The sequence below is a fragment of the Myodes glareolus genome, chromosome 1 (genome assembly GCF_982192425.1).
Source record: "Myodes glareolus chromosome 1, mMyoGla1.1, whole genome shotgun sequence".
Lineage (NCBI taxonomy): Eukaryota > Metazoa > Chordata > Mammalia > Rodentia > Cricetidae > Myodes > Myodes glareolus.
The window spans coordinates 92,371,021-92,443,109 of NC_142026.1; positions in this window are offsets into that span (position 1 = coordinate 92,371,021).

The following is a 72,089-nucleotide window of genomic DNA, read 5'->3' on the forward strand; positions in this document are numbered from 1 at the left end:
AGGCTAGCCACACCTTGTAGCATGTTGGGACTGAGGGATACTAGGAGAGTGGGCAGCCAGATTTGCTTTGGTATGTTAAATAAGCATCTCAGTCTTTTGTCCCAGGTTTGTAACTTAACAAGGCTGACTTGGTACGAGACAACCAATTAGAGGATCTTTCCTGGGGGAAGACTAATTGTCCTTCCCCCTTCTCAGCATTCCTTAGTTGCTTACAGTTCTTTGTCTATGAGTAGGTGCCCACGAGATGCCCCCCTTCCACATCAGTGTTGTCCTCATTTGGGTCTTGTTTAGGAAACCATATTGTTTAGCATCCTGTCATTTCTAGGAGATGTCTCACAGCATATATATGATCCTTTGAATCTTCAAATTTTCCGGCCGTCTTCTCTAGGATGTTCCCTGAGCAAGTGCTGAGGGTGGGTACCCATTTTCTATTGCCCTCTGCATTTTTACAACTTCTGGTTTCTGTAATAGTCTGTGTTCAGTGCAAAGACAAGCTTCTTTGGTGAGGTTTGGAAGCTGTACTTGTCTATCAAGCTTTTTGGTAACTTTTAAGAGAGGCTTCCTGACTCAGCATTAGTGGCAAAATCTCACAGCTCTTTTAAGAGGCTCTGCCACCGAACACTTAAATGGTGTTTATGAGCAACCGGCATCAGGCTTCTTGGTGGTGACATGGACCTAAAAACTCCACAGAGTTGTAATAAATCTGGCTGTGGCCAGAATCAACACCACAAAGCTAGACTCTCAGGAAGCTAAGGAATGGGGTGGAGCCAGGCACCAAAGCTGCAACTTTAATCCCAGCAATGCTGCTTACCAGATGAAAGACTCATCTGCTCACAAAAAGATATATATATATATATATATATATATATATATATATATATATATATATATATATGAGAGAGAGAGAGAGAGAGAAGACAGATTCAGACAGAGAAAAAAACAGACCTCTAAACCATTTGCAATGTATTTTAAAATATACTATAGGCTTGGGAGATAAAAGAAAAAGAATAGAAAAAGTTCTTTAAAAAAATAGAGTAGCTGGGTGTGGTGATGCACACCTTTAATGCCAGCACTTGGAAGGTGGAGGCAGGCAGATCTCTGTGAGTCTGAGGGCAGCCTGGTCTACAGGGTGATATCCAGGACAGCCAAAGATACACAGAGAAACCTGTAGTTGGAGGCTGCTCATTGGTTCCCGGCTACCCAGACCTTAAATAAGCACACAGAACCAGTATTAATTAAACCACTGTTTGGTCTATTAGCTTAGGTATATTCCTGGATAACTATTAGATCTTGAGTCTATTAATCTGTGTTTTTGCCACGTGGTTGTGGCCTACTAAAGTTTCATCCAAGGTCTGTCTCCTGATGCAGCTACATGGCATCTCTCCTTGATTCTGCCTTCTTTCCTCCTATCTGCTTGGAATTTCCACCTTACAAAGCAGCTTCTTTATTAACCAGTGGTATTCACAGCATGCAGAGGGGAATCTCACAACAAAAACCCTTTCTCAAAAAACAAAAATTAAAAATAAAAATAAAAAAACAGAGTGTAAAAAAGCTGCATAAATATGAAAATAGAGAATCTGGATACTATATATTATTGCATTGTCTTTGAATTGTCTGGACTGCTGAGGAAGGAGCAACGGCTACTAAAAGACAGTTAATTATGAATGTTGTTGTATTAATCCAACTCACATACCTTTAAAATGCCTTGACTTCAAAATTAAAGCCATAAGATAAGTTACTTTGGAGAAGAGGTCACAGGAAATGAGAAGCTACGGAGTCATTCTTAGTTAAGAAAAATAAGGATTGATCAAGAAAGAATCCTGAATAAATCTCTAAGGACAAATGGCTGAGATGATCCAAGGTTTCAGAGCTCCTCTGTTACAGTTTTTTTCTGAGTTCTGTGTCCACAACAGCTTCAAGACTGCTGGTTGAGATGACCCAAACCTCACAGAATACTCCAGTCAGGACTTGACCATAATCCTAAATTTCCATTGGGTACTCATAAGTTTACCAATACCCCCCAGTCAACAGGAAGTAGCCTAGAAAACCATGCCCACATTCCCCAAAAATGGATTATAGATGTTTATCTTGTTTAGCATGTTGGCTACAAGTTGTTATGGATATTGGTGAGTAAAAATCAAAACAAAGGAGATTAGATTCAGGGTTTTTTTTTTTTTTGAAAAGAAAAAAATGGGGAAACTCTGCAGGATAATGCTATTATATACTGTAAAGATTTGTTGCTCATTTTGCTTTAATAAAATGATGATTGGCCTGTAGCAAAGGCAGGAAGTATAGGTGGATTACTCAGACTAAGAGAATTCTGGGAAGAAGAATAGCAGAGTCAGTCACCAGCAAGATGCAGAGGAAGCAAGATGAGAATGCTTCACTGAGAAAAGGTAATAAACCACATGGCTAAATATTGACAAGAATTATGGATTAATTTAAGTTGTATGAGGCAATTAATAATAAGCCTGAGCTAATAGGCCAAAGAGCTTGTAATTAATATAAAGCCTCCTTGTGTTTCTTTAGGACTGAATGACTGTGGGACTGGGCAAGACAAGAACTTCAGTTTACATTATATTGGCAGAAATGGGAAAGGGTTTTAAACTAAGGGTAGGGAAGGTGATACAGCAGTGAGAGAAGAAAAATAAATGATCTTAAATATAGTTTGCAAAAGCCATGGGGAATCATCATATGTTTACCTAAAATTACATAATATGTATATACATATATAACTATACACATTCATATACACACACACATAGATAGATAGATAAATAGATAGATAGATAGATAGATAGATAGATAGAGTACAGTTTGAATGATGTTCTATCATTTAGAGTGATAATGCTTCTCTTAGGAGTCATAGATTACTGAACAAAGGCTCTAGTATCAGATATGAGAAATCTTTTTTGAATTGTTGATCAGAAGAATCCAAAAGAGTCCCAAAACAATATAAGCTGTTTTTATTTTCCTTGGTAGCCTCCCAGAATTTGAAAGTAAATTCCTATTGCTGAAGACACCACATGCTTCAGATACAGGACATGGAGAAATCAAACTAGAACTGATGTGGAGGCCTCATCCTTTGCCTAGTAGGAAAAATAGTTCTCAGTTAAATATTTATGTAGAGGACTCAATTTACTGACCACTTTAAAGAGTAGAATTTGGTTTCCAATAATTTTCTTCAAATTATTTATTTATTTATTTATTTATTTATTTATTTATGTCTTTATGTATTTATTTTTTTATCCATTCAAAAATTTATACTTCCTCCCCTCCTCCCATTCCCCTCCTGCTCCCCACTCATTCTCCTCCCTCCCCCTCCCTCCTTAAGAGAGGGCAGGGAATCCTGCCCTGTGGGAAGTTCAAGGCCCTCCCTGCTACTTCCAAGCCTAGGAAGCTTTGCATCCAAATAGACTAGGGTCCCAAAAAGCCATTACATGAAGTAGAAACTAGTCAGTCAGCCCCCATTGTCAGCCACATTCTGAGAGTCCAGTTTGATCACGTGCCTATTCAGTCCCGGTACAGCTGGACTTGGTGAGCTCGCATTAAAACAGGCACACTGTCTCAGTGGGTGGACCAACCCCTCGAGGTCCAGACTTCCTGGCTCATCTTCTTTCTCCTTCTGTTTTTCAATTGGACCTTGGGAGCACAGTCCGTTGCTCTGATGAGGTTCTCTGTCTTCACATTTAAGATATATTTTACAATGTAGTTTGCACTATCTATCTCTCATGTGACTAGAAGAAAATTTGTAGATAATTCTGATTTCACTCAACATAACTTAGAAAAATCCCACATATAAGAGAGAGGGTGTTGCTGAGAAGCAGAAGGAGGGAAAACGTGAGCAAGATAGACAGGACCAGAGGGAACCTTCACCCGACGATGGATGACGATACAGACGGAGACCCACATTGGAGCACCAACTGAGCCCCCCAAGGTTCAAATGAGGAGCAGAAGGAGGAAGAAAATGAAAAAGGAAATCAGGACTGCAAGGGGTGCGATCACCCACTGATACAAGGGAACTGATCTAATGAGAGTTCACCAAGGCCAGTTGTCTGGGACTGAGCGAGCACGTGATCCAGCCAGATTCTCTGAATGTGGCTGGCCCGGAGTCTTTCTGAAAAGCCATTGACAATGACACTGGGACTTGTTTCCTCTGCATATACTGGATTTTTGGGATCCAGTCTGTTTGGATGCTCACCTTCCTGGACCTGGAGGGAGGTGGGAGGAACTTGAACTTCCCACAGGGCAGGAAACCCTGACTGCTCTTAGGGATGGAGAGGGAGGAGGAGAGGGAGTGGGGGGAGTGGGAGGGTGTTGGGAGGTGGGGCGGAAATGGAAACTTTTATAATTTAATAAACTTTGAAAAAGAAAAAAGAAGATAGCCTACTACTAGCACTTCGCTAAACTACTATTTCTAGCTCCTTTCTAAGTACACCTCCTTATACCCGTATGTAAGTATCACTCTCAGCCCTTATTTCAAAAAAAGGTTTTCGTGCAACTGACAGAGACGGGTGCAGAAAACCACAACTAATCAAAGAGAAGAGAATGTTTTACCATTTCACATTTTAACATTTTCCAACCCTCGCAGGTTCATCTGTAAAGCAAGCCCTACACCTAAGGCTTGGGGAGCACCACGGAGGAGGAGGCAGAAGGCCTGTTTATGAGAAGAAAGTATACCATGAAATCTCAACAATAAAGACCTGAACAATGACAACACCAGTTGACATGCCAATGTGGACATGCAAAATCTCACAAAGTCCACTTCTAGATGAAGAGCTATAGGCAATTGATGATTGCTAAGAGAAGGAAAATCAATCTTTGCCAAGGATGAAGCCCCTCTGTTTTTTATTTATTTATTTTTAAAACAATCTTATTTTACATATCAATCCCAGTTCCTTCTCCCTCCCATCCTCCTGCTTCTCCACCTTCTCCTCATCCCTCCTCCATCCACTCCTCAGAGAGGGGGAGGTCTTCAATGGGTGTGGAGACCCAAGAATGTGAGCCTATTTCCTTATCTGAAAGTCAGAGAGCTTTAGCTTGTTCCAAGTTGTTGACAACAGTGTGGCTACACATCCTGACCTAGGGTTTGGATACTTGGTCTATTGACATTAAGATGGCCCATATAGGTAAATCCACTTCCCCCTCACCAATGGTCAGGAAATTCAAGCATATTTCTGGTTGCCTTCAGGATACCTGGTCTAGCGTGGGCTCACTGCCTAAACAACAGAATACTAATGACTTGATGTCTCAAAGAATTGAAGTAAGTAACTGTTCCAGTTGTCCGTTGTATCATGTTAAAGCAGTCTGTTGTCTTCTTCCCCCTGTTGTATTAGGGTATAAAAGTGTATGGAATATTAAACGCAGAGGGATTTTAGCATTCACTGGAATTCCTTCCCGGTACTAACCTGTGTTTTCTGTATTATTATTTTCACTCATGCCTTCATCCTCTTTACTCTTCTGATTCCCCTATTTTGATAAGTGGTATTTTTGTCAAAGCTGGTCTTCGACACATGAGTTATCAACAAAGTCCGTCACATCACTTGAGGCAGGACAAAGGCCTTCCCTCCTTAGTCTAAGCTGAGCAAGGTATCCCTTCATAAGGAATGAGCTCCAAAGAGCCAGTTCATGCACTAGAGATAAATACTGCTTCTACTGTGAGTGGCCCCACAAACTGTCCAAGTCACACAACTCGCACTCACATTCAGAGAACATAGGTTAGTCTTATGCAGGGTCCCCAGCTGTCAGTCTGGAGTCAGTGGGCCCCCACTAGCTCAGCTCAGCTGTTTCTGTGGGTATCCCCATCATGGTCTTGATCCCTTTGCTCATATTATCACTCCTCCCTCTCTATGGCTAAACTCCAGGAGTTCAGCTCACTGCTTAGCTGTGCATCTCTGCATCTGCTTCCATCAGTTACTGGATGAAAGTTCTATTAACAGTTAAGGTAGTCATCAATCTGATCTCAGGGGAAGGCCGGTTAAGGCACCCCCTCCACTATTGTTTTGTTTCTTAGCTGGGGTCAACTTTATGGATTCCTAGAATTTACATAGAGCCTGGTTTTTTGCTAACCCCAAAATGGCTCCCTCTCTGTTCTTCACCCAACTCAACCTTCCTGGTTCCTCATGTTCTCCTCCCTGCTCCCCTTCTCCCCTCCCAGCTCTCCTATCACCCCTTCCCTCCCCTGTGCTGCCAACTTACTAAGGAGATATTATCTATTTCCCCTTCCCAGGGACATCCATGTATGTTCCCTAATTTGTTTTCTAATACCAAGTGGTCACACCTAAAAATACATTTATATAAACAACATTAAATGGAGTCAGACACATACACACACACACACACACACACACACACACACACACACACACACACGTACGTATGAGAGAGAAAGAATAATAAGTAAAGAAAAGAGGCCATGAATTTGAGAGGGAATTATGAGAACACAAGAGATAGGATGTAGACTAGGGGTTACGATCCAGATATAGTACTCATATATGTATTCCAAAATTATTTTTAAAATAACATAAAATCATCAAGAAATGAGTTATCCTTCCCTATTAGACACCGAGTAAAAGATGAACAGTTTCCTTGGGTTCATAGCCCTGAAATCTTCAGCGTGCAGTGTGACTGGAGACTCTCTTCTGGTCTTTCCCTAAGCTGTTGTTTATCAACACAGATGGAGACATGGGAAGTACCACTCAGCAGGTCATGTCTACCATTTTCAAGAATCTAGAAAATATAGAAACATAAAATCAATTATGACAATAACAGTTACATTATAAAGTTCAGAAGAAGTGGAGAACAAAGAGAAATGAGTAGAACTGATAAATTGGGGAAACTTTCTACTGTCAACTCACAATGGAGTGGTCTAAATATGCGAGTCAAAATAGCCTGACTTGATTCATGTCTCCACTCAACGTGGAAATGTTAGAGACCTGTAAGGCAGTGGCTACCGCGGCTCTGACACAGGAAAATTAACTTTTGGTGGTATTTTCCACCGAGACTTTTCTGATAGGGGCCACAGCTCTGCGGGGCATGGCTCAGCCTGCTCAGGTTTCTCTCCAGCTTCAAATCAATACCATGTGTCCTCACCGTGCTCTTTTCTTTCTTATCTCCTTGACATCAAGATTGCTTCTTTAATTTGCCTTGGATGACCTCCTGACACAGGCCACTGGTTTTGGCTGAGGAATAGAACAGAGCCCATTAGAAATGCTTATTTTTCCTGGCGAAACAACACCCATGATGCACTGCTTCTTCTCAGAGAGCTAACTAATCTCAGCGCATATGCCACGGGGTTTTCTTTTGAAAAGGCAGGTTGGTGGATGGGAGCTGTTCTTTCTTTCGGGGAAGCATCTGGGAGTAATAGTCCCATGTGTCAATTCTGTTAGCTCCTGTCTCACCCACACCAAGACACCTGGCTGCCAGACACGCAAGCTGGCGTCGCAGACCCTGTCAGTTCACTGGCAGCGCAGAGGGTCTTAGGACTGGGGTCGCCCATGGGTGGAATGCTTCCCAGAGAAAAGACAGCATTGTCTTCTTTCTCGGGGACAAGGATCATCAGAGGGAGGTGGTCAGGCAACCTTTGCCGGTTTCTTTCGTGTCTGGTACATACTCGTGATTCCTTTGTTAGAAAAGTGAGCTCATTTGTGCTTCTAGAGAACGTACCAGACATTCTCGGGCACCTATTTATGTTTTTCTCAGAGTGAGCAGAGGCAGCCTTTACTGTTCCCTGGACATGAAGATTCTTGTTGTTTTTGATAAGATTCGTTGCATGCCCTGGGAAAGATAGTTTGTATGCTTGCATAATGTCCTAGCGATGTTTTAATGAGGCTCAGGTACTTCAGCTGTTTCCCAGGAATGTGCTTTGCTTTAAATTCAAACCAGGCTGAATTCATCAACGCGGGTTTCTTTGATGAATTATTATTTACGGGAGCTGACAAAGCCGCGCGATTTTGCCATCAGTCATTAAATCTGCCCTTTCACAGTTGGCAATAAATGTTGATTCTCCTTAGTAAAAAGGGTCTAAATATGCCGGCAACCTACTGTTTGTTATGATTGGGGGTGGATAATAGCAGATCCTCTGCTTCTGACAGGATACATACAGCTCTTCATCGCGTTCCAGATTTGGAAAGTCATCTCTCTGAAAATGTCTTCCTTTGCTAAATATTCACCAAGTTCTTAATAATGTCGGATGCCTTTTTCTCAGCAGCTACTCAGGGTTCAAGCACACTAGAGGAAATTAAAGGAAATAAGAAAGTAGGAAATCTCTGCCAATGATGGAAACAAGATGTAGCCGATCACCTCCCGGTGAACTCCACTGCAGGGAGACCCGAGGGATGCTTGGGCAGACATGTCAGATAATCACGTTTGAAAGAAGAAATCACTATTTTCTGATAAAGTAAAAGTCTCAAGACTATTTTTTCATCTTTATACTTTAGTGGCCCACCATTTAATATTTTGCCTTATGCCACATTTCAGGCCTAATGTAACAGAAGGAAAATAAAGTTATGTGGAACTTGTTTTTAAAAGTGAGCAAATCAAGAGCAGATTATCTTGACCTCAGATATTTAGGGCCAGATATTCTTTCCTGTGTGAAGCTGTCCTGTTCATTGCAGGGTGTTCCACATTAGCTTTGGACTCTACCCTATAAATGCAGGTAGTACCTCCTCTTCACCCTCTGTGACCCCCCAAAAAAAGAGGGGCCTCCCCTGCCTAAGCCTGCCTGAGATGAGGAAGAAATACCATGGATTGCCTGGGAGGTGCTTTCTGCCCCTGTCTACAAGAGGAGACGGAAAGGTGATAAGAGTAGGGCATAAGCCAATGAAGTCCTTGTTATTAAGCTAAGTACCTCAAGTTGGGTGGAGTTCAGTCTTGCTTGGGTTACAATGTTCAAATACTCCTCAGAATTACCCAACTGAGGGGCAAGGGAATCAAGACAATTTCCCCTGGTTTGTGCTCCAAGAGCATTAACTCTTCCACCTACATGCCTTTGCTCGGCAATAGGCTATAGCAAGCCTAGAAAATAAAGAATGCCTCAGGCGAAGACTTTCTGGGTTATAGCTAGATCCTATTGACAGAGTTTGCTGGCCTGGAACTGAAGACCTAGGGAACATGATGGGCACAATTCTGATATATCCTGGGTACACTTAACTCTATGAACGTTTCTCCCCATTTCACACACCCTCTTTATCCCATGAATCCTCCTTAGAGATGATGCCATTGTAAGGAACAAGTTTTGTAGGAGACAAACAAACAAAAGTCCTGTATAAAGCAGATGGAAAGAAGATAAACAGATACTTAGATATCACATAAACAAATATATTATTAATTCATATTAATGTCATAGACTGACAGTTTGACTCAGTGGAAAAAGGCATCCCTGAAATCACATGGTGGAAGGAAAGAATCAATGCCCCTAATTGTCCTCTGATGTCCGGATATACACCAGAGCATGCATGGGTACACACACATATGCATACATATCCATACACAATTCAATAAATAGATAGATAGGTAGATAGATAGATAGACAGATAGATAATAAGATAAAAATAAAACTTTATAAGATGGACTTAGAGACAGCAATTAGGAAAAATGTCTTCAAAGGTATCTTAGTGGACCAAAGATGAAGACTGAAGATCACTGCCATATTGCCCTCACACTATAACTCCTACCACAGAGGTCACTACCATGCTTTTCCTGATTCTGAAGCAGCATTTCCTTTTAGAGATGTTTTCAGTTTAAATTAACACACAAATGCATTGCCCTGGCATCTGTTGTTTCCTTTGTTCTCCCAGCAGCCTATCTTTCGAACTCGGTCTTTGTCAGTTATGCTCAAAATGTTCTACCTGATTTTAACAGAATAAAAGAAAGAAAGAAAGAGAGAGAGAGAGAGAGAGAGAGAGAGAGAGAGAGAGAGAGAAAGGAAGAAAGAAAGAAAGAAATCTACACACACACACACACACACAAAAAAATCCCAACCTCTTTATTCTGCAGAGCCCACTTCCCCAGCCTCTGGTTTCTGTCTACACAACCCTTGCTTCTGAGAATGTGCTTTTTTTCATTCCCTCATCTTCTCGTTCCAAAGTTCATGGCCTTTCAAGGCTCTGTTCCTGTGATATTTCCTGAGGGGCCCTTCTTGTCTTTGCTCTAAAAAATCACTACACATAACCTTGACAGTGAATTTCTGATGGAAGACTTCTACTTACTCTATTATTCCCGGGATGAAAGCCATCTACATTGACCAAATGAGTCTTAGAGAAAAATTACTGAGTTATATCTGCCACTAGGCCCTGCAGATATCCAATATGGGGCACGGGACACAAGCAACAGTATAATAAATGTCAGTGTATCAGCTGATAGGAGGAGCTATGTTGATCCTATAACTCCCTCTGGGTTTTGATTAGCTGACTTTTAGAAGAAAATGTTCTATCTTGCCACAGTGAGACCCTTGAATCACAGTGAGAGTTTATCTAAATCCTTCCTTGAACTTTTCCTGCTTCAAAAGTAGCAACAGCCTCTGTCAACTGAAGGGTTCACTCCACTGTTCACTCCAACCTCCAAAAGATTTCACTTACCTTTTAAATTGGAACAACTCAACCACAAACCATGTTGGGAGTAAAAAGAAACAGCTGTGTCTCCTAAGAGTTACAAAGGTTTGTTCCATCTCTGGGTTACTTGTGTGTCCTTTATCTTGTTTAGTGTCAGAATGGCTTGTGTTAAAGCTGGGAAGGGAGACACTTTAGAAAATGTAAACTGGTTCTTTGTCTCATGGATGATGACATTCTAGTGAGACTCTCTCGACTTCTTTGCTGTTTAACAGCATAATCTGGAAATAAGAATCCATGCTGGCACAGTTGGTCAATAATTCGGGAGAAAGAAATAATGATTTTTGCTAAATAAAGAGTTTAAAATTCTTGTCCTGGGGAACATTTGAAAAATGCATTATCAGAATCATATATTGAATACCAGTCCTGGAATATAAGTGTATGCCTGTCTAATTTAGAGATGAACTTAGTTGTGCTGCCTTCTCCTATCAATGCCTTTGCCATATTATCACTCTTCTCACTCCAAATCTTGTGAGTCAAGTGGAAAACCATATACTTTAATGGAGGGGAAAATATTTAGGTTTTAGATGGACTCCAGTATTCAAAGGAAAGTCATTCATTAGTGTGTGTGTGTGTGTGTGTGTGTGCGCGCGCACACACACACACACACACACACACACATCTAGTATAATCAATATTGATTCCTCATTAATATTGCTTTGTTAATCTAAACCATCAAGTGATGAAATGTGTTTTCAGGGTTTCGGGAGGTTGAGGAATATGTGCAGTGTCATACTTGATTTCTGATCAAGGATTTATTGGTCCTCTGTGACCTGAGAGGCGTGAGAACAGAGCGTCAATATGGAGGTCCTTCACCATCTTGTTTTGCCAGACATCTCACTGGCTTCATCTCATTTTCATTTGACTAATGACACCTACAGTTACTTTCAATGTTGTTTACATCCTAGACTTATTTCAGTCGGCATTTATTCATTGTGTCCATAAAGGTATTGTTTAAAAAAGTCTTTATTAAAATATGTAAAAAACATGACACAAATGTGATATCTACTCCTTTCAGTGTACAGTTTTGTGTTTTGATGACCATCTTTCTGATTAGAAACAGAGCAAACAGAAAACCTTTGTGGAGAGTGTTAAATGTAAAGTACCAAAGAAACTGGTTTTTGTTCTTCACTGTTCAAACAAGATTCCTTCCTCCCTCGAAGGAATGGGTACAGGTTTCAGTTGTGCAGTGCTGTCTTTCTGTTAGTGGTCTTAGGTCATCAGCTCCCCACTGTTTCATAGATTTGTGCTTAGCAAAGGACATGATAAACTATCTACCCCTAATGTCTTTTTCACAACATTCCTATAAATAGTCAGATACTGAAGACTGTGAGGCAATTGGAAGCTACTAAAGGGAGCTAACATTGACGTGCATGAGGTGCCTCAATCTATTTCAAGTCTAATTGGCAACGAAACAATGAGAGTAATAATTTATATCTATGTAGACACCCACAGTTTTATGTGTTTACTTTAAGCAGAATAAAACACAGAGTATGTATCTGGGCTTATCATGTCCAATCTCTGATTACCTAGAATTGAAACCAGAATGTGAAAGTTCAGGGGATGGTATATGTTCTAGTGCTTTCTCATGGTACTTGATGGCCTGGAATGTCTCCAAATCTCTGATTTGATTTCAACATAAGATCTGCTTACACTATATGCATATGTAGATTTCAACATAAGATTTGCTTATACCTTCTGAGTACATAGATTTCAACATAAGATCTCCTTATACTAAATGCATACACTTAAGTACATACATTTTGCACATGATATATTAGAAAGAAAACATGCATTATATGTTATATAATTTGCATGGTGTATGTACATTTGCCTAGTAGGAAAAATAATTCTCAGTTAAATATTTATGTAGAGGACTCAATTTACTGACCACTTTAAAGAGTAGAATTTGGTTTCCAATAATTTTCTTCAAATTATTTATTTATTTATTTATTTATCCATTCAAAAATTTATACTTCCTCCCCTCCTCCCATTCCCCTCCTGCTCCCCCACTCATTCTCCTCCCTCCTCCTCCCTCCTTAAGAGAGGGCAGGGAATCCTGCCCTGTGGGAAGTTCAAGGCCCTCCCTGCTACTTCCAGGCCTAGGAAGCTTTGCATCCAAATAGATTAGGGTCCCAAAAAGCCATTACGTGCAGTAGAAACTAGTCAGTCAGCCCCCATTGTCAGCCACATTCTGAGAGTCCAGTTTGATCTCATGCCTATTCAGTCCCGGTACAGCTGGACTTGGTGAGCTCACATTAGAACAGGCACACTGTCTCAGTAGGTGGACCAACCCCTCGAGGTCCAGACTTCCTGGCTCATCTTCTTTCTCCTTCTGTTTTTCAATTGGACCTTGGGAGCACAGTCCGTTACTCTGATGAGGTTCTCTGTCTTCACATTTAAGATATATTTTACAATGAAGTTTGCACTATCTATCTCTCATGTGACTAGAAGAAAATTTGTAGATAATTCTAATTTCACTCAACATAACTTAGAAAAATCCCACATATAAGAGAGAGGGTGTTGGGAAAATCGCTAGTTAGTTGGTTTGGCTATCCTAAGGTTTGGTCCTGTTTCATCTCTATCCATAGAAAATTTGTAAGGACTTAACAATAAAAATGTAAGTAAAAGAATAATGAATTGGAGTTCTTGAAAAATAACTGAGAATAGTTACTTATTGGCAAATTGAAATAATTATCATAACTGGAGGTCCCTAAGTATCTTTTCAGCTCCATAAACACAGCTTGATTTTTTATAGTTTTTTTTATTTTATTCTTGTTTGGGATAGAAGAAAAATTAGATAAAATGTTGCAGAATTATTGTATTTTCCAGTTCTTCAGTTCTAAAAGAACTTGCTATCGAAACATTAAAATAGTAATATTGATAACAATCAATGTGATCTGTTGTCAGATATTTTACTGAGAAAATTTACTTGCACCGTGTGTGTGTATGCATTTCTTAAATATACTATGAAATGCTCAAAATTTTAATTAGTAAACTAAAATTTATTATAAAGATATTATTAGGTATCTTAAGATGACGTCTTTATTAGCTTGCTTTCTGTTACTGTAATGCAATACTTGAGGTTGTATAATTATAAAGAAAAGAGGTTTCGTTAGCTCACTATTTTGGAAGCTGAAAACCCATACAGCATGGCCTGAGATCATTGAGGCTCCCAACTGACTTCACGTCTTCATGGTGGATGGTAGTGTAGCATAAATGGAAGGGGTGACTATAAAAAAGAAACCATGTGTCAATCTGAGGAGCCAGAGCACAGTGGGGGCCTCATCCTACTATTCTTAAACCACCTTGACTGTGAGTACTTACACAACCATCGTCCTGCGGGAACGACCTTAATCCCTTCTGAGTGTATGAACAGATAAAACACCCAATAGACTCTGCTTCTTAAAGATTCTTTCCATCAACACAGTCCAAACATGAGCACATGAGCCTGGGGGAATGTGTTAGTTTTATCCATAACCAAATGATAAGAAAGCATAAAACGAAAATACTGTTCTTCCTGGGAGCTTTCATATGACAAAAAGAGAGTGCAGCTCCCACATCCAGTCAAGAAAAGAATAAAGCCATGGAAGTCAGGGTGGTTTTATCCAGCACCATTTGGAAAGAGAAAGAAAAACTAGCCCTGCAGTTCAAAAGAACTCTTGTGTTTTTCTGGTTGCTATAATGCACTGCTCTTGAAATGGCCCATCCCTGGTGGTTCTGTTTTTCATGGCTCCTAAGCAGTCTTTATGATAGCAGAAAGAACAGATCCCTAAAGGAGGAAACTGGGTTTCGGAAGAATCAGACTCACGCTGGATAAGAATGAGTCAGTATTCCCAAATCTGACCAACTGGAAACATGGAAAACCTGGGAGAGAGCCATTGGGAAGACCCCAGGGCAATCTTCAAGACCCCATCCGATTCCTTGCCTTCCACAAAATTTTCTTTCATAGATAGAAAAAAAATTCAATAGTTTTATCCAATTCTTTTTTTCTTTTCATACTACTATTTTGAAAGAAATTTCCAAGTAATATTTTGCTCTGCATGTTATGTTCTAAGTAGAAGATGACCCTTAGAAGCCGAGAAAGGGCAGGAGATTTTTACTGTTTCCTGATGAAAACTGAGACTGCTCCTTTAGAGCCGGAGGAGAAACAGTTCTCAATGGGGCAAAGACGAAGCATTCAAGTGGTATCATTTTTCCGTGATTGCCTTGAGGCATGGAAAACTCTGAGTGCCTGGGAAATTGCTGTCCAGAAGCCGTTTGGGTGGCCATTCCTTCTGCTGGAATGGCCAGCATTAGAAAATATGGCTAAAGACAAGCCAAAAGATGTCTCTTTGGAGAGTCCAGAATCTGTCGAGAGAATTTAGAGTCTACAAAAAGTCTGAAATGTGTACCTTGAGCTGTCGGTGGAGGGAGCATCCTGCACGTGAGCTTTGTGGCGAGCAGGTAATATTCAGTTTAGTTCCTTTACAATTAAAGACAAGTGACAGCTCTTGCCTTGAAGAGAACTGCATAGCCTCTACAGAATAAAATAACTGATAGAAAAATAAGATTTTCTGCCATCATTTTAGACACTTCTAGCAAATGACTAACATGGCATCTGAGGATGGACTCCAAAATGACTCTCACCTGGACAACTGTCAGTCAGCTTCCTGCCACTGCTACAAAATAGCTGAGAAACTCACGTCCTAAGAAGGAAAGGGCTCCTGGTTTCAGAGTTTTCAACCCTGGTTGCTCCATCCCACCGTCGTCAGGCCTGTGGTGTACATCTGGGGTGAGCACACTGAAGAAGCAGCTGGTTACCTCACTGTAGACAGAAAGCAAGGAGAGGGAGGCAGAAGGGGCCGCACCCCTAATGAATGCATTTTCTTCCCAAAGGCCTCACTCCTTACAGATCCCAGCACTGTCCAACAATGGCACAGGCTGGCAACCAAGACTTTAGCTCATGGTCCTTTAGGACCGAAGGTTTTCAAAGCTGAAATTTCTCTGCCTCTGTGGAGAGGAGCAGAAGAGATGGTGACGGTTGTTAATCGATAGTGTAGATGTATACAGGCAGTAAACTGGACAAATTTTGTGAATGGTTTCACAGGGAAGTCAGTCTCTGTTAGAATTATGTTTCATCCAGTGATTGTATCAGGCTATCTCAATAGTTAGTAGGAACAAGTCAATTTGCAGTACATGGGCAATGGACTTTCTGAATTAATATCAAATCCCTCTCCTTCTGCTGCTCACTGCCCTTATCTGGTGCCCTTTGTCCAGCAGCAAATGAAGTTGTTCTTGTGGGATATAACAATATGATAAATGATTTCGGGGTACTACGAAAGTCATTAAAATTATCGCCCCTGTTTCTACACAACTAAGATATATTTGTTGTGAGTATCCACAAAATATAGGTAAAGAAAAAAATTCCAAATCATCCATAATTGTATCATCCAGTTATTTTTGGGTGATATCATACTGATTGCAAAGTGTACACACACACACACACACACACACACACACACACACAGGAATACATGCATGCACAAGTGTAACAAGCAACTAAAAGAGAATATTTATGCGGTTAGAACAGCATCCCAAAGCTGACTGGGATGCGCTAGCTAAGTGATTGTGCTTCATCATTGCTTGGCTTCTCGGTGCTTAGAGCAAACTCATTATCTAGGAGCGAGGGTATCCCCAGACACCACTCTCATGGAGTTAATGTCTTCCGTAGAGCGGATAGAGTGTCTCGGTCTCCTCACTTCTTCTGCCTGCCGTGCTTCTTATTCCACTTCATCCTTCGATGTCACACCCCCCCCCCCCGAATTGTTAAATTGATTGATCAATCAGTTAATTAAAACTTATTTTCAATGTGTTTAATGGTATTGAGGATTTGGTACAAGGGATTAAACCTGGGGGTCTCACAAATGCTAAGCAAGCACCCTACCACTAAGCTCGACCCTCAACAGGAAGCCTACTTTTTTGATAGTAATGTCTCAAAATAGTCTTGTGGCCTTTGGAGAGACAATGTAAAGTTTAGATTTCCCGTTTCAAGAAGAAAGTGAGTATTCTTTACTTACAAGCAGCTATTTGGATAACCTTTCCCACCATTCAAAGCCCTTATCCAATCCTCCAAAAAGTTGGGAGCCCCTGTCCTAGCCTTCCTTCCTTTCTCTGTTTTCTGAAATCTGATTTGTTTTGGGGGTGGTTCTGGCACTTCTCCCAGCAACACTATGGAAACTTCCCTCCAGTCATTGTTGGAACCGACTTTCCACGGGCTTCTGTGGCTGAGTTGGCTGCCCTGGAGCTGAGCACAGGACCCGGAAGCAGGAGAGAGCGTCAAGACAGCTTAACAGCCACTTCTCCAAATTGCTGGGCCCACAGATAACCGGTTTGTTTCCGGTACAGATTTACGTTCAGTCTTGGTCTTCAACACGGCAAAAAAAATAAATAAATTAAAAAAAAATTCTGTGAGTCCTGCCCTGCGTACGGCGAGAGAAAAACATATGTAATGTAGAGCCACCGAAGAGCCTAGAATCCAGCAGTAGGTCCTGGCGGCCAGATGCACCAGCTCAGACATAGGAGCTGCTGTGCAATTCGTGGGAGCATGGGATACCAGGAGACCTTCCAACAGCATCTTCTACGGGTCTTCCCATTCCAGCAACATCCAGGAGCTTTGAGTTGGGGGAGGGTTTTCTACTTTGTTCCCAGAGCAACGGGATCCTAAAGGGAGGGAGCGGGGGATGTGAGGGGATGGCTGGTTTTGAACTTTATCTTGAGATCATGAAATCACTTCCTTGACATTTAGAAATAGCATAGACAACCGGGAGTTGCATCACGTGCTGGTCTCAGGAGTTCTAAAGAGAGTTATGTTCTAGAGCATAAGGCGAGAGTAGATTATGATTTCAATCTAGTGTTGAATTTCCCAGCATGGGCTTGCTTGAAAAAGACCCTTATCATCATCGAAATGTTTAAAGAGTTGCAAGAGCTGTTCTCTTTTTGTAAATCCAATTTTGAAATAGAAAACTCTGGGTTGGAATGCTTCAGTCATAAGACTTAAAAATGATTTTATGGTTTGTTTTTTTTTTTTTTAAATCGGGTGATCCAATGGTTCTTTCTGTAGAATAATTCATCTTTCCTACTTCAGTAACATACTTAAATATTGAGAAGGAATAAAAATGCTTTCGGTTTCCAAGAGAGGTAAATATAAAGATAAGAAAGGTCTTCTACCATGTGACAACTCGGGATATTTTCTTCAGTTGTTAGTCACAGTGTGCAGCTGGCCATGCCCCAGAAACCACAGCCCTCAATTACATTGGCTTCAGACACGTGGAAGACATGCATGCTAAAACAATTAACCAAGTTATGACATTTACATTTTCCCCCAGACTGTCAGTGCCTGTTATTCTTCAGCCTGTGATTCTCCGGGAACCCGAACAATTATCATCCATCACACTGACCACATGCATCGTTACCTCGGGCTTTGAAAATGTCAAGAAGTAAAATATAACAGTTTTTCCATAAACTAAGCACACCCGAGTCTCTGTTTGGCAGTCACGACCCCACGTGACGATGGCATGAAGGCAAAGCCTAACATCCCATCCCGAGGTCACCGAACTCACAGGCAGGCAACCGCACTGCGATTGCTCATAGTCCTGAGCTGTGTCCTTTGTCCTGTGTTTGCTGTTCCTCTTCTGTGGACAGGTTTTAGTGCTCGCATATGGAAATGGGCAGGCAATCCCACCCAAAACTGATGACTTCTAATTATAATGGAAAGTGGAAATAGAAAGTCAGATTTTTCTTAGTGTCACAATCAGGGGTGTGGAAGCAGTGGGGATAAATAACTCTCCTCCCCCTTTTCTATCCCCCATCAGCCCATAGGGCACAAAGCATGTCTGAAAGCAGCGGGGGTGGGGGGTACTGCGCTTTTGTATATCACCCTGTTGCACAGTGTATTTGCAGTATTTCAAAAATAGCCTACCATTGAGTATTTAGATGTAGGTTGCACAAGCATTTGATCATCGCTTGCTGAGGATTAGGGACCCACATACCCTGACTACAAAAGTGGATAGGTTACCTCTCACTTTCAGAAAGACTATAAGTTTACAAGAAAGACAGACATACACATTCACACCAACACAGAACCAGAGAAGGCTGTGACTAAATGTCAATTAAATCCCTCTGGGAAGCCACATGAGGCACACAGAGATTTCATGAGTCACAGAGCCCATGGCCTGACACATCTAAGACACTGCCTTTGGTGACTGTGCTGAACGTCTCTGGCTAATATTTCCAGGTGTTTCTACCTTCCCCCTTCCCTTCTTGCCTCAGGAATCTAATGTCAAGTGACTGCTCCAACAGGTGCTTTTCCCCATGACTAGAGATAAAAGGGTGGTTTGTTCGTTTGGTTTCTGTAGTGCTGACACGACAGACACAATGACAACAAACCACCTGGAGAAGAAAGGATTTATTTCGTGTTACAGTTCACAATCTGTCATGACGGGAAGTCACAGCAGTAACGTAAATCAGGAACATGAAGGCAGGAACTGAAGCAGAGGCCATAAGGGAGTGATACTTGGTAGCTTTTGCTCCATGGCTTGCTGGGCTGGCTTTTGTATATAACCCAGGATCATTTGCCAAGGGGTGTCACCTCCATAGTAAACTAGGCTCACCCCCTTTTGTTATAATCAAGGAAGTTTCCATAGACTTGCCTACAGGCTAATGCAATGGAGACAATTTTCCTAGTTGAGATTTCCTCTTTCCAAATGACCCAAGCATGAATCAACTTGGCAAATAATTAATGACCAAGGTGTTGAGCTCCAGTCCCTCTACTCCTCTACTCCATAGATTGGTAAAAACTTTTACCAGAATGCACAGTCCTGTCAGAGAACCCTTCCAAAAATCCCCTCAGGTTCAAAACCCCATGCTCCTCCTCTCTTTCTGTGGTCAGCCTAAAGAATTGACCCATTATCCTTTGTAGACCCCAACCTCTGCTCACATCTTTGGAAATTGAAAGGAGCCACACCAGCTACCTAGTTTGAGAACAGTCAGTTCTTGCCAGCACTCCGCTGCAGTAATTTTCTCAGGACGGAGTTGTGTGATCAACTTCATGATATTCCTAAGAACAAACTCAGAACCACAAAACAGGACTGCAACAAATGCCAAGTAAGCCTGCCTTTGGTGGGATGCCCCTCCTAAAATTCCCAGTTCTGACACAGCAGACTGGGTGACTCTAGAGCAGGCTCTACCACAGCAATCCTTCCATAGGCAAATTAAATCAGTGAAGGCATTTAGGTTTCACTATTGCAAAATAGTAGTGATGCCCCAACATTTGAGGACATTTTTAAAAAAAGAAAACTCAGACACTAGCTAAAATTGCATTTGCTTTTTTCTTGATTCTCTAAAATAGGTTATATGATCTAGATGACTTCCCCTTAAAACAGGTCAAAGACAATTATCATAAAGATGCCTTTTCTATACCGCAAGAAATGAGTATCTTAACCTCCTATCTCATTTACACCAGCAGAAATCTGAACAAACAGGCCTGGCAAGCTCCCAGTCTGTTACCTCCAGGTCATCCTCTTTGCCCTTCTACCTACCATGCATGACAGTTCATGAAAATAGAGTTTCCCCCTCCTTCAGATTTACCTTTTGAATTTGCTCACATTCCATGAAATTGATATTTCATCCAACACATGGTCTTTTGTGATGCCATGGGCCTCTGATGGAAAAGTTTGTGCTACTCGGGTATAGGTGGAGTTCTAATAGCTTCCCACAGTTTCTCGCTCCTGATAACCTCACATTTCAGCATTGTCAATTCCTATTTTAGTTACGCTGTGAAGGAATTTTGCAGATGGAGTTACGGCCCCAAGTCCATTGGTCACTACACTAGGGACATTTTCTGGTAGGCTTGATCTCATGTCACAAACACATTGAAACAGAGGTTTTTGGTTTTTGTTTTGATTTGGTTGTTTTCTGTCTAGTTGAGGAAAAAGAAAGTCAGAAATGTACGTTCCAGCGGATCTAGAAGAAAGCATATACCCTCGTTCAACTGTCCTCTTAGAGGTTGCAGTGCCTACTGAAGGTAGGAATCAGCGAGAAAGCAAATTCTCAGTCTACCGACACGAGGAAAGGCATTCCCCACTTAGTAAGTTTGCAAGAAGACCCCAAAGGAAGTCAAGAGCAGAGCATCTCATTCTAACACCTGAGACCCTGAGCAATGCCAGCTATGCCAGGTCAGGGCATGCCATGCCAAAGCTTTATCGGATAAAGACCATGAAACAAAAAATTTGTGGGCATTTGAAAGCTATTAAGATTGTGGAAATTTGAGTGTGGCAATAGAGACTTAGATATAGGCCATACTGTAACTTTTGGTTTGTTTATTGCTGGTTGCAAATGAGTTATTATTTCAAGTGTTATTTTCAAAAAGAATAAAATATATATTTATATGGAAATGTTTGATGGGAGTATATTATTCATTTTTCTTCTTTATTAAATGGTATTTCGAGAACTTGATAGATATTTATATAATAATATCAGTTTGGAATTATATAAATTTTCTTCATTACATACATAATTTTAAGAGTATCAGTTATTTTCTGAACTCTATAATTGTTTGTCCTATCTCTTACCAGTATCTGCAATCTTTTCCTTGAAGACAGAATTATGCTTTGAAGATTTGACAAGAAATTTATCAAACAAAAAATTTATGAAAATAAAAATGTACCCTGGTCAATAAGAAGCAGAAATCCGGAAAGTCCTTTGATGCTTGTCCCCCTCCAGTCTGCTTTTCTGTCTAGTCGCTAGTGGCTTATCAGGTACAGGAAGCCCTCCTTGAGGTGAGAATGGCAATGACGCAAAACAGAGCTCCTCACCAATCCACAAGTAGCAGGCAGCATGGCAGAAACTCAACCTTTGATCTCCCCGAGTGCTGAGATATCGGAGTGCTTTGGTACAAATCCATTAGCTACCCATATAACATCATTTAGACAACAGTTGCACTGGTCTCTCTTTCTCTCCCCCCCCTTTTCCTTAATTATTTATTTTGTGTGCTTGGATTTTATAGAGACAGTCCTAGACATCCTTGAATCTGCTACATTTCTAGGCCAGGTTGGACTGGAATTCACAGAAATCTGCCTGCCTCTGCATCCTGAGTCCTGGGATGAAACCACCACTGCCCAGCCTGCACTGGTGTCTTTAAATGATGTTAAAAGTGTGAAAGGATGCCATGCATTTAAAAACAAGCAAGGAGAAGAGCATGAGAGGGTTTGGAGGAAAGGGAAGAGGGCAATAATATAACTATTTGAAATCTCAAAATCTAAAAGGAATAATTTTTTAAAGTGGATGGTCTCATTAATATGTGAAATCTAGAAATGGTAGAATATAGAAGCAGAGGGTTGCCAGGGAAAGAAAGTGGGGAAAATCACAGTAAGCCAATAAAATGTACAAAGTTATGTGAATAAGTCTAGAACACCAACCTATATACATATTGGTATATAATATACTGGAATTTGCTATGACAGAGTTCAGAGTTCAGGTGTTCTTCATGAACATCACACACACATACACACACACACACGAGGTAATGTTTCAAGATAAGTACTTGAACTTGCTCACTTAGTGATTATATGAGGGTATATATCAAAGCATTATGTTGTTCACCTAAAAAACAATTTTATAAAAAAGATAGGCAAGGAAGTAGGCATCCACTTTCCCATAGACTAACCAGCTCTTGGGTGTGTATAGTTTCTGACCCCTTCCTGTGCCATCTTCTCTAAATGTGTCCTTTTAAAGTATGGGCCTCCTGAATCACTGTCTGACTTCATGCATAGAGTCAAGCTTCAAATTTCCAAAGACTGCTGGGCAAAAATATCTACCAGTTTTGTGAGAATTCTTTCCTGTTTACAAATTAGTTCCATTTGTTCTCAGATCCATGATTATATTTCAGGATTTAAATGTAAAGGTAATTTCCATATGAATGAATCACTCACTCATTAAAACAATGCAGGGACCAAGTACGATGGCTCATACCTATCATTCCAGAAATAAGGAGACAGAGACAGGAGGGTTACCGCGAGTGTAAGGACAGTCTGGTGAACAAGTAAGCTCCAACCAGATACTGAGTAAGATTTTGCCTCTTCAAAAACTGGCTTCAGATCAATTTGTTTATGTAAAAATTATAGGCAAATTCAAAGTAAGATTTTGGTTCAAAAAAAGTCTCAGGATGTGATCCAGATTTAGCTGTCTTTTCTGAAGAACCTCTGTGGTCCTGGGAACACTGCTGCCAGTCTGATCCAAGTGTGTAGACTATATCCTTCATCCCAAGCTCAATTACTGATATCAGTGTGGAAGGCTGCTAGCTGTCTGCCCCCTTTCCCTGCTGTATTGATGAGGAGGTCATCTATGACTGGAGACCCACTCTTCCACCAGTGGTTATTAAAAAAGGAAGAAAGAAAGAAAGCAGAGAAAATGTCCTTGCTGAAGTTTGTGCAATCTTGGAAACTAGAATTTTACAGCTTGAAAATTTGTCAAGTTATGAAACAAGGTAAAAGAAACCAAACTTAATGAGGCAAGCAGCCATTAAAAATTAATTTTCTGCTCAATATTTTCAGCCATTAGAGAAATACAAATCAAAACTGCATTGAGATTCCAGCTCATTTCAGTCAGACTAGCTGTTATCAGATGATAACAGAAGCTGCTGGGGTTATAGAGGTGAAGAAAAGTTCATTCTCTTTTATAGCAGCAATTTAATTTAACACACCTGCCATGGAAATTAGCACATTGGTCCCTCTATCACATCATCCAGCCATATCATTTCTGGGTTGTCTTACAAAGTAAATGAAGCCAGTGTACAAAGGTGTTGTCTCCATCCCCATATTTATTGTGGTACTATTCATAAAACCAAGATATGGAGAAAGACAAGGTAACCATAAACAGATGAGTCAATACAGAAGATAGGGTGTGCATACACAATGGAGTGTTACCTACACACTTAAAAAATGGAATTAAGGCATTTACAAAAAATTATTAAGGAACACATGGAGGACATCTGGTTAAGCAAAATAAGCCAGACATTAAAAAAAGACAAAGATCATATGTTATACAGAAACCAAACACTAAAAATAGGTATTGGGAGTATGGCTCTGTGGTAGACTGCTTGCCTGGCTTGGGCCGGGCCCTAGGTTTCATTCCTTGAGACTGTAAAGATAAAACAAAAGCAAAATTTTAAAATTACTGGAAGATAGAAAGGAGCCTATTAAAGAAGGGAACCCAGAGAACAGAAGGAAAGAAGGGACATGAAAGGACAGAAAGGAAGGCAGCCATGATAAAAGCATACATAGTACTGGCCACTTGGAAATGTCACAACAAAGCCTATTAATTTGTAAAACTATAATGTACTATAATTACTTTTTAAAGTCCATTTCAACAGTCAAATGCTGACATATATGCAGTCTTCATATAGCACCAAGAACAGTGTGTCCTTGCTGTGTAGAGCCGGTCAAAAGGCTGCACTTATTTTATGAAACAGTCCCAGCTAACACAGATGACTGTGATCTTGTCTTTCTCATCTAAGCTTCTTCTAGCATATTTTTTAAGACAGCTGGGTTGTTTTTCTGTTGTAGGAGAGTCTTATGTATTTCTGTTGCTTTCATTGGCTAATTAATAAAGAAACTGCTTGGCCTGATAGGTCAGAACATAGGAGGGTGGAGTAGACAGAACAAAATGCTGGAAAGAAGGGAAATGAGGCATTCTCCATGACTCTCCTCTCCGAGACAGCTGCAGGTTAGAATCCTCCTGGTAAGCCACCACCCCGTGGTGCTACACAGATTATTAGAAATGGGTTAGATCAATATATAAGAGTTAGCCAATAAGAGGCTACAGAAAATGGGCCAAGCAGTATTTAAATAAATACAGTTTCCGTGTAATTATTTTGGATAAAGCTAGCCAGGAGCCAGGTGGCGGGACACAGCCCACCATTCCTTTTACATTTTTCTCTCTCAAAACCCCTGTTGGCTTTCATTTCTTTAGTTTCTCCCATCTGGAACACCCTTCACCTTTCTACACTGTTGTTCGAAATTTTTTATCCTTACTTTTCAATTCAAATTTCATTAAGCTTTCCAGCCTGTACTGCATCCCTGCCTCCAGCTGTTGCTCAGCCCCTCACTGGCTCCAATTGGCCCCACTGGCAACTTCAGACACCATGATGAGCACAGTATTTGTGCGTACCCTGGACCAGCTACTATGCCACACGTTGGAGCTTGAAGTGCTGCAGGTATTAGAAAGGGTGAGATGATATATACTGTTCAAGCACTTGGAGAGGATGAAAGAAGTATCAATGTATTCAGTAAGTGTGGGACACAACAACTCTCAAAGCCTTGGTATAAACTAGACTTATTTTTGTCCTTCATTGGGAAAATATTTACCAAAGACATATATGATGACCTCCGACAAGCAAACTTAGTGATAAACATGGCAGTTAGAAAGGAATCATGTCACTACCTAAAAGCTTTGGAAGGCTGGGAACTCAGGCACAAATTTATGTGGCTAGCCCTCCAGTGGACTTAGCTTCATTCTATTGAAGGTGCAAGCTGTGGGGAGCGGGTGGGCAGGAAGAACAAGTGGTTCTCAATTCAACTGAGTCATTTGCCAGCTGATTTCTCCGTACCTGAATTCCCTCATCAGTGAAATAGGAGAGGGTATGTACTTGCATCGGAGGCTTTTGAGAACACTGAGTGAGGCAACACATATAAAACACCCTACACAGTATCTAACGTGCAGCTGGAAGTCAGTGTTAACACATTTTTATATCCTCTAAAATATTTGTAATGCAAGTGGCTAGCATCAGTCTAACGATAACTAACGGTTTGGCTGCTTCTCGTGACTGAGAGGCCAGTTGGCCACTACAGGTAAACCTCCTTCTCCCAGTAATTTTGCTAATAGCATTGCCTTCTCTTTTTCAAACATATTCTGGTTTTTATGAGTTACACAGCTGCTCTAGCTACAGAAACTGCTTTACCACTTCAAAGAGCAGAATGTAAGAGGAAGGCATGGGTAGCACTCCAGTCTAGCTTTGATGCTCACTAGCCATGTGACCTGGCCAGTCTCTGAACTTGGCTGATCAGTAAATGTCAGGCCATTTGGGCTGTTGTACCAAAACTACCATGGACAAGGTAGCTGGTAAACAACAGAGATTTTGTCTTTTTAAATTAGTTCTAGAATCTCAGAAGTCCAAAATGAATCTGGTGGTACATATGCCAGCACTGCATATGAACGTGCTGGCAGATATGTTTGATGGTGGTGACATCCTGATTTCTGCTTCAAAATGGTGCCTTCAAACTGTACCCTCCATGGTGGAAAGGGTGTGTAATCTGGTGGGGTCTTCTTAAGAGTCCAGTAAACTCATTGGAAAGGGTCCCTCTCTCATCACCTAATGAAGACCCAACATCTCTACTTCTAAATGCCCTCACCCTGGAGGTTTCTTTACAACACGTGAATGTGAGAATAGATATGCCCCACCTGCAGCCACAACGCTTGCTTGAGGATAAAATAGGCTCATTGTTACTAGGAAATTTGGGGTTCCCTTTTGGATTCTTAGTCTCATTAAGGAAATAATTTAAAAACAGATTCAGAGGAAGTTCAAGGACAATTTTATCAGAGTTTAGGGGACAAAGAACAGAGCAAGCTATAACTCTGTGCAGCTGTTGGGAGACTGGAAACAAAGAGAAAGAGAAGCTTGTGTCTTTTTGAGTCAGTATTCAGGAAAGCTGGCATGTTCGGCAATGGGAGCCAGCACACGGATGTAGAGGAGGCTATTGGAGAAGAACTGGGACAGCCCAGAGTTTCAAAGAAATCACAATGGTGCTATTGTCCAGTACCTGAGCAAGGTTTAAAGGTGAGAAAAAGGAAAACATGCCTGGTGCCCATACTAGTCACCTTTCTGTTGCTGTGTTGAACACCATGACCACAACGAAGTATGGAACAGGGGTTCTCAACCTGTGGGTCACAGTCCCCCTGCGGGTCACATAGCAGACACCCTGCATAGCAGATATTTATATTATCATTAATAACAGTAGCAAAATTACAGCTGCGATGCAGCAATGAATAATTTTATGGTGGGTGGAGGTCACCACAGCATGTATTAAAGGATCGCAGCATCGTGAAGGTTGAGAACCACTGGTATAGAAGGAAGGGTTTATTTGAGCTTGTTATCCCAGAAGGAAGAGTTCCATAATGGTTAGGGAGGCATGGTGGCTGGTGGCAGGCCACCCTGAATGAAATACTTCCTACAGCAAAGCTGTACCACCTCCCTAACAGTTCCACCAACTGGGAACCAAGTAGTCAATTACCTGAGCTTATTGGGGGGGCATCTCTTATTTCAGCCACCATAGTACAGGATCATAGATATGAATTGAGAGAGCTCCCTATTCCAGGCTCTTGTGTCCCAGAATGAGGAATCAAATCAGAGATATCTGGTTAGAAATAGAAATCAAGACAGTTTGTTAAAGGAAGAAGATGTTAGAATTTTTGCAGTGATTGAAGGGCCAACGGATGCCACACATATCACACCATGCAACATATCTTACCCAAAGCTTCACTGGGATTGGGGTAAGGTTATTAAAGGCCTCCTCTGAGCAAGGATGGAAAAAGAGGAAGCCATGATGGCATGGGCTTTTGTAAAGGGTATAGCACAGGCACATAGAGAGAATCCGCTACCTGTGGTGAGGGTGGCAGCTGGTAATGGCGCGGCTACTGGCGCTGAGTTACTAAGAGAGGGATACAGGGAGTCCTGGCTCTAGAATGTGGGGGCTTCTCAGTTTACCAAGAGAAGTATTCCAGAGCATAGGACCCAGCAGAGGAGAAAAGCACATAAAGCTCTGGACCACATAAGGCCCAGGTGGGGAAGGCCTTCCAGCATTTCTCTGCCAACTGGCTCTTTTATAGGTTAATCTTGATTTCCTGGCCTCCAGCCCCTACTCTCTTGCCACACAATAATGCCAAGCTACTTCCCGCGGCTGTTAAAGTAACTGCATGAATCCGCAGGCTCTGGTACAGAGGACTGCACACACAGATGTGTAGTTCACTGCTCTTCCCTGGTACCTGGCATGTGTGAAAAGGAGACAAATCCAATACAGGCTTTTCCGAGGTGCTGCCTATGCAGGGAGAGGCCGGCCACCCTTGCTGCCAGACTAGCTTCTGAGAGCCGGAGGGTAAAGAGCCCTTCTGAGGTGGCCCCAGAGCACTGGGCAGAGAGAGAGAACCTCTGGCTCCTGATTACAGTTCTTGGCAGTAATCAGCCAATTACACCCTTTTATGCTCTCTTTTACTGCGTCTGAAAGGGCCAGGGGTATCTAGATATCTAAGAGCTCCTCTAGCCTGGAGGTAAGCTGCTAAAAATAGTCCCGCCATCTGTGGGCGGGTTTCCAGGAAATGCTCGACTTTTGACTTTTGAGCAGTGAGGCCTTCTGCTAATCAAGCTCTTGTCTCAATCACTTGACCACGTGGATTTCGGAGAGTCCAGGGCTTGGGTCCTGTTTGTACCAAGTGCCACAAAAGTTCGGAATCTTAAAGGAATAGAGACAATTAAAGTAGACCTGAAGATGAATCCTGGGTGTGCGAGGGTGACTTTAAATAAAGTTTAAAATTGGGAACTGATCTTGGGAACCGCTGCCACACTGTGATTGTAAATTACCATGCTTTCCTATGAGAGAGTTTGTTTCTAGACTCCTTACCCTTAAAGGGGGTGTGTGCTATTTCACCCCTGAAACTGGAGTTGCAGGGGACCCATGTTTTGTTTTTTTCGTAAAACTGAAAGGTAAATCTGGGGTAAGTTTCTTCAGCAGAGAGATGGGTACTCTTGACTACCTTGTGCAGGATGTCACTGTAGAAGTCAGCTCTGGAATTTTTGTGTTTCTTATAAAGGGCACAGACAAAGCCTGCTTAGGATGAGTTTTCACTGTCAGAAATTTTGAATCTGGCATTTTCCTTGAGTCTAAATGTTATTAATAAGTGGTGAATATAATTTAATGCCACTGCTATTTTTTAATTTAAATTGGAGTCAGTTATTAAAAGGTCAAACATTACCAATGCTTCTTAGGGAAGAGTACTATAGAAATGAAATTCAATGTACACATCTTCTAAAATTTAGTACCTAACTGTAGTTAGCATTAAGGAATAATGGATTAAAATTCAAAACTAGGATTTCCTTTAACTTCATTGGAATAAATGAAAATATAGCTTTGCCTAGCATTAAGGATATAATTATTCACCTACTAGACACATAAGTGAGGTGTATTTGTGTTTTAATGTAATTGAACTATTAATGCAAGATTCACTAAAGACATTTTGGAAAGGTTTTTTTTTCTCCCATGCTTCACTTTTGACAAAACAAATTGTGAATTTAATTAGGGGCATACTTATGGAAGTAAATCTATAGCAAATGTTTTGTCCTGAAGAAATAAACACCTTTACACACAGTAGACAGGACTATTTTGAAGACGGAATTGATTCCACTTGTACTTCAGCATTGGTCCAGATTGTTTATTTCTCTAAAGACAGGGGTGGGATCCTGACCAAACCCTTTCAGTGGGATGTTAATGAATCACTTGTGGTCAGGTTCACAGACAAAAGCCCTTTATTGGCCTGAGCAGGTCAGGTTTCCAGACTTTCTCTATCCTTTCTCATTTCATGAAGACAAAACAAGGCAGAGGTGGGGTTTTTCCAGGCCACACAGCACTGCAAGGTTTCTGAGTAGCGGCCTGCAATCAGGAAAGTTGCTTCAAGACTCAGTCCGCTTCCTGTCTCACCACGACTCTTGTGACACCTGAGTCCAATCTTTATTTGTTGAAGCACATCACTCGTCCCTCATTTTAATGTCCTACTGGGGCAGAAAACCAAGTCACCCAGTGCTGGGCCTCAGAATTGGTATCTTTATGTTGTAGCTCTGACTTCAGCAGTCACATGACAGGCCACACCCTTCAATCTTCATTTCTGGAGAGTGACTATGGAAGAGGTCCTTTCTACCAACTACTATGTCTATGGTTGCCCCTACTGTGTGCATGTGCTCATTTGCATTTCAGACAGAGCAAGCGTGTTATTAAAGTAGATGCCAAATGATCAAAGGCCAGATGTCAAGCATTCGGCTGAGTCTCCTGTCTTCCTTTTACATCTATTGCCACCCTCAAAACACTGAAATGTGATTACTCAAGTAGTTTACATGTTATTAAAGTATGATTGAGCTTGACGTACTAGGAAAGTGTTGCAAAGAAATCTAGGAGAAATTAAAAAATTCTTTCATATATTTACTTCTTAAATAAGATTGAGTTTTTTCTTTCATCCTTTACAGAAATAATTCACTTAGCAATAATAAAACTTTATATATATAAGCAGCGGTATGTGTGTATATAAATGCATAAAGCAGCATATCTAGCACTAGCCTATAATTTCATGAAATTACTGTTTAAATGTTTGAAGTAGGAATATGGCCCCAAATCATTTTGAGATGAAAAAACACTGCTGTGAAATGGATCCCAGCAGCCAAGCTTGTCATGATTTTAATTTTGTATTTTAAGTTATTGCAAAAAAAGAAAAGAAAGAGAGGGGGAAAGGAGGGAGGGAGGAAGAGAGGGAGAAAGGAAGGAAGGAAGGAAGGAAGGAAGGAAGGAAGGAAGGAAGGAAAAGAGAGATCCAGACACTAATATTCACATGTTTTACAAATCAGCCTGAGACCCTCAGTCGGACCCATGCTTCTTCTGAAGGAGGTGATAGCCAGGCTCCAGAGCCAGAGCCAGCCTCCTACTCCCCTGACACTGCCTGTGCTTCTGCAGATGTGTGTCTGTCTCACTTTCCCTGGCTTCTCATCACCGTGTCTGTAAGATACAAATAGACCGCTGGAAACAGAAAACATGATCAAAAGTCACTTCCTCCCACATCTGGCCCTAAGAGCAAGGGCAAGTGTCAGTTTGTGACTAAGCTGCATTAAATATTGCATTCCTAAGGAAAAGACAATAAAAACAAACAACAAAAATCACCAGAGCAGCCATGGCTAACAGGAAGGGGCTGTAGTTGCCTTTAATCTTCTTCTCTTCATATGACTCTTACTAAAAACAGCTAAGATTGTAACAGTCCTAGGTGATTCTTAATCCCCCAAAGATGAAGGAAGAAGATATCTGCAGAACTTTTCCTTGGGGTCGGGGTAGGGAACTAAAGATTCTCTTTGGATGACTTTCTCAATGTTTCTTGATTGTCTTTACTTTCATGCTAATTTTTTATTTTTTTTGAAACTTACTAATCTTTATTTTATGTGTGTGGGTGTTTGCCTACTTATATGTCTGTGCACCACATGCATCAGTGCGCACAGAGGCCAGGAGAAGGCATAGCATCCCCTTGGAACTGGAGTTGCAGACCGTTTTTAGCTGTCGTCTGGGTGCTGGGAATCAAACTGGGATGCTGTTCAGATGAGCAGCCCTCGCTCTTAACTACTGAGCCATCTCTCCAGTCTCTCCAGCCGTGATGCACCCCCATTTTCTTCTTCTTTTTTTATAATGTGGACTTTTGAAAATGAACTTTCACTGCCGAGTTCTCTTCCTTTGGACCCTGCAGTTGTGCTTGGGGATTTCTCCGTGGATAAAACTTGAAACGAAGCTGGAGGACAGCACTTGTGAGACGGTCTTTCTGATGAATCCCCAAGAGGAACTTAGTACCTCCATATCGCATCCTTGAGTCTGTAGGCACCCACACAGAGCCCTGAAGATATTAAATGCTTCTAAGATAAACACTAGCTTCTGTGGAGAGAAAGAATTTCTAAATCCTACTACTTAGCATCCCACTGATTCTTCTCTTCTGATGTCACTGTCTGCAAACATCCTCCGCAGTTCACTGTGGTCCCTAAATCACCTAAGAAGGAGACAGACAGCAAATTCTTCCAGCTAGTGTATTGAGTTTCAATTTAAAAACTTGCTTCACTAAGTGTTCTTATGAATACAGAACACATGCATCAGAGGCTTTTATTCTAGATAAGTTTCTTGAAACCATTTATTTTAAGACTAAATCACTTCTAGACAGCCATTAAGAGTCCTGGGGCTGTTTATTTCTCTGGTGACTACAATGGGGTGGGGGGGAAAAAGATGAATGTTTCTGCTACTTGTCTGATGCTATAATCTGTCCAGAGGAGTCACCCAGAATCTGTGCCTCTCCAATAAACTAGCCCAAGCCTTTCAAAGTGGTTTCACTCACTGAGGAGAGGACAATGCAGACAGCAGACTATGTCTGAGGTCAGTAGTCTCCCTGACAGATTCACAGAACTGATTTGCTGAGTGAGATTTGAAGATTCCACTGTTAGGAAACCGTTCTCTGCAGGAGTTGTTCCCCGAGTCTGGCTCCAGTTTTCATTCAGCAAAACTGATATTCTTTAAGACACGTGTTGATAAATGTTAGGGCAATCTTCTGACCTTGCAAAAAACAAATAAGTAAACAAACAAAGAGAAACCTGAATCCTTTTTTTCAGGATGAAGTTTGACTGAAATACACAATTTGTTTTTTTGTATTTTTGCTATTTTTATTTTTTAAAAATCTTGCTGTTGTTGTTTTGGCTTTTTAGAGTAGGCTCTCACTAATTACTCAGGCTGGTACGAAATTCATTAAATAACTGGAGCTGCCCTCAAGAAAGCAATCCTCCTGCCTCCACCTCTGGAGGACTGCTTGTGTGCCACCATGCCTGGCTTTGAGTTTCTTAGAGACATAAAGTAAGAGGTGGAAACTTCCCTTTGAGGGAGTATAAAGTCATAGATATATAAATCGGGGCTCAGTAATACTGTGTCACATAATATGACATGCCCAAGGATCTCGTGTCCTGGTTTGATTTCTATTGCTGTGATGAAGCCCATGACAAAAAGCAACTTGAGAAGAAAAGGAATTTTTTTTTTGCTTCTGCCTTCCTTTCTTCCTTCCTTCCTTCCTTTCTTCCTCTCTTTCTCTCTTCCTCTCTTTCTCTCTTCCTTCCTTCCTTCCTTCCTACCTTCCTCCCTCCCTCCCTCCCTCCCTCCCTCCCTCCCTCCCTCCCTCCCTCTCTCTCTCTCTCTCTCTTTCTTTCTTTCTTTCTTTCTTTCTTTCTTTCTTTCTTTCTATCTTTTCTCTTTGGCTTCTGCACCCATGTCATAGTCCCTCACGAAAAGAATTTAGGGCAGGAACTCAGGCAGATACCATGAAGGAGCACTGCTTTCTGGCTTGCTCCTAGACTCACACTCTTCTCCCAGGACCATCTGCCCATGAGTAGCACTGCTCATGACACACAGAACCCTCTTTCATAAATCAGAAAACAAGAAAATACCCCTGAGATATGCCAATAGTCCAGTCGGATGGAGGAAATTTATCATTTTAGGTTTCCTATTCCTAGATATGCCTAGGTTTTTTTAATTTATCATATTAATGAAAGACAGCCAACATATTTTACTATGTCACTAATGTCAACCCGGGATCAAAACTCAAGTAGGTCCTCCCTTTGTGTAGAAATGACCTAGAGCTCCTGGTTTTCTTGAATTATTTATTAGGTTCCCACCTCTCAAGTGAGTAATGGTTTTCAGCACAAAAATTTTTACAAGAGAAAACTATGCAGAAATCAAAGGAGGCCCACAAGATTTACCTATATATCTACATTTTTGGTCATAGTTCATAACTCTGCCTTAAGCCGAATCCTTATTAATCCTTGAGTTGTTTATTTATCTAGTACAAAACTGGACAGAACTCTGAAGTACTAGAATCAGGTCTGATTTTTCTATTTTGGAGAGAGAAATCATAATAAACATTGCCTGAGATTGGACCTTTTTTCCTCTCTTTTGAAGGGAGAAATCACGACAAACCTTGCCTGGGATTGGTCCTTATTTCTCTGTGTTGGAGTGAGAAATCACAGAAAAGTTGCCCTTCCTTCATTGCTTCTTTTTCTCATTGAGCTTGATGATATTTCCATTCCAGATGAGCCTCCTGACACTCGGCATGCTTTTTCAGGCTTTCAGAATCTAATTGCTAGTCTAATTGCCATTCCAGGATAATATCCCTACATTCTAAACAGTTTATTAGCAGAAAGTACAGAGGGTAGAGGGACAAGACCCAAACACGCAAAGGACAACTGTATAATCTTGAACAGAAAGACCGATGAATTGTTGGTTTCCTTTGGAACTGGCTTACAGTATGTAAAAATCAGAGCAAAACATTGAAAATACCATATACATCATCAAAAAATAGAAAGGCCATAATAGAGACACTGAGCCATAGTCCATGTCTTCAAGAATTAAAGCGATGAAATTGTAGGGAAAAGGGTAGCTCCATGTAAGTAGATAGAAAATGGAAAATGGACACTTAAGAGTGATCTCCAGAGCCTGGGGAAACAGGAAGCAGAAAAAAAAAACAGCTTACCAGAGGCTGTGAAAAGATGGTTTTGTGTTTCCAAGGTAACAACAAGCTTGCACATAAAGCCCTTATAAAAAGAAATAAGTTGTAAACATTAGAATTGCCAATGTCATTTGGTGCTTTTTATTTTTAAGGACGCTCTCCATTCATCGTCTCATTCAATCCTCTACATTCCTCAGCATCTGCACTAATTCACACTAAGTAACCCAGTGGAGTCTTCAGTTCAGTAACCCTAATCTTTCCCTCATGTTCATTTCCATCTCTTCCCCTGCCCAGAGAAACATCATAGCTCCCAGTCTTCCTAAGAAAATTTGACTCTTATGCCTGGAAAACCCACAGGCATCCCTTGTCAGAATCTATGTACCAATTTTGCCCCATAAGGTATAATTTCCATTTCACAGTTGAGGAGATCAGAGACCTGAGATATTTGATTTTTTTTCTCAAAGCAACACATTTTCAAATGCAGTCAGAGGTTTGGGTGAGTCTAAGACTATCATCTGTCCCTTGCAGAACCTTGTGCTTCGGTGAGTTGAACAAAAATAACTAGTGAAAAGCTTTACTTAATCCTTAGTGAGTACTTGCAAAGTATGTGGCAACGCTAGTCAAACGAAGTGAGTATCTCTGCAATTTCTTAGGTCTCTACTGGAGGCATCTCTAAGAAATAAGAAAATAGGATGTACATCACAGCCTAAAATTGGATTTAGCAGACTCTGAGAGCATAGCATGATGAGAAATTTCCTTCAACTCTAACAGGGAGACCCTCATTCACTATTCTGTGAATATTCGGAAGTTAGACTGGAGCTGCAGTCATATTCCACATCTGTCCTTCCTATGTACCACATACCAAAGAAGACTCAGCAAAACCTTCCCGGGTGTTTCTGAGGTCTGAAGTGCTGTGTTAGATGTGTCACTGATGGCTTGTGGGCTCTAGGGCCTTCCTTCTTCATGCCCTTGTATCCATCACCAACATAACATTCAACTTTCATTTTCCACAGTGCCTACTGTGTCCTTAAACAAGTCTACTTCCATGAAAGACTTCCAACCATGGTATGTAAGAGCACACTATGTTCCCACAGGGGGAAATTACCCAACCTCACATCATGTCACACCGTCAGTGCCAATCACATTACCCATTCCGATCTCTCGTGCTTTCATATGGACCCTCTGGCATCTTTGACATCGTTGCTCTAACACACCAATCCATGTGTCTGAAGTATGGGGAGAATAGAGGAAAGCCCTACCACATTAAAACAAGCCTGTTAATCAAATAAATCAACACGGAAATTATCTTTGGTCTAGCCCTGAAAAAAACAACGGATGTCCATGTTTCTGATCAGTCTGACCTGGAGTCCTTAGTAATCAGAAACACAATGGTAATCCTAAAGTTCTCCAAGTTCCTTGGGTCCAGATTGCTAATGGGCTGTCAGTTCCCTTGCTGTTTCACTTGAAGCTTGACTTTGATGTCACCCTAACCTCACTTTACTAGACATGTGAATCTTGACCTCAGGCAGGCACTGCCTCTAGAGAGGGCTTTTACTTTTCTCAACATATTTAAACAGACACCAGCCAACGCTCAACTGGAACTTGGAAGATTTAGAGTGTGTTAGATAGAAGACATTCTTCTTATTTCAAGCAGCGAGAATAATAAAATAAAGGAAAAGGTCCCAAGGTTATCGAAAGTGTTGTAGATTTGAAAAAAAAAAAGACCATGGGTCTTAGAATCAAGGAGACTGACATAAAATCTAACTTTGTGTTATTTGCTTTCTGAGTCCTAGATTCTTTGCATCCAAGCTCAGAATTCTGTGTGCCTTACAAACTGCTCATGCTTTCCAATATCAAAGGAAAGGCTGTAGGAATTATTGCAGTGAAAAAAAAATGTATGTATAAAAGCTTATTTACTCTCACCAATAACAAAAGAAACACTGATTCTAAAGCCTTTAAGAGTTTAAATACTAAAATTTTTGCATTCTGGAAATAATAAAAAGTACCCCTCTACCTTCTAATTAAATGTATCTGCCTCTTTTTATAGACCCCTGCACCAAAAGATCAGGACATACCAGGAATATGACAATGCTCTCACACTGTTCTTTCCAACTACTTACTAGTGGGTACTGATGTAAATCCACAGGGAAATAGAATGGTCCTGCATTCATGGTTAATGCATGACCATTTAAGATTACACCACATATATGTATACATATGGAAGTTACAGTTCATACTAAAGTAGCAAATCTCATTTTAGTTTACCTGCTTTTCTTGAGCTTCACTTGAAAGTAAATAGCTATGTTGTAAAAATCTTATTTTTATTTACTAAGTTCACCTTGTACAGTAGATACCACAAGCACACAAAGATGAAACAGTGATCTTGCTGTGTAACTAAAATTTTGCTTGAATTAGTTCCAGGTATAGTAATAAGTATCATTATATTTATGTAAATAAAGCTATTATGTATTGATACAATAATTATGTTCTATGTAATAAATAATATCAGAAGCTAGCATGTATCAAGTTCATAGACTGCATTGTAAGATGCATTTTGACATAAGATACTGTTTGCCATCTCTGTCCAGCTGAGTCCTCTGACACTTTCCCTCCTAATTTGACAAAAACAAACAAACAAAACAAAACAAAACAATTTAACCAATGTGCCAGACAAGGACATTAACACCATACGCTCCTGTATACGTTCACTTTACAATTGAGGGTCATAAAAGAATATTCAAGCCAGGGATGATATGGGAAAGATGAATGAAAATGCCTTAAAACACAAATGATCTTGATTCAACTGTAAACACCTATATTTTGTGAATTTTCTCTCACATAAGGGGAGTTACATGGCTTAATCAGTTCAATCTATAAATTCTAAGGAAGGCAGGTTTGTTGTTTTCAAGGGTCTCCAGAATTTGAATGGTTAAGATAAAATTATTAAATTAAGAACTGAAAAAGTTGAAAAATCCATTAAAGTCCCACAGTTGCTTCTAAGAACTTTTTTTAGTCGGTGCAGTATAAGCTGAGTTTGGAGCTATCCATTTCTCAGTAGTCCCTAGACTTCCACCCGCAAGAAAAGAGACTAAGAAAGGATGGTGAAGTATCCAGCTGCCTAGGAACTCTTCCCAAGAAGGAATCTGTCATTAACAACTGTTCTCCCAGCGGAAGCCTTACATCAGTCAGCACAGGTCTAAAATCTTGCCCCACTAATCGTTAATGGGAATGTCTTTCCTGAAGCATTGCGGGTGCTGGAATTGGAAACATCTCAACCTCATCTAAATCTCAGAGATTTAATGCAGATTTGATCGACTTCACTGGGAGCCTTATATTAACCACTCTACCTTGTTTTGCATTAATTTGACATTTTCTCAATTCAGAAGAGTTCTCTTTGAGAAATTCTATAGTTTAGAGTAATGGGTTTGTGCAAGTCTCCAGTGGACGTGCTGTAAAAAAAAAATCAGCATGCTTTTTAGTGATCAGGACAAGCTCAAGTGTCCAACGAGGTGCTGTACAAAATCAGCCTGCTTCCTAGTGATCAGGACAAGCTCTTCAAAGGGACAGGTGTGCCACTCAAAGGCCCACGGTTCATCCCAAACTCTTGCCAGTATACCAGGGGTTAGAACCCATCTCGGACTTGTCGGTGACTTCAGGAGATACTCAGAGCACAGACAATGAAAATCACCAGAAACTTCAAGGCCCCCTTAAATGGCTAGTGCTAATTTGCTAAGTCTTACTTAAGATGCTGAACCTTTAAGATAAAGAACTTTAAGCAAAATCCCACCCCTAACAGAGTAGCGTTCTGAAAAGGAGCCGCCAAGAAACAAACCCCATGCCTAGAACAGCATGCTCTGTGTACTGATAACAAGGCAAACAGGCACAGGCTCCTAGGGACGATGCCCTTATCAACATTTTGTTTTCTGGTGCAGTAAACAGTTTATCCCTTAGTTTTTTAATTCACATGTCAAAGGCTACATGACTTAACATTCTTTGTAGCTTAACTGAACATGCCTTTTCTTTGGATCTCACATCACTTGGGAAAAAAAAAGAATATTTAGTTCCAGCTTATTGCAAAAGCTCTTTTGTTCCAGCCATGACACAGCCCTGTGGTTTTCCATATCTTGATAAAATGTGGGCGAAGACTCCGCCAGTCGCTTTCACTCACAATCATCTCTCTACTCCTGAAGTCATCAACATCCTTGCCACTTATATCTACTAAATCTTTTCCTTACAATGTTTCATTTTCTGACTAGAATGTAATAAATATGTATATATACATTTATATGCTTGAAATTGTCAAATAATTAATTAAAAATTATTTCCTTTGTGGGCTGTATCATGAATTTCCTGTTCTATTTCTAGTTCTTCAAGATTAGAGGTAGCTGCCCAGAATATATAGACCTAAGTACACTGTAGAGACTGTGTGGAGGTTGGGGGGCATGGGGAGTGGGCGTGTGTGCAGAACAGGGCAGAGAAAACATGTAAATGTGCTAAGACTATTTTCCAAATAGCTTTATCTCACATCAAAGCCTCTGAAAGAATGCCAGCCTGTCTAGAACGCCTTGGCTTGGGCTGGATGAGGCCCAGGAAGGCAGCTCATTAGGCTGTGCACATGGACCTTAAATGTGCTTCCTTTCATGTCACAATTCACTACTTCCAGTAACACAATGACACTCAGATCTCCTCACACAGGACTGGTCCCATGTACTGTGTACTCTGATGTGGTGGTGGGGGACTCGACAGGTGAGGGAATGGCGGAGAATCTGAAGCCTTGCTTCTCTTCTCTGACATGGCGCATTGATTTCCACGTCAACAGGACCCTCGTTTGCTTGTCATTACGGGAAGAGATCATGATAAAGCTGAACATGGGCACCCTGATCTACATAGGAGTCCTACCATGGGCTTACCACTGCTCATTTTCAACGTTTCCCTGAAGGGAAACACAGGAAGAGTGATGTATCTGGGGAGAGGGAAGTGGTGAGGATGGAGGACTGGGAAGATTCGAGGGAGGGGAAACTGGTCCAGATGAAACGTTTGGAAGAAGAATTAAAAAGAACGTTGTGAGCATGCTGTGTTGAAAACACCGAGAACCAAACAGTGTCTTTACACTCTTTTAAGGTTCTTGAATAACAAATTCATAAGGTGCAGTAATTTCTTTCATTTTATTTTCAAGACAGGGTTTCTTCCTTCTCTGGGAAGGCCTAACTATCCTGGAACTCACTCCATGCATCAGGCTGGTCCTTAAGTGCTGAGACTAAAGTCATCACCACCACCCAACTGATTTGCAGCAATTTTACCGTCAGCAATTTACTAACTAATTCCACATACCTATATAACTTGGCTAAGACAAATACAAATCATCTCTTTTCAAACTTTTTACAAAATAATAATTTAATTAAATTTATTTTATGTGCATTAGTGTGAAGGCATCAGATCCCCCTGGAACTGGAACTATCGACAGTTGTGAGTGGCCATGTGGGTACCGGGAATTAAATCCTGGTCCTCTGGAAAGTCAGGCAGTGCTCTTAAACACTAAGCCGTCTCTCCAGCTCTCCTTTTATTTCAGTCTTAATTATTAATATTATGAGTTTTACAGAATCCATATAAGTCAAAACGGCTACAGAAGAGATCAAGAGGTTCAGAAGTCACGGAGAGAAACTCAAATAAAGTCTGTGCTCATAAAATAGCAAAGCCAGATCCAGGAAGAAGCTGTTGCTATAGAGACCAGGCCAGGAGAGAATCAGTTTCAGAACGAAGATGTAGTCAGCTGCAGAGATGTAAGAACAGCCCTGAGTTAGGACAGGAAACAGTGGGTTCAGATCTAATTGGGCGAGAAGGTGCAAAGGCAGAAGCGGGGAAGGCTGAGCCACAGTGAGGGCGAGAGCTAAGCTCAAGCCCAAGGACAGTCAGGGGTTCTCTATTGTCAGTCTTTGACACATGCACCAGGCACGAGATGATATATCGGTGTGGGGCCATTGCCATTTCAGTGCTAGGTCTCCATTATTTTATAAGATTTTCCAAGAACGATTATGTCTGGTGAATTCTTAGGCTTAGTTTCTTTGATATGCTTTCAGTATACCCATATGTTCCTATAGCCTCAATTTACCCCATACATTTATTCTCTTTCGGCTACCAGGAATAAGCCTCTTCTCAGTCTGAGAGTTGGCGCCAGAGAGATGGTAGTCACTTGTCCACCCTGGAGCTCGTCATTTTCCATCCTCAGAGTGGAGGTAAAAGCTGCTTCAGTCTCTTCAGGCTAGAGAGGTGGGCTCAGTGGGAAAGGATGCTTGCTGCTTTTTTTTTTTTAAAGACCACATTTGGTCCCCAGCACCTACATGGTAGCTCACAACCACCTGTCACTTCAGTTCCAAGGAACCCAATGCCCTTTCCTGACCTCCCCAGACTCTTTCATGCACACTGTGTGCATACATAATACATACCTCCAGTCACATACACATATGAACGATAAATACATTTTAAATATAAAATGGAGCCTCTTAGGGCAGGACACAGCAACAGAAACACAGCAATGTTAGCTCGTACAGTCAGTAGAACATTGGAGAAACAGGCATGGCAGTACAGTTGTTGGATATACGATAAGTGAAGTTTTTAAGGATTGCTCTAATGGATCCCAAAAGAAGCCTCAGGAATCTTAAGAGGAAGTGACTGAGAGACTTGGGTTACTGTTGATCTTCAATAGCTCATAACTAAGTTACCCTCCTCTTCTAAAAAACATGCTGTCATCCCACTTAGCTTTCCTTGGGTCGGGTCAGAATCTATCATTTTCATATCTATTGTGTTTTTAAAAAGATTACAAAGGGATATTGCAATTCTTTCCCAGGGGGTAATATCTTAATTCTACCAACATTCAGTGGAGCACAACACTGTCCGTGCTAGTGTGGCTGGGTCTTGCTTCTTCCGCCGACTTCCAGGTTTCCTATTCCAGGGCCCTTCAAGCTCTCTTCAAGGTCAAACACTAAAGAATAGCTTTAAATCAGTTGCAGCAGCTTTAAGCACAATGTTGATACTGTTTGCTTTGAACTTTGAGTGTCAGAGACAATATGATCCACCGTGCTTAGGTGTTTAAAGCACGCTGAACTTAGTGAGATAGCAGTCTGTGCGTGAATTCTTCATCGGAAGGGTGATTTATAAGGACTGGGAAAAGGGAGTGTTGGAAATCATTACAAACTGAGTTTATTAGTGAAAAATAATTTTAAATTCTCATGCTTCTCATAACATAAAGCTTTGTTGGACTTTGATATTTATTAATTGCAGCTATTACAACATGTGAAGTCAAGAATGTGAGGAAATATTAGGGTAGTCTTTAGAAAACACACACAAGATACTAAACAGAAACATATATGAATATAAACATGTGTGTGTGTGCATGTATACATTTAAACACATGCCAAGTTGGGGACAGTATTTACTTCTAAGTAGTAAGTCCAATGGCCGTATCAGATAGACAAATTAATATAAAATTCAATAAAAAGTATTTACTTGAAAAAATACTTTAGATCTCTATGAATAGGGCATTAGTCCTTCTTGTAACCCCCCTGATGGCCCTAATCCTGACCAATGGCTCCTTCCATGGGATAACTCTCTCTTAGAGCAGGGAAGAATGTCAGACCTAGGAAGAAGCACAGAGATGAACCAGGTTGGCTGGCATGTTCACCCAGTACACACACACACACACACACACACACACACACACACGCACACACACACACACACACTCTATTTTGTCAGCTACACTGTTGCTGTGGCTCACTGAGTGAACTTGGTTCGATGGCTCTGCTCTCTCTGGGGATGGCTTCCAGTGATTCCAAGCAAAATCCATCCCACAGGAGACCATCCTCTTCTAGGCTTTACTTCCTGAGAGATGTATCCTCTGCTGCCGGCAGACCAAAGAGTTCCATGGTTCTAAAGAGCAAACATGGCTGCTCTCTTCCCCGTACTAGATCACCCTGCTCTTCATTTCTTTCTCAGAACCTGGCTGTCAGCTCATTGAGCAAAAGCATCTGCTCTTATTTAAAAATGAGCTACACAGTATTAGATTCGGCTTTTAGAAAGAAAAAAGGAAGAAAAATCTTGCATTGGGGGGAAAGCTTTTGTTTAATCAGATCAAGTCGATGTCACAGGCTGAAAAAGGCCAGGAAATTCCAAGCCAAAGGCAGATACTTCATCCACAACTCAACTCCACTAGGCTCACTTCATTCTTTCACCTGTCTGCAAACAGCAGATAAACACCAGAAAAACTCTGGCTTTTTTTTTTGTCATGTCAATTCATGTCATAACCTTGGCATTGCTCTCTCTTTTAATTTAATAAGAATATGAGATTAAACTGATCCCGTTCTCCTATTTCTCATTTGTGCTGAACAAGCATTTTTGGCACTCGCAATTCAAATCACTGGCACATTGCTCCGTGCCTTAGAATGTCTGGCTACGGAGGAAAGTGTCCTGACCTGCCATCTATCTCTGAAGCCTGAGAGAGAAATCACTCCAGCATTCCTGCCCTAAGTCCATGTATATAAATCTATACTAAATGACCCATCTGCCGCTCTAAAGCTAACTCCAAACCAGGAAGAACAAAAAAGGGACAGGGAAGGGGGGGGGCGGGGTGGCAGAGGAGAGGGAAGGAAAGAATAACAAAGGCCCATGAAAAGAAAGGGTGCTAAATCTCCTGCTTTGTGGTCAGCTGAGGGCGCTGGGCTGAGGAATGTCTGTGGCTCCCCTTTGAATGTGGAAAGTGATCATTTTTCAATTTGAGTGCTCCGAATTTCTCTACATTTTTAGAGTTGTACATAATAAAAATACGGCGCCTGCCTCAGACAGCACAGTTCACCTCATGGAGAACTTGAAAAACAAAATGATCACTTGGAGCAGCTGAGAATAAAGAGAGAAAAATGAAACTGGCAGGGAGATAGTCTTGCCCCATTATGACTGTCAGTCATTACCAAAGTACAGACCCGCCAAAGAATTTGAGAGAATTACAGCCGTAGTGAGATAGAGTGTCCTCCGTAACTGATCCTACTTCGGGATCAGCTTCCCGACAATCAGTCAGGGCTTATTGACGACCAACGTACTTCACCTGCTACAAAGGTAACTTATAGAAGCTGTTGTCGGTGTGTTCCTCAACTAATTTGACTATGGCTTCACAGGATACAGAGCATGAGAGAGTACAAAAGAAGCCACCAGGACTTAGAAATCAGTGTGTCAAAACTGGCCAGCATAACTCAGCATCCATTCCTGAGGTAGACATATCCATATCTGAGCTACACAGAGTTGGTTTGGATTGACACCTTGCTTATGTTTTCAACACCGTTTCCCAAATGCCCATCCTGTGTCTGTCTCTGGTGGACCCAGGTGATGAACCGGAACAGACTGGGAGAGAGAGCTCTTAGGAAGCCCACAGAATATTATGTTGTATGTGTTAGCTACCACACGAGTATGCAGCCCCATAGCATCATAACACTGAGGGACTCACACGTAGTTGCTGACTACGGATATGGTTTAAACATGCTTCTGAAAGTTTCATGTGTAGATCTTGGCCCCTAGGTTGGTGGCACAGAGCAAGTCCAGAACTTTAAGGGATGGACCTTGGTGGGAAATCCTGAGGTCAAGGAGACTATGACCTAAGCTGAGACTGTATTTTGAAACATCATTGCTCTTGCTTGCATGTGGCTCTTGCCATCTCCCATAAGACTTTTCTAAGAGCCAGTACTTCATGCTGTTTCTGGGCTTGCCACCTCCACAACTGTAAGCCAGGCAATGCTGGGATTAAAGGCATGCACCACCAACACCCAGCTAAGAAACCCTTTCTTTGATAAATTGCTTCACCTAGAGTATTTTTTATTACATAAAATAAAATCAACTAATAAGTAAGTAAATTTATTTTCTTTATAAATGTAGCTTAAGTGTTTTGTTATAGTAATAAGACATGAATTAATATAAAAGTGATGAAGAGGGTATAACAAGGATCAAATTGGAGCAACAGGCAGGACATCTGAACTGAGGAAAGGGGGAAATGTCATCAGACTCCTTAGGTCACTGGTTCTAAACCTTCCAAATGCAGAGACCCTTTAATATAGTTCCTCATGCTGTCGTGACCCCCAACCATAAAATCATTTTTGTTATTACTCCATGATTGTAATTTTGCTGCTGTTATGAATTGTAATGAAGGTGTTTTAGGAATCAGAGATTTGTCAAAAGGGTCGCAACTCATAGGTGGAGAACTGTTGTCTTAGATGACTGTGGGGCGGAGTAATCTATGACTTACAGGCCTGACCCCCCACAAAGTACAACATACGGAGTGAAAAGTACCCTGACCAGGTATCAACCTTGTTGAGTTCAGTCTTCTCATTAGCAGCGAGTACCATGGATTTGTGTTAGAGAATAGACTCTTAACATCTTTCCCCAGAGATCAAACTGTCCTGAGGAAGTGTTCAGAAACCTTTCCCATCCTTCTGAAGAACTTTCCCATCCCAGTCTTCTGAAGAACTGTGTGAAGACAACAGAGAGAAACACATCGTGTATTTACAATGCCATGACAGGACACATTCAGGGGACAATGTGATGGCTGCTGGGAAGATGACAAATAGTGGAGTCCTTGCGTGGAGGGTCAGCATCTTTAAATTCAGCACAACGTTAGATATGCAAGGCAGGATGTTCAAAAGTTCATATGACTAAACACACAAACGAGATTGTTTTGGATCATTCAGTGTCCGAGGGAGAATTATTGATTCAAGTGCTCCTAACTTAGAGTTCTTCTTTTTGGCAACTGAGAAAACTGTCTTAAGGAAACAGAAGAGACATCTACTCAGTTTGGACAGGCTCGTGTGTTCTTTTCTAAAGCTGGCTCAAAACTCGAAACTCCAAGAGCAAAAGAAAGCTTAAGTTCTTTACGAATCTGTCTTTTACTCTCCTGATTTACAGTATGTGCAAAAACAAATCCTGCCTGAGATGCTGGGAACCAAAGCATAAAAATAACAAGAATTTACCTGCAGACTCCAACCAAGTGAAGACAAACCGTGAGATTTTCCTCTGTTATGAAATACCTTTTAATGACTTGGCAACTTATTCCTTTCAAGATGTCACTTGTGTATAGATTTTTCTCTCACTAAACATTTATTTTCTTTTTTACATTCTCTTCAGTACTATTTCCAATGACTCCAAAATTCAGAAAACAATGAAAGTTTTGCCCTATTCTTATACAGAACAAAACAAAATTTTCCTGTTAGTGACCCAGACCCCCCCTCCCTTGTCTGCTAAAAGGTGATATAAGATCTATTCAAATTAGACCTTTTCTCAGCCAAACAAAAACAAACAAACCAAAAGATTTTTGGTTTGCCACTTGGCTCCTCCATCCCCCAAGTCACGCTTACCCTGTTCTACTTCTGAATCATCCAGACACTTCTCTTTAAAAAAATATGCATTTTAAATTTAATTTGTTCTACTTTCCTAGATGAGTTTAATTCAAAGTAAAAGAAATAGCTGTGATTTCTTTGTTCACGTGATGAATGTAGTTCATGCACTGTATGAAGTTTCACAACTATACCATGGGCAACATTTCCTGGAATCTGATTTTTCTTAGCACAGGCTTTCTTTTAATGAGCACCAACTAATGCATTTTAGTTCAGTTACAATTCCTCATGTCGACAGAGGAGTAAAACCATAAAACCCAACTTCCAGCATCTTCAGAGCAGTTTCCACACTTGTATTGTCTGCAACATAACAGGAAACAGTATCTTCTCCGTAACGCAGGGGCTTTAGACAGAGCGTGTTCAGATGCTGGCACGTTATAGGCACTTGAAATATGAGTTCCTTTGCTTTCATCTATTTGTATCTTGCTACAATTATATATCTTGCTACATAATTGATGATATTGGTGTAAGACATAGTCATTCTAGTTTAGCACAATTACAAGTGATTTCCTGGCAAGTGCATTGCAGTGAGTACAGATTGCAGATCTGAATTAATTTCCACTAAGGCACTTTACATGTGCATTGTCTAGGTCTAATTTTCTGACTATGCTTTTGTGCATCTAAGATTCTAATTGTCCCAACATTTTGTGTCTATTTGGACATAAAACAATGGATGTCTTTAAGCCAGACCAACGAATGGGAGGAGAATTTTGAGGTGGGGAAGTGAGATAATTGTCCTGAAAAATAGACTGGGATCACAATTTTCACCTTAAAAATAAGACAACAGTCTAGGAAGGGGAAATAGCTTAGTGTTTTCTGAAAATAGATGTACAATAGCAAAAAGACAGGCTCTGGGATCCCAATCAGAAGCCATCTCACTATTACAGATACAGTAAAAACACACTGAGCTCCCAAAATATGACACTGATTTTCCCTTGGGCATGCGGCACTAAAGGAAGGCTTATGGGAAAGAGATGCTATTTGCATTGACTTTGCTTGTCATCACTGTGACAAGTGCCTGAGAGGAACATTTTAAAAAGAGGGAAGATTTATCTTGGCTCACAGTGGAAGAGTTCTCATCCATGGTCTTTGGCATTATCTCTGGGTCCGTTTTAAGTACCATTTCATAGTAAAGATGTTCTACTTATTGGATTTAACTTTTATATCTCTGTAAATTGTGCCCAGGAAATAGGGAAAACGAGACAAAGGGGTCTAGGACAGAACGCATACTGTAACTCAAGGACACATCCCCAGTGACCTGCTATATTCCACTTGACATCTCTGAACAGTTCTGCCACTGCCCAGGAATGCTATTAAATTATGGATCCACTCATGAGTTCATCCATGGACTAGGTCAGAAGAGTCAAAAATCTAGCTACTGCTCAATGACTGGATCCACCAGCTGGGGATAACACCTTCAACACATTGGGTCACACTATCTATCCAAACCAATATAGCCTTTTATAATTTATAATTATAATTTATAATTATTGGTTGCAGCGACAGAAATAAAACAAGTCTTACACTTTTTTTTGCTTGCAAAGTAACTGTTGTAAGTACTTATATATTCTGGAATAATTTTTTATAAAGAAACAATGGTGGTAAATTCAAATGCCTGAGTTATATAGGGACATTCATATACTACAAGATCCAAAACAGAAAAGAAATTGTTTTCACGGCCTACCAAAAATGTTCAGATACTCCGCCTTTTAACCACCAGATCTTCGGATGCAACTGGACCTTGAGACAGTTTGATACCTCCACCAGTCCTTCAGCTTTCCCAGATATTTCAAGTACAGCACTATCATCTGCACCTTACCAATGAAGAGCTGACTATTTGGAAGCAATAAAATAGAGATGCATTCTTTACTTGTGTCTTACCATCTTTGGGATACTTTTGCAAAGTGAAAAATATAAGCGTAAGGGCTTCTTTCATCCTCTCTGCTGCATTTTAAGAATCCTAGTTAGCTCTTCTCTCCCTGTGAGCACAAGTCTGTGGCGCTCTATGTTAATCACAGCAGTGGAGTTCCACAGGGAAGTCTGGTTACACTTACGCTCTTCTCCCTTTTAATTATACTCACCTAGGCCTCTAGAAGTTAAGGTAGCAGCATGAAAGTGCATATTGGGTGGGAGACTCTTCAGTCACATAGTATAGGTAAGGAAAGCCCTAAGCAGCTGTATGCATTTATCTGAATCCTTAACCTGATGAATACAATGAAATGTGAGACATCAGAGACATGGAAGGAAGGGTGCATCATAGTCCTTCTTTTGTGCCACATAACACACGACTCAGCCCTTTCTCCAGCCCTCACCGTGAGGCAGCTACTACCTCAGGTTGTTTCATGGAACCAAAGAAATTCAACTCATTGGATTTACTATTAGTTCTCTGTAAATTACATGAAACTGATTGCCCTCATCAAACATTTCTTTTTGTTCATTAGTTTATCTAAGTAGCATAACTAAGGGAGATGTTTACAAACTGCTCTAAGAAGCCGGCAGCGGCCTGGAAATCACAAAGTCCTGGGATTTAGACTTCCCACCTCTCTAAAATGTAGAGGTGGATCAAATAATGACACAGTTCCCATGGTGGCACACTAGGTGGATTTTGCTAACAGTCTTTCTTCAAATGCACTTTTTCCCACTGTCTAAATCTTTAAGCTTTTTATTCTTCCCCAACCCCATGTCTCTTCGTGTACGCCAATGTAAGTAGGTTTCACTTTTTAGACTGGGACAACCATCTACGCGAGGGAGTTAAGGACGGTGCAAACGCAGACTTTGCTGTAAGAGCTGATATTGAGAAAGTCACTTGGCTAGAATGAAAGATCATCCGTTTCGAATGTGAATCAGAAAGAGTTTATGTTCAAACCCTGTCAACATTGACTCAAGCCTCCAGGACACGGACTTTATTTGCATTTTATCTCAAGTGTCGATGTTAAACGTTTAATTAATAAATAAGAGATGTCCTTAGAACAGATATTTTAAGATGTCTAAATAGAATCAACCCTGATCTTGTTAAGCTGCAAGCCCCAACATTCCACCAGACAGAATACTCAACCTGAACAATTGAGGGTTCCCTGAGTGAGTCTGTATTAATTGAGCCATAGCATTATCCCTTTTCCTTTCTCTTGTCAAATGTACTGGGGATGTAAAGCAGAACTCCTTGGCAGGTGGCCACCCCATGAAGCAGCAGGATGCCTTTGGCAGGTTTATTCTACGCATTGCCAGACTTTTGCCATTTGCTAGCCAGCAGGTTTCTTTCTCAGTTCTTTCCTTTCATAAAACGTGGTTTATTCTCAGCAGAATTAGGATTCATAGCTATAATTAGTATCATGTTGGTTATTGATAATTACATTGAAACATGAATTTATAAAATGTTACCTAAACACATGGAATTTTTTCAGGATTTTCTGAAGCTCTCATCACATACAGTCATCTCTAATGGAAAGGCTAGGTTGGCACTAATCTGTATGTATTGCCAGTGTGTGTGGTGTAAACCACATTCTGCAAAGCATGTAAATCTTATTTTATATTAAAAATTATATAATACACACATATAACTTCAAAACAGATGGAGATTTCTTTTCTTCCTCTAAAGTAATAGAATTTAAGCCAGATAGATATTTTCTCTCATGCAAACATGCTTTGACTAATAGGGCTTTATGTTGAATTCCCAAACTGAATTCTTAAGCCTTCTTTAAAAAATCATGTGTATTTTAAAAATTTAAAGTCCTGCTCTGAGATCTGAGCAAGAAAGGCCTTTTTATAAAGCCAATATTCTAAACAACTCTGGATATGACGTGACAGCAAAAGAATAATTCATTAAGAAAAAACCCAGGAAGTTGTACTAGTTGAGACACAGTGCTCAGGGAAGGAGCCTGGGGGATTCCTGAAGCCACAGAGGTCTCTTTCCCAGCCCTTTCCACCCTATCCTGTGTCCCAAAGACAAAGGTAAGAGCTAAGATGCATTTCAGTGGTAGAGCATTTGCTTGGCGTTCATGAGGCCTTGAGTTTTAAAGAAAGACAGTCATGGTTGGTTATATGTCTGATAGCTAGCTATTGGCACTTTGTGGGGGGACAGGGGACCTTTTGGTCTAACTGGCAGAGTGCCGACATTGAGATGAACTAAGAACATCATGGCTAGATGGGATCCATACTGAGCTCTCTTCATCCTGGCTGCCTAAGAGGTGTAATGCACTGTCCCACACCCCAGTCACCATGAAGCCATCTTACTATGGACCCTGTCCTTCTACCATGCTTTCCCCACAATAATTCTCTTAGTCGCTATCCATGAGCCAATAAAATTTCTCATCCCTTAATTGGTTTCTGTCTATCACTTGGTCACAAGAAAAGTTAATTAACAGCAGCAACGCTAATGGGTTGTGAAAATGCCTGTGACATACACAGCTACCGATGGGATAATTTCATGCTTCTTCACTGTTGTGACAACATGGAAGCCCAAAGTCAAGACAGTAGCACTTGGTAAACAGTGAGGGCCACTTTCTTGTGTCCCTGAGGAAGGTTATGCTATTTCTTCACAAGAGAGAAATCAAAAGATCAAACCACCCAAATACTGATAGAAGCTTCTCTTCTACGGATCTTCAGCCTTAATACCACTCAGGTGCTAAAAACTCAGAGTCTTGTCATCTTTTTTAAAAATTTTTTATTGGGTTTCTTTATTTTGTTTCATGTGTATGAGTGATGGGCTTGTGTGTATTTATAGCACCATATACATGATTAAGCCCACAGAGGTTGGAAGAAAACATCAGATCTCATGGAGCTAGAGAAACAGATAATTATGAGCCACCATGCGGGTGCTGGGAACCAAATTCACATCTTCTTCAAGAGCAACCAGTGCTCTCAATCCCTGAGCCATCTCTCCAGTCCTATATCAAGTCTCAGAATAGGATTTTAGTAGTTTTAAAAGTATATGATTTTTTTTAGAGAAGACTTAAATCAGTTTGGAAACTGCAATACCCCATCTTACCATCTCTTAGTGCCACAGCTACGCACTAAGACACAGCACTAGTACAGTCCTTTTGCTTTACTTTTGTTGTTGGTGGTGGTTTGGTTTGGTTCTTTGAAGTACACCAAAACTTTCTTTTTATTTTATTTTATATTTTTAAAAGCCTCATTATTAGATTCTGAACTAGTTGGATCTCTTCATAACTAACCAAAATGAGAGCTTCCTTCCTTCCTTCCTTTATTCCTTCCTTCCTTCCTTCCTTCCTTCCTTCCTTCCTTATCTTTCTTTTTTCTTTTAAAGATTTACATTTTCTTCTTTTTTAATTAAAAATATTTGCATACAATATATTTTGATTATATTTTCTTTCTCCCAGCTCCTTCTAATCTTCTCCACCTCCATAATTATTCAATTTTATTACATTCCTTCTCTGTTTCTCTGTTTCTCTCTCTTTCAAAACAAAACATAAAACAAACAAACAAGAAAGAAACAAAACCCAAAAAGGAAGAAACAAACAAGTAAAAAAATTTCCCTAAAAAACAGAAAAAAAAATCAAAACAAACAGACAAAATATCACTAAGACCACAAAAAAGGAAAAACTGCCAAAACAGAGCAAAACGAAACAAAAAAGTCATAAAAAAAATACTGAATATTTTTTTTCTGACACTGGCTATAGATAAACACTGCTTCCAAATGAAAGCATCCCTTGAGACAAATCCACTAAGAAACAAGATAAGGAACTTGCCAAACCATTTCTTGGATGGCATGAATCCAGAAGAGTTTCTACATAATGAAATATGACTTCCTGTTGATACAGCATTCATTGTCCATGTGTGTGAATGCCTCATCTGAAAATATGCAGATGTACCACATTCATGTCTGCTATGCTTGGAAGTCAGAAGTGGGTTTCAGATCCCCTGGAACCAGAGCTACAACTTGTGCGAACCACCATATGGATGCTGGGAATCAAACCCAGGTCCTTTCAAAGAATAATGAGTGTTCTTAACCACTAAGCCGTCTCTCCAGCCCAGCACATATTTTTAAAGAAGTATTTTTAATTTTAATTACATGTCTATCTTTGCATGAGTGTGGGCATGTGCACATGGGTACAGCACATGAGTACTAGGGTGGTGAAAGGAGGACATCAGAATCACAGGAGGAGTCCTTTCGGGAAATGTGGCTGCTGGAACCAAACTGTGGGCCTCAGCAAGCGCGACAAACCCTCTCAATTGCTGGGCTGCCTATCGAGGCCCAGGGAAAAGATAAAAAGACATTTCCACGTGAAACTCAAAAGTCGCATGTTGGTCAGTAATATTCTTAAAATATGACTCAATTTCTTTATAATATTTAGTAATAGCTGGTTCAATTTATTTCCTTATCATAACGTATATGTTTTAACACAAATTACTATCATGAAATCTGCAGATCCCACATCTATTCTCAAGGAATTTTTATTGAAGCATCTTTTCTGTTACCCTGATACCACTTTCAGAAACATAACAATAGTCCATTAACATAACATTCCCATTGACCAGTTCAAACATTGAAGGGAACATTATTTCCGTGGTTTATGTTTTGCCTTATTTACACATAGTGATTCTTCTCAGCTCTCTTTTCCATACCAGTTATAGGGCATAGGGTTAGTAAGAATGGGGATGTGAAGGTCAGATTGACAAGGCTCAAAATACAGCATCACCACATAATGACACTTTTACAGTGATGTTCCACTGTTTCCTTTATAAAGAAGAGAGTGGACCTGTAGTGACAAAATCCAATAATGCGTCTCAACGGAGAAAAATCAATAGAGGCTCAACTATCTGGACTATGCCACATCAAGAGGAAGCATTTTCTTATAGAAATATAAGGTAATCCTTGAAGAACAAATAGAAATCTCTGAGGTATATTTCAATATTAATCATGGAGATAGATACCTAAAAAGAGAGACATGGTTATTTTAAAGACATGATAAAACACACAACCACACATATATGAAACAGGTGGAGAATAGTTGATTAAAAATAATTCACTATGGTCATTCAGTTAATCCAAGAAATTTTGGATACTGTGACATCCAAAAGCAAAGTGAATGACAATATTTCTGGACTTCATATGTCTATATCTTACCTCAAGACATTATGAAAGAAAAAGTTTCAAATGGCAATCTTTTTACATGTTTGCAACCCTCTGTCTTTGGGCCTCCTCTATTTCAAGGCGCCTTGTGGAGACCTCTGACAACAGCCAGAAGGACGTATCTAGTCTGTGCTTGCCACTCTGCCTAGTCCTTAATTCCCAGTGATTCTGGGGCAGCTGGTTGCCGAAAAGCAATAATCAAAACTTATTGATATAATGTTGGAAAGAATAAACAATAACACAGACGAACAGTAGATTTCATTTTGGAATAAATAAAACTTCAAGTGACATTTGAGAAGAACTAGCAGAATTATGTCACATTCATCTTAAAAACTTTTATATCATTCAGTTCCTGGCATGTTTATAGTGCAGAGGACTCTACTAGAAGCTTTCTATCATTGTCATTCATTATTTATTGTCATCGCCGTTATTATTTTAAAATGCTCTTCAAATGACAGTAAACAATTTCTATAAGTGAAGTATTTTTTTAAGTGCTTATACACACCATCCCACTATGGTCTTGTTCAGCTCTTCGGTCTCTGTGAACACAGTCAAAGGAGTTTAAAAGAGATATACTGTACCATGTAGGAATCAGAAAGGATTTATTACAGAATAGCATAGGCACTCTCCAGGGTGAGAGTATACAACAACTTAAGGGCCTGTAGCAGAGGAAATTGCTCTTGTGGCTAGAATAGCATGGAGTTCACTATGAAGAAGAATGGTCTCATGAAGAGAGTGGTCAAAAGCCAGAGAGACCTCAAGTTGACCCACAGTGTGGTAGGCTTTACAGGGCATCCCAAAGTCTCCGAGCAGACAGCTTTCTTGAGGCTGTTTTCTTGTCTAAGTGCTCGAAGGCCCTAGTTGGATTAGCTCTTAGGGAGGGACAGTGGTAGGTTATTTTTCTTCACTGGAAAACTTTTGCTAGGTGGTGATCCCACAATCTAGAATACCAGTTTCTATCCAGGGGCACAGATAGATCCCATTCTTTTGATAAAAAATATACAACATAGAAAAATCGTGAAGAGTTTTTAAAAGGAAAGTAAAAATAAATCTAAAAACCAGCCATTTGGGGAGTGATGAGATGTCTCAGTAGGCAAAGACACTTGCAGCCAAGCCTGGTGACTTCAGTTCAGTCCTAGGGAGCCATATGGGAAAGAGAGAGTCAGCTCCTACAAGTTGTCCTCTGACTGCCACACACGTCATAGCACTCCTAGGTCCATGCTTCCACACAATTAATTAACCAGTTGATCAATAAGTAAAATAAATAAAAATTATATTTATAATATAGCTATGCTTTACTAGGAGACACTAGCCTTCCCATAACGGTTTTTTAACCACACTCTGCCACCTTTATCCCCTTCCTTTTATGTGGTTTGAAATCTTCAGCAAGGCTAATAGTGATGCTTCCTCCCTTCTTTCATTGTTCACCATTTTTTCACTTACAAAATCGGTGTCCCCAGGAGATGGGACTGGGAGTTCATTATGAGGGGCAGATCCATCTCTAGAGACCTTCGGTGATCTCCAGCGTGTGTATTTCTCACTAGCTATCCAACACTCCCATGGATTTCCAGTGCAAATCTATCCTTAAGTTTATTTTGTTGGAAATTAGTATAATGTCCCACAATTCACTAATAACACCATTTAGTTGCTTCTCTGATAAATGCAAGCGGGTAGAAGGGTCTTTAGAAGAGATGATCAAAAACAAAAGCATTTTCCCTTCAAATTTCCCTTCAAATACTTGTATTTATATTCTAAGGAAAATCTGGTATGTTTTCATGGAGCTTGAAATCTCAGTCTTTCTTCTACAGTAAGTGTTATTTCAAACCAGTATGAAGGTAGAATTACAAAGATGTATTTTACAGAAAATGATAACAGAGAAACTGGTATAATGAACTGCATCTGGAAGAATTGGAATGATGCTGTATTCAGATTAGTCTTTATATTTGTTTCGATTTTCTTGCTCATATTTGAAGCTATGCCATACAGATGTTCTGCTTATGCTGCAATGTATATTGTGTCTGCAATCAGAAAACACCATCCTTTAAGCCGTCTATTTTCAGACATGGTAGAGTTCTGCTTTTTTGAAAGCCTGAGTCATTCAATTTACTTTTGTATTTAAGTAAACCCAGTCAATATGGGAATAAAACAACCTAAAAGCTATCCAGAGTGTATACATATACATTTGTGTTATTTCAACATCATAGTCTTATCTATACTCACTAGATGATACACTGGACATAAAGAAATCAAATCAAACACAATGTTGAGGACAGGATTTCTAAGAAAAAGGAATACAATCTGTTTTAGTTTTGATTCCAATAAAATCACTGTCATTATCCCCATTCATTCATTTCTTTATGCATATTTTAAGAGAACCCTCAAGAATCCATTTAGACAAGCTTATCTTACCACGTATTAGTTAGAAGTAAAGGAAAACAATGTCTCTACTACCTAGCCAATTCCATTAAATGATTCATTTTAAATTGCTAAACATATTTTAATCATGTTCTGAGAATAAACAAATGCTTATATTTCCTCCTGTCTATACAGTTTTAGGGAGGCAGTTGCTTAGCCTGCAGCTATCAAAAGTTGCAATGTTCATTTTGCTGATAATTGTCATGCATTTCACGGCATGTGACTCCCCATCTAGGCTCAACAGTAGTCAACCTGATCAGCCTGATGACACGAGTCAGAAGACAAAATAACATGACAATGTTAAATGAAGAAAAATCTGTCTATTCTTAAGTTCTGTACACATTGCAGAGCACGAGACACACAATCTTCAGACCTTGTAATGTTCATCCTTAAAATGACATTGACCCATTCTGCCTTCCAGTTTGTTAGATTTATCTCTAGGTGTGCCGTGAGCATTCTGCCGTGCTAGAGGAGTGATTCTCAATCTTCTTAACGCTGTGACTGACTCGTTAATTTAGTTCTGCATGTTGTGACCCACAACCATGAAATTATTTTCATTGCTACTTCATAACTATAATTTTTCTACTGTTATGAATTATAATGTAGGTATTTGTGTTTTCCAATGGTCTCAGGTGACCCCTGTAAAAGGGTCATTTGACCCTCAAAGGGGTTTGAGATGCTAGCAAGTCTGCTTAACTCCTCACCATCCTTTGCAGACACAAATGTGGGTAGTGTTCATGACTGAATTGTGCAGAGCATTGGGGATCCAGAGATGAAATTAGTTCCATGCAGGGCCAGCATTTCCTAGAATGAGGATGCAGATCAGTACATATTAAAGGATGAATGAGTAGCAATGAGATGGGAAACTTTCAGAAAGAAGTGGGATTTTTTTGTTTGTTTGTCTGTTTTGTTTTTAGAATTAACTTGCTGCTGTCTGTTGAGAACAAGAATAGGAGGATGAGGGAAGCAGATATTGTGGTTCTATTCTGAGGGGTGAAGTGCAAGGCAGGACATGACAGGAGAAAAGTCTACTGTATGGAGACCAAAAATGAACCTACAATGAATGTCCTCTAACAGGGAAGCAACGTGTTTCTCTTTAGTCATTTACCTTGCTTATGAGAATGGGGAATCAAGCACAAATATATCATTAAAAATTTTATTACAGTATATTGATTATGCAGAGTTATAGGTTCCACAGTGATATTTTTATTCAAGCATGTCATGTATTTTCACCATATTCTTCTGTCTTGTACTCTGTTCTCCTCCCTGACCCCTCCCACTGGTCTCCATCCTCTTCCCAAGCAGATACGCTCCTCCTTTCATGTCAAAGCTAGCACTCAGCTGCAGTGCCTCAGTCATTGATGGTACATGACTATTTTCTCTATTCTTGTTACTTCTATTTTTTAAGAACTGTCATAACTGTCATGGGAATTTTCAAAAATTGATCATATAGTTAGCTACTGTTTCAGATTCTTATTTCTGTCCCTCAAACCACACTCATCTTTAAAATGTGTTTCTATTTTATCAAACTAAGAAGAAGTATTTATGTATATATACATTGTATTTTAAAAAGCAATTTCATTAATATTTGCTGATTGGGAAACTGAATGGCCACTTGTAGAGTATTGAAATTAAACCCTTATCTCACTCTACCAAAAAATATTTTACTATCTAAAACTTAATTTGAAACTGTTAGTGTAAGCTTTAAGGGATATTTCTACTGAAGGACAAAAGGCATCATCAATCATATCTAGCTATAAACTCTGTGACCTACAATGACTGGCCTGGCAAGACAGGCTCACCAGTACAATAGAGGTATGATCATCAGGGAATGAGTAATTTATTTCCGGGTGGATTTATGTCCCACTCCACAGGAAAAAGTCAATACCTGGGACCATTATTGGTTTAAGAACCTGTGACTGGAAAGATCATAGTCACTAGGGAAAAACTAATACTGAATGTTGGTAAGTGGGCATAGTATTAAGTCACCTTCTAGTGAATGTTTATCATTAGCTCAGTGCATCTCTTACCGCTCATCTCAGAAGCGATGGTGATTGACACCGAGACCCACAGCTGCCCATGGTACAGAGACTAAGACAGTACAGAAGGCTCAGCCATAAATGGTCATCATGGAAGAGGGAGTGGAAAGAGTGTAAGAGTCAGAGGCCGTGGATATCTACATGCAAATAATCACGTGGGCTCAGCAGAGCAGCTGCACCTATAAACTCACAATAGTCGCGACAGTGTGTTCAAACTTGTGATAGCCCAAGCCAATCCAAATCCCAGAATGGAAGGGAACTGGGCACACAATCCCTCTTCTCCCAGTGGAGTGATCGGCAATTGTTAGCTGCTTGGAGAGAAAGGGTCAGTTTCCTCTAACAGTGTAGCTCTGGTGAATCAACCATGTGCCAATGGAAAATCACACGTCCACGAATATCTGAGACAGGACTATTTGATCTGGAAGAATTGGTTTTTTTTTTAAAAAAAAAAAAGGCAAAATGTAGAGTGGATAGGGAAGGGAGGCTGGAACTAAAAATAGCTGGGAGTGAATATGACCAAAACCACTCTGAAATGTAAAACTCTCCAAGAACTAATAAAAATGAAAAAAAAAGTAAATTTAAAAAATTATAGTATAATCATAGGGAAGTGTCTCAGGGTGTTAGCATGGAATTTCTGGGTAAAATTTCAAAATTAGAGAGAGCAAGCAAGAATTGTTAGCTAAGGCTACATCCTTCGTTTCTCTATCGGGAAGCAGGTAGAGCAGAGGGAGCCTACAGAGTGAAGTGGTCTTTGCCACCTGAGTAAACAAGAAATACAGACAGCCAAGAGCTTTATTAAAATAAAACCTGCTCATTTGACTGTCAAGTAAAGGAAATCTAGATTGATATTCCATCTCACCTTACTTGGAATGGATATTAGCAAAACCGTTAGGGAAGATTTGGAGGAAACAGAGCCTTTATGTATTGTTAGAGAAGTAAGCTACTGGAGCCAGTGTGGATCAAAGTGGAGAAGCTTCTCCAAACAGCAAAGATAGAACTGCTGTACCATCCAGATACCCCATTTCCAATTAAATATATGTACCCCATTCCATTTATGAAAATTGAGTTGAATACAAAAGGGATGTGTGTGTGTGTGTGTGTGTGTGTGTGTGTGTGTGTGTGTTTCCTGTGGCGTTCACAACAGTCAAGACGTAGTATCAGCCTAGGTACAGTCAATAGATAGAGGAAGGATGTGGTGTATGAACAATAGAATTATTCAGCCATGAATAAGAAGATACTGTCACTTTCAGGAAAAAGGGTGGAAGTGGGAGACCTCATATTACGTGAAATAGTAATGATTCCAATATGTTTTCTTTCACACATGAAAACAAAGACCTAGAATTAGAAGAGGCACTCTTAAGAACTGGAAAGGAAGTCAGTGAGAAGTAGGGAGAGGGCAGAGAGAGGGTATACATGATGGAAGCATAATGTGTTTATAAACGGGAAACTCTCAGTGAATCCCATTTGTTCAGTAACGATAAGAAACTACAGCGTTTCAGAAAATAGCAATTTACATATTTATAATATATATATGTATATATTTACCTATGATTTAGAATTTGGAATGGCATCCTGACTTGATTTGGTTGTACTTACTGTTTAAAGTTACAGGGTATTTCAGTAAGACCTATTTGCTACGTGACTATCAGAAAATACTAAACACACTTAATTCTCTTTCAAAAGTTACTAACTTATCAGTAAGTTAGTAAGAAAGTTATTAACTTATCAGTAGCCTTAACATGTCATTAGAAGAATCAGCGCTATGAGCAAGTATCTAATGATCACTTTCTTCCAACGAAGCCTCTATATTGTGTACAAAGCATTGTGAGGGCTTCCCTAAGCAGTTCAAATGCATGAGTGCTTAGTTGGGGTTGAGAATGCCACGTTACAAACAAAAGATACCGTGCTTGTGGTGTGATCATTAATTACTCAGTAAGGAAGGCGAGATGTGGTCGAATCCAGAGTTGTAAGAAGAGAGGCTAGGGTATGATACTCAAGTGCCCAGCGTCACAGACTCCAAGGTCAGGATCCCTGACCTCCACTGCACCCTCAAAGAATTATTTCAGACTCTTCAGCCCAGCATCAGAGTCGCTCACAAAACCCAACAAACCCTTGCGCTTCCAAATCGCTCCAACTCTTAGGCGGCAGCTAGAATTGCTCAGCTATTTTAATCATGAAGATAATGGTTGTGGGGTATCAATAACGAACAAATCATGACCCTGGCATTCCCTGATGGCTTGCGTTTCTCTTATATTACATTTATTGTAAAAATTTGATTCTTCTAGTGAATTCCAGGTTTCCCAAGGTAGAGACCCTGGGCAGCACTTTCTGGGCCCTCAGCATGCCCACCAATGCCTACATAAAGAAATTGCTTAAAAATATCTCTGGGGTGCTCTCTGAACCCCCCCCCCACTCCTCAGACATAACGCTGACTGCGGGAGCTGCCTGCTCCTCTTTGCTTGACTTTTCACCATAACTTCCTCCTCCACCCAGGTTACGTGGGTGAAAGTTTAAAATAGCCAAAACCTACATGCTTCACGTTTGCTGATACCCTCCCAGCTTCACGTCACTCTTCGATCTATTTCCTTTTGCGTCCACATCTGCTGTCCATTTTAATAGAAAGTGTCTTTCAGGGTTTGAACTGCTACTCTCATTCAGCAACAGGTTTTGTCCAGAGGATCCCAGCATAGGGCAGCTGACTTGAGAAGGTTTCAGGGGGGCTGTGGGAAGGTAAAGAGAGACTGTCTAAGGACTGGGTGGTATACTTGCTTCAATATCATCCTGTGGAGTTGGGAACATATTCCTGAAGGAAGACTACTATGGTCTATGGGATTGTGGTTTGAAAGATTTACACTGACTGGGCTTTCTGAGGCTTCAAGAGCACAGAATGAATGGTTACATAAGAAGTGAAATGCCTATGCTAAAACATAATTCCAGGTTGAAACATCATTTGTGATCAGAGTGCAAAAGGATTGTCCAAAACAGCTGTTCACACTTGAATAACATGAATAATGTAATAAATCGTATGTAGCAAGTATTCATGCCTGTATACATGTATAAAACATGAGAGGTAAACTAGAGGAATTAGACACTCAAGTAACCAATTTGTCTGCTGTTTCAGAAGGAAATGAGCCATATAAGCAGGTAAAATATCTATTTCCCAAATTCATTGCTTATGAGTTAATAAATATAAATATTTTATGCTATTTCTGGAAGTTTAACAAGTAGATATTCAACTTTTGCTTTGACATGTTTTGTTGCTAATTTCCTAAAAGCATATGACACATAAGTTTTTAAACTGTATGTATGTTTAGAGTTGGTTTTCTACTGTGACTGCAGTCATGGCATGACTCCCTGTACCTAGGAATTTTGTGGACCATAACATACATTTTTGAGGTTGCTGCACAGTGTAAGAGAGCTTTCTCATTTATGAAAATCTACATGATCTTTTGTTAACAAACAAACTCCTACTAACACTGTCTTGCCTTATTAACTTGTTTGGAGATGGGGATCTCACTATGAATCCTGGGAAGGCTTTGAACTCACAGCCCTCCTGCGTTTCTAGCCTTGAGAGCTGTGAATGCAGGTGTGCAGCCCACGATGCAGTTTTGCATTAATGTCTTAAGAAGATATTTGGTATGCTTTAAAGGACTATGTATTGGCCTTTGGAGCCCCAAATGTTACATTTCACCCACAGAATCTTTTGAGCTTGCCTCTACCAGATTCCTTAATGTGTTAATAGATTCTATCACTAATAATTCTAATAATGTATCTGCTTTTCTTATTTCCCAAGCAAGACTGAATAAGACAGGGCTAATAGGAGCTTGTACGTTCATTAACAGATGATCACATAGATTTTCACACATGAAAAAACTCTCTTACCCCATCCAGCTGCCTCACAAATGTGTTACAGTACATGAAACTACTAGGCATAGGTACCAAGAATAAATCACGCCATTACTATGGCCACCATAGAAAATCAACTCAAAGCATACATATATTTAAAAGACCTATGTGTCATATGATTTACAAACATATGAGCAGCAAAAGAGGTCAAAGCAGAAATTGAGTAGCTATTTGTTAAAATTTCTATCACACCAGAAATTGCAAAAATACTCAGTTTCTACCACCAAATCATGTGCTTAATATGACCAATTTTATAATAAAATAACGAGGTACACATGTTTAGGTTTCAGTGTATTAGTGTGTTCCTTCCAGCTGCTATGTATGAACACTTCAAAGTACTTGGTGCTGAATGATGAAGACTCCATGTCTTATTGATTTGGTTGCTAGAAAACTAGGGAATTTTAATTTTCTGTGAACTGGTGGCATTTGAGAAACACATGTGGAAAAGACGCAAAAAAGCATTATACAGAGGCACATGAATGCACGTGTATTGATTGCACATGAAGTAAAATCTCCAGGTTGCTTTTTTATGGATTTTATTTTTATTTTTTCTGTTTGTCATACACTAGGGAACTAAGGTATGTTGTGTAATGGAATAATTTCTGAAGCCGCTAATGAGTTTCTCAAACTCAGCACAAATTAGTCTCATTGCCATTATGTCCGCCATTGTATAGACACACACTTACCCTACATTTGAAGATATGGAATGTTTTTCTGTAGGAAACCCAAACTTCCATAAGACTTGAGGAAAGTCACAGACTAAGTCATACAAAAATTTGTAAATATTCTTTACACAGTTCACATTGGATAGCCTAAGCACTAAGGGTGGGGACTGTTAGATTGGGAGGTAGCAGCCTGGCAGGTGGACAAGAAGACCCCTGTGAAAAACTGGTTGGATCTGCCTGAAAACGCAAGTACTGCAGGGATCAAAGGAACCAGGGGGGAAGTGTTCTGCCAAGGGACACTTTCTTGAACATTCAGAGGAACTCAAAGTCATCATCACCTGGGAATTTTGAAAGCACAACTTCACGTGTATTCACAGCCTGAAGGGCAACTTGCATTTAATTATGTAAGGCAGAGTGTCTTGTTGTCAGATGTACCCAGTGATGGCATGAGTTCAGTTATACAGTCATGAATCAGTTTTCCCAGGAAGACAATATGCCTAGGGTCCTGAAGGCACCGGGCAGCTGAGCTGTGGAAATTGTTTTTTTCTGGGTGGGATTTCCAAAGCTTCCTTTTACTTGAAGGCTTTGTCAGTCTCCATATCTAAATATATGAGGCTTTAAAAACTACCCTGATTTCAAAGCAAAAGCAGTTTTGTTTGTTTTTTCTAAACACAAAGAAAGAAGCAGGAGTGTACACAGAAATACTTGGGATGTTGTGGCTGAATCCAATCATTTATCCCCTCCCTTGTGCCTTCATGGAAATGGCTCTTTTTCTGTTTCCTCTCCTTTCTGTTTGTGTGGTTTTAGGTGAGATGGACGCTGTTAAGAGGGCTTTGGAGAGAATTGAATCTTAATGCTATCAGAATTTTAATCAGCATCTGGCAAGTAATACTTGGGGAATACTAATCCTATATGCTGCAAAGATTAAAATGTTTCTCTTTAGAATAGCAATCAAACAAATTATTCTGATTTCTACAGTGTTCTGCACATTTACGGTTCCAAGAACATTTCAGTCAGGGCTGAGAAATATGGGGAAATAGAATTATGGCTAGATTTTCCAGGACCTTCACATGTGCGACCAACTTTGTGGCTATGCCTGGAATCTGTTCCTGGCTCAGGATCAGATGCATACATAAACTCATACCATATTCCCATCCTATCTGCTTCCAAGAGTAATTCTTTACAAATGCTGGATGTCTGCTTCACGTTTTACTCATTTATTAACGATCCATGTAATCTGCAATTTTTCATACCTTAGGAGACTTTAAGTCTAGCTGTAATTTTGCCTATCTTGTGTTTTGCTTTAAAATCTTTAAATCTTCTGGCATGTACTATGGTGAAATATCCAAATAGTGCTCCTAAACTTGACAATTTTTTTGCAAATTTACTCAAAAATATTGACTGATGTTACTTATTTACTTATTTCTGGAACAATGTCTTACTACGCAGTCCAGGCAGGCCACAAACTCACTATGTAACCCATGCTGGTTTTAACATACAATGATCTTTCTGTCTTTGTTTCATGAGTGCTGAGATTGCTCATGTGTGCCACCATGACTGTTAATACAAGCATGCATTTTAAATCACATTCTTAATGGGTCAGAGGTGAACACATAAAGAGTGGGTAGATGGGCAAGGAGTGATCTTAAGCTTCCTTAGTTACTCTGCTCCCAACACTGTTGACTAAAGTTTTGCTTGTTTATATACTTATTACCTCCATCTGTTTAAGGTCATCCTCAACACTCAGATATCATGCACCCAAAGCAACTGAACTCATGACTCATATAAGTTGTAGCCCTATTGCCAGTATCCTTATCTAGAATCCAAGAAGCAGTAAAAACAATAGATTTTCCATGTAATCTATAATCAGTACATAGTAGGGTTTCTGTCACATTGACTATAATTTCAATAACTGAGATCTCCATATTTCCCCTTGAAGGATGCCAAACCGCTTACTCCTTTCTACTGGACACATGTTTTGCATAATAGCTGCCAATTCTTGACTGTCCTCGCTTCCATGGCAGTATCACTTTTACTACTGGTAATATAGCATTTAGAAATTTATTTGACTGCTACTAACCAATGAATGTTTAATAAAAGCTGTGCAAAGGAAGAGTTTATTTTCCTCATATTGTAAGCCTTCTGTAGGTTGAGTTGATTGTATTATAATAAAGCTCAAAAGGTTAATGCCTATGTCTGAGGTTTCATTAGAATTTCTCACCTTGGAATCTGCTTAGGGTCCCACTATTGCTCATTGCAGCTCTAAATATTGTATCTGGTTTAAAAGAAAAGTGGAAGAAATAAGGCCCTAACCAAGCACCCTACCCCATCCCAAACCTTCATCATCAGAGACAACGGCTTTGTACAGACTTCTGCACCATGATTACTTGAAGTTTCATGTGCAGGTGGGTTTCAGAGATAACTTCATTTGAAAAGAGAAGACTTTTTAAAAATACAAAATAAGATTATAACATTTGGCTGAAAATAAACATGATTGGTTGCATAATGTTTAGCCCAGAATGTCTACAAATGAACTCAGGGCTTTGTTATCAATTATGGAGTTGGAAATGGATACTGAAAAGGCAAGTCTTCGTTGTCAACTTGATGGAGTTCAGAATTGCCATAGAAACAAATACCTGGGCGTGACTTTGAGAGATTATCTAGATTTGAGCTAATAAAGTGAGACACATCCCAGATGTAGTCAAATACCATTCTGTGGGCTAGGCCTCACAATGAGTAAACAAGGAAGAAGTGGGCTAAGCACAAACATTCACTTCTTCCTGGCCCTAGACTGTACATTTAATGCCAAGCTCCTGCCCCTATGAGGTCCTTGCTGTTATGGATTTTACTCTTCCACTATGACATTAAGAAACAAAAACAAAAATTAAAACTTCCTCTTTAAATTGCTTTTGTCAGGCACTAATATTTTTTTTCACAGCAATAAGAGAAGTAATTAAACCAGCCAACAGGTAAGCTCCAAGCCTTATCTTATCATTTCAGTGATTTATCTGTGGGTTGGGCCATGAATCAAGGCTCCTCACAAGGGCCTTTATCAAAGATTGCTTAAATTCTCTAGCTCAAAAGTTCCCACAGTCACAGAATTTTCCTAAAAAAAAATAATGCTGCATTAGAGAAGGAAGTTGGCATAAAGGAAAATAGAAACAAGAGAAACAAAGATGGTTCTGTGGGTAAAATGCTTGAGCACTCATGAGGTCACCAGGAACTGAGTTCAGAACCTCAATATACTTGTAAAAATCAAGCTACAGTAGCACACATCAATGCCACCAACATTCTCAGTTTGAAGACCATTGAATTACAGAAATGGATGAGCCAGCAAGTCTATATGAACTGATTAGTTTCAAGTTGATTAAGGCTTTGTCTCAAAACAACCTAGGTGGAGAGTGGTGGAAGAAGACACTTAATACCAACCTCTGACATACACACCAAATATGTACATGTGCCTGAATGTATACATGAATACAGCCACACTAATAAGCATATATACTCATATACTGCACACACACTCACATACACATCAAATAAAGACAAAGGAAATACTGATGGTTCTAATTTCTATAGAATCATTATTGAGGTTTGTTGTAGGAGGCTGTTTGTTTGTTTTCCATCTACCCAGACTCCTAAAATAATCACATAGAATCTGGATTAATTAATCACTGCTTAACCTATTAGCTCTAGCTTCTTATCGGCTAGCTCACACATCTTAATTTAACCTGTTTCTATTAATCTGTGTATTGCCACGTATGTTGTTGTGGCTTACCAGGTAAATTTCCATTTGGCGCCTGTCTCTGGTGGGGCTTCATGTCTTCTCTTGACTAGGCCTTCTTTCTCCCAGCATTCAGTTTAGTTTTCTCTGCTTAGCTCTTCTCTGCTGAGCCTCTGAATGAAACAGATTCTTTGTGAATTAACCAATAAAAGCAATACATATATAGAAGGACTTCCCACACCAGAGGTTAGTTTTACTTCAGTGTCAGGAGTCAGTCAGTTCTTCATAAAGGCCAAATTAGACCAATTTATATTTCTGTCATTGAAAGAAAAAGATATCTGGCTAACTAATTTATTGATAAGTCTTCTTGATTCTAATTTTAATCAAGGCAACATGAAACATTCAGTTATATATCTCAGGCAAAAATCCAGTATCCCCACTAATTAAAATTAGTGATTTTTTCCATCACCTATAGCATGAAGTTCAAGGAATTTATTGTCTTAAAAACTACCAGTAAAAGGACTTATCCAATTTCTCAATAACCCTAAATGGTACCATACTTGACTGACTTCCTCATTTTGTTTACCTACGTGATGTCAGTTACTTCCTCAAGACCCAACTCTTTGTCTATAGTCCACACAGGTGGAGAGGTATACAGGTCTCTCAGTTCTTGCCTTTTCATCAGGAAGAATTTTTTAGATAGACACAGTTTAAGCAGCAGCTTTGTCAAGCAAGCAAAACAAGTATTTCAAAGGTATACTGGGATGAACTTCTCCAGATAGGGTTAGTGATGTGGGATGTCCTGTATGCTGTGAATATGCATTCCTTTTATTAATTGATGAATAAACTGGCTCAGGAAAAATATTGCTAGGCAGGAAATCCAAATAAAGATACAGAGAGATAGAAGACAGAGTCAGGGAGATGTCCAGTAGCCACCAAAGGAGTAACATGCCAAAGCATCACTGGTAAGCCACTGCCTTGTGGCAATGTGCTGATAAGTAGGAATGAGTTCATTTAATTGTGAGGGCTAATCAGTAATATGTTTAAGCCATAGACCAAACAATCACAATTAATATTAAAACTCTGAGTGGTTGTCTTATAAGTAGTTGTGGGGACTGGCAAGCAGAAAGAAACTGGTCTAGCAGGACTGGGCGAGATGGAGAAAAGTCTTCATTTACAGATTAGCAGCTCACTTCGCTCAGCATTGAGGATCTCAAAGTTCATATTAATATTTATGAGGTGAATGGCATAGTCATTGAGTAACATGACTATTTTGTCTGCCAAATAAGGATATACCAGGTATCCTGATTGGATATTTCTTCCCATGATCCTCTGAAAAGTCTACAAAAGGGCTCAAAGTACAATGTAAATAATATTAAAATAAACACAGTTATTGATACTATAATCATTTACCATTATTTGCAATCAGGCATTGCAAGACTTACAACAATCTTTTTTCTATGGATATTTAGACTCCTTTGTGTTTCAGAGTGAATTTTAAGATGGTTTTCTTCTAATTCCACAAAGAATGTATTTAGAATTTTAATGGTAATTGCATTGATTCTGAAGGTTGTTTTCAATATTTGGCATTTTACATTATCAGTTTTATCGACTTGTGAGTATATGGGACCTTTCGATTTCCTAGTGTCTTCTTCAATTTACTCTTTCAGTGTCTTTAATCCTTCATTATGTAGGTCTTTCACTTACTTGGTTAGTTTTACTCCTAGGTATTTTATTTATTTTTTCATACAATATTTCCTAATTTTTGTTTTCCCTCCCTCTACTCCCCCATTTTCCCACCATCATCTTCCTTCTCCTACAACATCACTCCTCTTCCAGCCCCCTTCAGAAAAGAGCTGGCCTCTCAAGGGTATCAAGCAAACATGACATAGCAAGTTACAGTAAGACTAGAGAAAAAGTCTTATATTAGAGATGGGCAAGGCAATCCAAGAGGAGGAAAGGGACTCCAAGAGTATAGAAGAGTCAAGGACACTCCCCCAATGCCTCATTAGGAGCCCCGCAAAAACACCAAGCTAACAACCATAATGTATTTATATATTCTTGATTTCATTAGCATAGGTTGTATGTGCCTAGAAATTTATTAATTTCTAGATTTTTTTATATTTTTTATTTATTTTTATTTTATTTTATTTTTATTAAAAATTTCAACCTCCTCCCATTTCCTTCTCCCTTCCCCTACTCCCCTCCCCCTCCCTCTCCAGTCCAAAAAGCAGTCAGGATTCCCTGCCCTTTGGGAAGTCCAAGGTCCTCCCCCCTCCATCCAGGTCTAGGAAGGTGAGCATTCAAACAGACTAGGCTCCCACAAAGCCAGTACATGCAGTAGAATCAAAACCCAGTGCCATTGTCCTTGGCTTCTCAGTCAGCCCTCATTGTCAGCCACATTCAGAGAGTCTGGTTTGATCACATGCTCCATCAGTCCCAGTCTTATAAGTGGATTCTAGTCATAAATAAAGGACATTGAACCTATAATTCAGGATCCTAGAGAAGCTAAATAAGAAGTGAACCTAAAGAAAAATATATAGTTATCCTCCTGGATATTGGAAGTAGACAAGATTGCCAGGCAAATATTGGGAGCCTGGGGGTAGGGATGGGGGAGGGGTAAGGGGAGAGGGGAGGAGAGAAGGGAGAAGGGGAGGATGGGGAGAGCTTGGGGGAATGGGATGGTTGGGATGGAGGAAGGGTGGATACGGGAGCAGGGAAGTGGATATCTTAATTAAGGGAGTCACTTTAGGTTTAGCAAGAGACTTGAATATAGAGGGGTTCCCAGATGTCCAAGGAGATGTCCCCAGCTTGTTCCTTGAGCAGCTGAGGAGAAGGCGCCTGAACTGATCCTATCCTACAGCCACATTGATGAATATCTTGCATATCACCATAGAACCTCATCTGGTGATGGATGAAGATAGAGACAGAGACCCACATTGCAGCACTGGACTAAGCTCCCAAGGTCCAAATGAGGAGCAGAAGGAGTGAGAACATGAGCAAGGAAGTCAGGACCGAGAGGGGTGTGACTGATCTAATGGGAGCTCACCAAGACCAGCTGAACTGGGACTGATGGAGCATGTAATTTCTAGATTTTTAATATAAAATTTTAAAATATTTCTTATTGAACTTCTGGATTTCATAGGAACCTGCTATAAAATATATTTTTCTGATTTCATTGATTTATGTTTTCCCTTTCTTTTAGTTACTTTGTTGAGGTCTATATCAATGCTATATTTTATTTTGTTTGTTTCTTTCTTTTTTAAAATACAGACAAAGTCTCCCATAGCCAAAACTGGCTTTAAACTCACTATCACTAGGTAACCAAAAGTAGTCTTGACTTTCTGGTCTACCTGTGTGCACTTTCCAAGCACTGGGATTACAGTCATATCCCAAGGTGCCCAGCCATTCTTTATAAACTCAGGATGCAACCTTTTGTTTGCTTTATGCGATGTATTAATTTTTAGTCTCCATTAATTTATGCCCTGGTTTTTGTTTCTAACCACCTACCAGTTTGGAATCTGGCATCTTTATTTTCTAAGATTTTGAAGTGCATCATTGGGCTATTTGAGATCTCTGACATTTAGTTAAGTACTTACATCTATAAACTTTCCTCTTAGAATTGTTTTAACTGTTTTCCACGGAAACTGACAAGTTATTCTTTCATTTTCATTTAATTTTAGGAAATTAAATTTCCCTCCATGAAATCTTCAGTGACTCATTGATTATCTGTAAGTGTCTTTTTCATTCTACAAGCATTTATGTAGTTTTTGTGTTTTACCTCAACTATGATCTTACATTATTAATAAAAAATAATTAAATTATTTTGTATTATTATGTATTCATTAAGACCTACTTTTAGCAAAAGATGTGACCTTTAAAATAAGCTACAGGATCATTTCTAAAATAGAAAGCTCCATTAACTTTCTAAAATGTGCAGTATATTTTAGAAGGACCATAATGAAGTATCTATTAATTTCATTTGGACTGTGGAATAGTTTAATTCTGAAGTCTGTTGTCTTTTAGTGTGGGTGGCTTATCTAAAGACAAGGGTGGAATACTGAAATCACACATTATTTTTAATAAGGCCTTATGTTATCTTTCATGCCATTAGTATTTGGTCTGTAAACTTAAGAGTTACATTTAGTTCATATATATTTATAATTGTTATCTTCATGATTAAATGTTTCCTTTAGTAATATGGAGTTAAAATTTGGTTTATTTTGATTAACTTCAAAGCCAATTTTATCAGCTATTAGGATAACTACATTATCTTGTTCTCAGTAGCTATTTACTTGATAGTATTATATCCTATAACTCTTAGTATGTCATTATCTTTCTCAATGAAGGTTTTTTCCATAAAAGAAATCAGGTGGTTGAATCTTGTCTTTTCAATTCAATTAGCTATCTATATTACCTTATTGGTGAATTAAACCACTTACAGTAGAGAATATTATTGAGAGATACTTATTGATGGTTGTTTTTCTGAGGGATTTGGATTATTTTTCTATTTTTTTCTCTTATATTTATTAGGTGTTTGCTGCATAACTATATTAAATGTGATTGATTCCTTAAAAGCTTGGTTAATCTAGTCCAACACAATATATCCTTTCCTGTGCTCTTTTGAGTCAGACTTGGCTGGACATATGAGTCTTGACTGTTATTTACATATGAGTATTAATTGTTATTGAAAGTTATTTACTTTCTGGGTTTGAAATATGGCGTTCCAAATTCTCCTGACTTTCGGGGTTGCTAATAAAAGATCTAATGTTTCTGTTCTTATAGGCAAGTTAGCATTTTTCCTTTTAATACTGTTTCTTTGCTTTGTAATTTTCCATGTCGAGCATTATGCTATGGAGGAGCTCTTTGGTCCTGTCTATTTAAGCTTCTGAATGGTTCATCTATTTCTTTTTCTATCTGTGAGGAATTTTCTCCTGCTATTTCATTGAATAGATTCTCTTTGCTTCTTACTTGATTTTTATCATCTCTATGTCAATTTTTAAACTTGTTTTCATGATCATATCCTAGAGTCCTTGGACACAAATGTCATTCGTTTACTACTTTTTCTTTATAAAAATTTGAGTGTCATGTTTCCTTAGTCGTGTTGTTAATCCTGATTTTCTTTATGCTACTTGGTCAAATCTATTAGTAATATAATGCGCTTTGGGTATTTTTGTGATTCACTGGATTTTCTATTTGCAATATTTGTTTCTTTCTTTCCTTTTCCTTTCTTTCTTACTTACTTTTTTGCAACTGTTTTTTAATTGATTCTTTGGGATTTTCACATCATGTACTCATTTACCACTCATTTACCAGTACTTCCATGTCTTCTGTCCACCTTTGTAAAGGCCTCCCAAAGAAAGTAATAACATAAAAAAGTATCGATGCTGACCCCTCTAGTCAATATCCTGGTCTAAACACCCATCACAACTGTTGCGTCTCGAGTTCAGCCCTGAATGAACCGCTCTGGTTCTTCCTCTTTCATGCCTCTCGACCACATATTTGTTCATCATAGTTGCATTTAAAGCTGTGGTGCGCATGATGTGTTATTACGGTGAGTCACACCATCTACCCTTTTGTCCAAACAGCTTTACTTGCCGATATTCATTGCAATGAGTCATTGGTATGGAGCCTCTAGCTTCTTCTACATCATCGGTACTGGACCTCACCAAGACTCCTCCCATTTATCTTAGAGCTCCCCAGAGTCATGGAGATTCTGGGGCTATGTTTCAGCAGGATCGCCCCTTTCCTCTACTCCAAAATCGCATAGATGGGATAGATGGCGGGGAGCACCTTCTCAAAGAACTGGATGTGGGCCTCGGTGGTAGCTGAGCTGGTCAATCCAGCCCTCCTCCACTCCCAACCCCAGTGAGGGGCAGCACTATCTCTCCCAACCCCGGCTACTGGGGCCAGGCCTCCTGCGGCTCAGCACAGTTCTTAGAAGTCAACATGGCTTTAGATGGCATCCCAACTACAGATATTTGAATGGCCTTCAGTGATAACGGGTCACGGACATCAACACAGACCCTGACTGCAACAGAACTGTGGACCCATTCATGGGTCCAGTAAACACCGCGGCCTCAGGTGACAGGGCAGGCCACTCACACTCGCCACCTCCAGTTCAGCCGCTCTACATAGCACGTGAAGAGCCCACTCTGCTTCTCTTGGTCTCCCACCTCTCCACCACATGCTTAGTCATTTTAGCTGTGCCGTCCGCTTTAGTCGCAGACCTGGCTGTCTTCCACGCATCCACGCCACAAGGCCAAGGGCCAGGCACGTCTCCTTCCTTCCTTTTTTCAATTCTCAACTTCTTGAATTTTATCCCATGAGCTAATTTTTTTCTTTACTTTGAGACCGTTCTGGAGTTTTGTCAAGGCTGCTCTTCCTAACACTGGTATCAAATGCTCGATAATTCTGAAATGAGGTAAAAACGTACAACTAAGCTTGCCTTGTTTAGTAGAAAAGAATTTATTTGAAGAGATCTACATGACTTTCCAAAGTTTACAGGACTGTTTTCCTAGTCAAAGCCATTTATCGTCTGCCTCAGTCTACAACAACCCACTTAACTGCAGCCATCAGATGTCACACTAATCTGAAATGCTATAAATGCAGTATCTCAACTACCACTTCATAGACTTCTTTTAAACGGGAAATTGCATTTATTCGTATGATTTTTGCTTTAGTGAATCAGTGCAATTTCTGAAACATCACTGCTTTTTTCCTCCGTGCTTACCAACTGTTTGTAATCTCCTGTGATCCTCTTCTTTTTATTCAGAATGCCTCTAGTCCCGTTCTGCTCAGATTCTTATAATCAAAAATAATAGGAGGCCTCTGAAAGTTTTTTGCTTTCATAAAG